General features: G+C 41.1%; 1 protein-coding gene across 1 annotated transcript; it reads left to right on the forward strand.

The window, feature by feature from the left end:
* The first annotated feature begins 281 nt into the window (after positions 1 to 281).
* Positions 282 to 28,164, forward strand: CYSLTR2 (cysteinyl leukotriene receptor 2). Its single transcript, XM_080661113.1, has 2 exons — positions 282 to 531; positions 27,059 to 28,164. The coding sequence occupies exon 2, from the start codon at positions 27,060 to 27,062 to the stop codon at positions 28,074 to 28,076; it is 1,017 nt and encodes a 338-aa protein (XP_080517239.1). The 5' UTR covers positions 282 to 531; position 27,059; the 3' UTR covers positions 28,077 to 28,164.
* Positions 28,165 to 58,850: the final 30,686 nt, after the last annotated feature.

Here is a 58,850-nt window from a genome sequence, read left to right on the forward strand (position 1 = left end):
GGTTCATTCTTTTGACAAAGAAAGTAACGAGGGCCTGAGCAGTTGGAGCCAAAGAATCCCGAAGTTGGAAGGGTCTTTAGGAAAAGCCAGGGCCAGGCACAGAAGCTTTTTGTGTCTTCAGTGTTTTAAGGAGAAGTTTCAAAGAAGAGAGGAAGCAGATCTGAGGAAGAACAGAAGGAAGAAGGAGAAGGGAGGGCGGGGGTGGGGGGTGGGGGCGGGAACAGGCTAGGGAGGGACAGGAAGAGGAAGAGGGTGAAGAGAAGGAGAGGGAGGGAGGAGAAGAGCCTATTTATTTCTGGAAGTTTAAAGATTACTTACGCTGGGAGAATGGAAAAGGACCCAGCCCATGGTTATTGTACATTATAATGTATTGTACATTATAAAAACAAGACTTTTATCATGAGAAAAAAATATGTGTTGTGTAAGTGTCATCCTGTGAAGCTATAGAGATGCATTTTGCCTCATTTGCACCTCTAGTTCAGAAAGCACAATTGTCTACAGAGTACTTGGAGGCATCATAGATTCCTTAAGGTAAGTTGATTTCTTTTTATTTTGAGTTTACCTTAATAATAGCTTTGTTTCCTTATAAATTCTCTGAGATATTTGAAGGAGGCTTCCCTTGTTAATGGAAGAGTAAGTGTCAGATATTCACTTTGGAAAGGTCACTCTGGCCACCATGTGGAAAATGGGTTGAGAACAGCAAGAGTAGAAGCTGGGCGCGACAGAGACCAGGTGAGAGACAACACCTGTACTAGGAAAGCCCTGAGCTGGCTCCTGTGACAGAAGAAGGACCTCGTGGAGACAGGTGGGTAATGATGCCAGGTCTGCCTCACAGGAGATTCTGGGCAGCAGGATGGTCTGGGGAGGAGGAAAGCTGGCAGTTTGCTTTGCTCCTTGCCCTCTCCTCTATAGGTTCAGATGCCTACTGATCCCAGGCTATTGGCAGCTGCCTAGGGCATTTCTCAGGCAATTAATTCCCTGGTTTTCAAGTTTTCCAGACATATGGAAACATTCTCTCCTTATCTGTTTGTTTCCTACTGTCTTTACATGTATTTTACACCCAGAATTCTAACAAGTTCTTAGGCATTTCTTTGCTGGACAACATAGGATTGCAACAGGAATGATAATGCATTGGATGTACATGATGTGCCAGGTTCAGTGCAGCTATGTAGGAGGCTTTCACCTGTGTTGCCTCCTCTGGCTCTCTCAGTAACAGCAAGAGGATGAGTGCTTGCTAATGCTCACACTGTTGACAAGAGGTAGAGCCAGGATTTGGATCCTGTTGGGATTTACTCACCAAGGGTTTTCATGATATCACAATACCTCCATATCATTCTAGGAAACATATGATGTTTAACAAGCTACCTTTGTAAATAATTCCTTTGCTCTAATAAATGAATTTAATGCCTAGGTAGGAGGGAAGGGAAAGAGAGGGAATTTTAATTTGAATTAATGGGCTTTTGTGAGCCCCTGAGTCATGTCATTTAGTCACTTTGATATTGGCGGGGGGGGGGGGGGGGTGGCGGGGCGGGGGGGAGGTTCTTTTTGCTGACACAATCCCTAGGAATTATTGGAAGGAGTTTGGCTTCTGAAGTAATACCTGCTGATCTACTATCTTTCTTCTTCTGTCTTTGAAATTAGAAGAATTGAGAATCAAGATTCAAATGCAAATGATTCTGCAGCCTTACTTAGATCAGAAACTGGGTTAATAATAGATACCTCCAATCTTCCTTAATAAAGTGCACTAATAAAGCACACTGGAAAAATGACAAAAATTTGTTGAGATAGTTTTATAACATTAAATTCTATGTCCCTGGGGATAAGTTGTTCTCTGGGAGCATTTGTCCCCTCAAAATAACATAAAAAGAATCAAATTGTGAAATAACTCCAATTTTGGGGGCTAGTTATCCCCAACTGTGTCTATAATCTGTTGGCACCTTTTTGCACAGGGAAATTCTCAAGTAAGGAACATCCGAGGAGAATGTGCAAACTAACCAAACAAGTAAACAGAGGGGAAAATTTTGTCAGAGAAGGATAGAAAAAGGACAACTATTGCTAAACCATCAGCCCAACACGGATACTTAAAGGATCTGGCAGTCTGGCCACACCAGAACTTTCCAAATTGTTACTTTTTACTCACTCAGCTCTTTGCCCTAATGGCGGCTCTGACAATACACATCTTCTGGAATGCCTATCCTTCCATCTGTCCATGTATGTTTGTGATGGTGGATGTCATTTTACCACACATTCTGTGGTCTAAGCAAAGTTCTCCTTTTAGTGGAAGAAGGTCACAGCTGATGTGCACTGCATGTCCAGTCCTTCCCCTAAACTGGGCAATATTTCAAGAAGGCCTAGCAACTTTCAGCAGAGTCCAGACACAAAGGCTCAGGGGCTCCCATGGGTTCTCAGGAGTCAGGGACAGTGCTATAAAAAGAAGGAGGCAGATGCAAGTTAAAGGGTGCCTATGGATGGGCAGCTGGGAGAAATCATTGAAAAGTTGACAACTGCAATGATTTCAAGAAAATGTTCTAATTAGAAAACAATATCATAGGGCATATCTGGTCTTTAGAACTAAAATAGGAAATCAGTTTAATGAAATTCAGAAGTTATTTTAGGGAGTTCTGAACTTTCACTGAGCATTTTAGAATTTAGTCAGGAGGCAGGCCAGAGAGATCAACCAATCACCAACATCCCTCTTCCCATTGGCTCCATCCTGGTGAATTCCTGAGAAATCTGAGGAGAAATGGTGAAGCGGGGGCGGTGGGGGGGGGGGGGGAGGAGGGGACTGGAAAGTTTGCTTATAAAGAAGCCAATTAGATTAGGCCATTACAAGGGAGAAACTGCTCAGTGCCCTTGTCTCCCACAGGGATTCTCTGCCTGTTGTGACAATTGCAGTGAACACCTTCCCACCCTGGCTGCAAGATCTCATGCAGGTCTTCCCCATGGAAAACAGACAGGTTCCAAAGACTGTTCTTTAGGGGCTTCAGGTTACTCTAGGATCCCGTAGTAACACCATGGGCAACATGGCGCATTTTCTTTCTGCTAAGCTCCAGGGCAAGTCAGACACCATTTGTTTAGGTACTGGGAGGACAGGGCTTTATGAGCTTTACAACTTCCAAATGTGGAGTCCTAACCAGAGGACAAATATTAGACAGTGAAACTCTGCTCTGCGGAAACCCAAGATGGGAAACTTCAGTCATCCTGCAGGGTGAATAATCAGGCTCCAGGGGTCTGGCTAAGAAGTCTCTCTGGGCCCCAGAATTGTTGAAGAGAAGTTCTTCAGGACAGAGAAAGTGGACTAAAGAATTCCCTTCTCTTGACGAAACCGGTTTGGCTCAGTGGATAGAGCGTCAGCCTATGGACTGAAGGGTCCCAGGTTCGATTCCGGTCAAGGGCATGTACCTTGGTTGCGGGCACATCCCCAGTGGGGGGTGTGCAGGAGGCGGCTGATCGATGTTTCTCTCTCATCGATGTTTCTAACTCTCTATCCCTCTCCCTTCCTCTCTGTAAAAAATCAATAAAATATATTAAAAAAAAAAGAATTCCCTTCTCAGGAAACTTCCAGAGCCATAAATACTATTAAACACCTGCTGGTTTTCAGCAGTTCTCCAAATATCCCTTTTACTAATGGGCCCAAGGTGCTGATTTTACAGTTATGAGGCCTGGGGAAACAGATGATATTGGGAAGGCAAAGGGTTATTAGCTTGGTGGTGCACTTCGGGGCATTTTGAGAAACTTTGAGGGAGATAGCATGGAAGACAACTGGAGCAGCAGAATGATCCAAGTTGCTGACTCCATGGAAATGGAGAACTGTGTGGTTCACTGCCCTGCCCCCATTAATTCTGGAAGCCTGCACACCAGCTCAGTTCCTCATTCAAAAGATGTTGTGATCTCAATTCTTTTTGTCTACATTTCTGTTTTGATCTCCAAGAACTACATTTATCCTTTTGAAACAATTCTTAAAGCATGAGACTGTTCCCAGGAGGCCAGAAAGGTCAACAAAACTTTATGTTTCTGCCATGACATTTGGTGCCTATTTCAACTAAGGAATGAGCTAGCAGTCTTGGATTTCAAGAACTAGGCACTCAATGATACTTCTCTATTTGGGGGAGGGAGGCATATTAGCTCAGCAATCTGGGGCCTCTGGGATTTTGAGGGACAAACATATAGAATCTTCCAACCCAGAGGGCTGTATCTTCTCTGCACAACTTCGGGGAGCTAAGTCTGGAAGCCTTCACAAAGAAATGAGAGTTGCAGTTTGGAAGAAAACTTGGGGCACTTTGAATTTGAAGCATTTATGAAAAGTGCAATAGAACTGTTTCTTTGCAGTCTAGAGCTGGGGAGGAAGAGCTGAGGGAGCCTGATTAAGTTAGGGGCCTTGATGGTAACTGAAGCCAGAGAAGTTGATGAGTTCATGCAAGGACGTGAGAACAGAGAAGGAAAGAGGATCAAGGACAGAACCTTGGAAAACATCAATAATTAGGGGACAGGCAAAGAGAACAGCAGCCTGGAAGGAAAGACTGGCCAAACAATAAGAGATGAATCAAGAACGCAATGTCGAGGAGACCAAGAGAAAGACTGATTTAGTGGGGGAGTACTTAGTGGGGATAAAAGTATCAAAGAACTTAGCAATAAGACGGTTATCATTGATTAGACAGTGAGGGGAGGGGCAGGGGAAGCCCAAGGACAGGAAACTGGTAAAGTCGCAGCAGTTGATAAAGTGACCACAATGAAGGGAGAGGACACGCTCATCCTGCAACTGTGAAGGGTTTCTTGCTGGAGGGAAAGTTTGAGTCGGGCAGGGAAGATGCAGTCTTCTTTTCTCTGGAGACACCGTGATTCTTACTCTCAGCCCATCTCCCCAAGTGACTTCAGTTTCTTCCTCTGTTCATTTCTCCTCCTGTCTCTTCAAACTTCATACTCCTGAATCACACTAGAGTAGAATGTACTCTGTACTTGAAGCTCAGCATACCTAGTTTGACTCCCCACCCACTCACTTTCTAGCTGTATCACCATTACTCTGAGGTTTAGCTTCCTCACCTTGAAAAGGAGGCTAGTAAAGATAGTCCCTTGGGATTATTTTGAGTTGTAAATGCAAGAATGTATTCACTATGCATAGCAGGTGGTCAATCAAATGCTACTTTCCTCCTCTACCTAACTTCATGACCTATTCAAATTTCAATATTTCCTTGTCCTTTTATGCCTAAAGTTCCTAAATTACTGTTGTCATTTCTATCTTATCTTCCTCTTCTTAATCCACAGCAATGGCTGCCCTGCCCCATCCCCACCACCACAGAGACCCTGAATTATACTTAAGTAGGCTAAGGTCATTTGTTACTGCTCAGCAGCTGATTCTCCTCTCTTTTCTCATCTGATCTTCATGTCTTGCCTTTGAAACTCCACTCCTTCCCTAACTTCTGTGGCCCTGAGGACTTATGATTTTCCATTTGCTGACTGCTCAGTCCACTATCAGTTCATCTTCACCTGGCTGTGGACCCCCCACTGGAGCCCCACCATGGTCCTCAGCTACCTCTGTTTATAATTGCCCGAGAACTCACCCATCCTGGTAACTTAAGTTAATATACAAAGGAACTTCACAGAGTGCCTACCACAGAGTAAATGCAGTGCAGGTTGGCTATAGCTCCTTGTTAAATACACAAGCATTTGTGGCTTGAGGTGGAAGTGAAGGTGGAGGTGGAGGTGGAGGTGGACTGATAGAGGAAGCATGTTTTCCCAGAGTCCTTAGGCAGGTTTGGCCAAAGCTGGGGGACTTGCAGTGAGGGATAGTGGGGGTGGCTGATGCGTCACACAGACAAGGAACCTGATGTCAATTTTACTAGAAGGATTTTCCTTGTGGGAGTTTGAAGGCCCAGAAACAGTGGCCAAACAGAGGACTCAGAACATCACCTAGTAGCAATCAGGGAGGCTGCTGGCATGGCAGGTCTACCAGTTCTCCTTCCAATGAGGTGCTGCTGCCCTTTACCTAGGGTCTGCTCTGCGCAAAATGCCACCACAAATGCCTTGTAACGATGACGCACACTGCACCAACCTTGATTCTCCAGAACATTATCTGTTCTTTAGCAGTTTACCACAATGTCACGGCAGCTGGTTGTCTAATTGCACATTGCTTGCTGCTCTTCTAGGTATGCACATGTTAGTGTGTCTGAGTGCCTCAGTCTTGAGGTTCAGAGTGCAGATCACAAGCCCAGATCTGGGAACTGAAGGTGAGCACATCTGTGGGCTCACAGTCCCAGTCAGCGCTGATGGTGGGGGAGGACTCTGCGACAAGTTCTCCTGTGAATGCATCAAAAATATATTTTTTCTAAGTATACAGGAAAATAACTGTGAGGTTCAGGACAGTTGCAGCTTTGCTATGATCATGAAAACAGTCAGCATCAATGCAAGCTATTCACCCTCCTCCAATTTCAACTGGTCCAGCAGCACATTTGGGTTTCTCCATAGCTGAAGTATGGCATCTCCATCTGCTGCTGATTCTCACTGTTTCTTCTTTGTTGTTTTATTACCGGTAAAGCTGCAGGAGACAAAGCCTTCATTCTTTCTTTGTTCCAACCCCACTTTCAGTACCGAAAGCTATGCACACTCTCTCCTCTCTCTCTAAGGCAGTAGAAATTATGCTCTCAATTTATTTCCAAATTTCCCTTGAATTTACCTGTTCATATATTTCTCAGCTTCCTGTCACATACTTAATTGGTCTGGCTGGTTTTTACAGCCACATCTAGCAGATGACTTCTTTCTTTCTTTCTTTCTTTCTTTCTTTCTTTCTTTCTTTCTTTCTTTCTTTCTAATTAGTCTAATGAAAGGTTGCAGTGTAGTGTAGTCAAATGTATTTTGTATTGGCAGGAAGGAACAATCACAATGTTTCAAAGGTTTCTCAAGAGGAAGTGTTGAATTAAATGGAATTTTGGTTGAGTTGGCCCTGCTTTTAGCCTGTTCCTGTTAGCTAAGTAAGATTTCTAGGAAGAGTGTTTGTATATTTTCCTTTTTTAGCTTTACATGGGTTAAGAGGCTTCTGGATTCAAAGCAGACTCTGTAGCTGTTTTCTCCCTGCAGCCCTGGCAGGTTGGCAGTTATCTACCACTCCCACTTTCCGGCAGTCCCCTAGGAAGCCCAGAACCAACCCTAATCTCAGGCAGAGGAAATGAAGCAACTCTGGGACTCAGTGTTACCCTTGGGGAAGATCTGATCCTGATCTTGTGCATTGACTCTGAAATTGGGCATCTCTCTTGTTCCTGAGGTTTGGTCTCTACCTCATTCAGGGAAATGGACCCCTGTTTTAGCATCTGTGATCTGAGTGCCTGTGTCCAAGGCTTTGTTCAGCATTTGGGCTCTCCAAGACTCAGGACCTGCCTGCACTGGCCAGGCCTCCTCTCAGGTGTAAAGTCCTCTCTTTGCATTGTGGCTCGGCAGTAAAGGGTCTGGCTGCTTGCACACTGACCTCCCCATGAATTCTTTCTTCCTCCCCAGTTGCTCAAAGAATCCCTAGAGTCTGTTTTTGATCCCCCGCACCCCTCAACTCCCTAGTGGACCACCTGTACCATCTTTTTTGATGAGCTTTGTGGGTCATACCTGCTGGATCCCATGCTCTGCCTATGATAGGGACTTTTCCCCAGCATCTGTAGCTGACAGGATCCCTAAAGGTTTGCCACACCCCAGGCTGCCTTCTCATTACAATACACAAGCCCTGTTCGTCTTGAGATGGGAGAAGTGGTGGTCTTCATGGTCAAAAAGTTTAAGGACTTGATTATTTTCAAGTCTATTTGTACTAATTCAGACTTTTCCTTGGCTTCTTACTTTTTTTTTTTAGGATTCTGTCACAATCTGGGTTCTATGGTCAGGCTCTTTAGATTAAAGAGGTTCTATATGGCCATAGGGACAGATGTGCATCCTTTTCAAAAAAAGCCCATTTGTAATAGAACACTTCCTTGAAAATTTATCTGTCTTAGCTCCCTTGCCTTGTCGCCTATCCCCTAGGTTCTGTGTGTTAACCCTGACTCTAGTGCTATGCCCATCTAGAGATGACACATAATTGTGACATCTAATCCAAATCCATGTGTGCCTCACGGGCTTGGTTTGTGTGTGCTGTCTGTATGAACTCTAGCATTGCAACACTGTCCTTTCTGATTTGGGGTTTGATCCTTCTGTCCTGGTCCTGCCAACCAATAGAAACTTTAGTTCTCTATGAAATTGGTTAAAACACTATCTTCAAGCTTCTGATTTTGCTGTATTCCCTTTCCCAAGTCAGGCTTCCAGACTTCTCGTCTCTTCATGACTATCTCCCTGAACTGTATCAGCAGCCTTGTTCTGTCTCCTGAGCTCTAGAATATGTGTTTCTCATTCAACTAATGGCCTCACCATTCTTCTTATAACCCACATAGAAACCTCAGATTCGCTGTTGAAACAGATCAAAAGGAGAGAGCCACCATCCATGCAATCAGCATTAAGGTCCTTGGTTATCTCAGAAATAGGATATGGCCCTCAGTTCTGTACATGAGAAATTTCATCTTGTCAATCTACTCCTAAGCCTCAAGAAATCAATTTACAGAAACCAAACTCATATGGAACAAATTTTTAACCCAGAATTCTGATTTGTGTATTTATAATGGGAGATTCTACTTTCCCTTTATTGGAATTTTCTAGTTCACAATCCATAGTCCACTCTTCCAGTGAGGCCTAAGAAGATGGGTTATCAGAAAATTCCTGGTAGGCAGAGACTCAAAGTAAAGGAGTGGAGTGATTTTTTGAGAGATTTTCATCATAAACATGTCAGAATAATCTAAGAGTAATCAGTAGTTTTGTAGAGTATGCTTTTCTAGCAAACACCAAGAGAAATCTGCTTAAAAAAATATTTTTATTGATTTCAGAGAGGAAGGAAGAGGGAGAGAGTGATAGAAACATCAATGATGAGAGAGAATCATTGATTGGCTGCCTCCTGCATGCCCCCTATTGGGGATTGAGCTCAAAACCCTTGACCAGAACTGAACCTGGGACCCTTCAGTCTGCAGGCCAATACTCTATCTGGTGAGCCAAACTGGCTAGGGAGAGAAATCTACATTTTATACCTCATATGAATGTGAGAATTGAGGTCATCAACTCATTCTCATGGTCAGTGGAATGGCAGATGTTGAAGCCAGATCATTTACTATTCAAGAGAGTGAAGCAGCTAGGGAACACTTACTAGTGCCATGTACTCTGTGAAGTGCTCTCGCACTCTCTCTCTCTTTCTCATTTAATCTTTACAACAACTCTATGAAATAAGTGTTATATGTCACTGTGGTGGTTGAATTATGTCCCCCCAAAAGTTATGTCCAAGTCGTAAACTCAGGTAATTGTGACTGTGATCTTATTGAGAAACTAGAGGCCCAGTGCATGAATTCATGCACAGGTGGGGTCCGGCCTGCCTGCCCCAATAGGGGCTGATTGGGCCAGGCCAACCAGGGGGAGGTGATGCGGAAGGTTGGCCAGCTGGCCCCACCCCCTGGTGGAACTCTCGGTCACTCCCGGTCCAGGGGACAATTTGCATATTAGCCTTTTATTACATAGGATAGGATCTTGGCAGATTTAATTAATTAAGATGAAGTCATACTAAACTAAGATGAACTCTGCCCTAGTGACTGGTATTCTTTTAAGAAGAAGACAAGACACAGAGACACAAAATACATAATGGGAAGATAATGGGAAGACATAAGGAAAACATTATGTGACCGAGTCAAGAGATTAAAGTGATGCATCTACAAGGCAAGGAATGACAAGGATTTCTGGTAACACCAGAAGCTAGAAGAAGCAAAAAAGGATTCTTCCCTAGAGACTTAGAAGGAAGCATGGCCTTGTTGACACTTAGATTTCAGACTTCTAGCCTCCAGAGCTGTGAGAGAATAAATTTCTGTTGTTTTAAGCCACCCAATTTGTGGTACTTTGATAAAGCAGCCCTAGGAAACTAACACAATCTCCATTTTATAAATGAAGTAATGGATGCTCAAAAATGCTAATTTAGTCTGAAGTGCTTAGAGTGTCTTGACTCCAAACACTTGAACACTTCCTTGTTGATTTGGCCCATTGAGGAGTGGAGGGTAGGCGGGTAGAGGTTTTTCTTTCTTGTCTATCAAAATTATCTTCCAGATATATTATATAATAACATCAGCATTTCACAAGTAAGACTGTATAAAATATTAGTTATGTGGGAGAGAAGTATGTGTTAATGTGCAAAAAAGTATTCAGAGTAAAAAAAAAAAAAAAGGAAGGATACTTCGTATAAATCAGACATTTCCCCCCTTCAGAGCCCCCATAGAGCCTTTAACATGGATTCTGAATCTCCAAGGGAGAATTCTAGAGCTTGCTGTGTTTCTCAGGCTGATTTGAACATGGAGGCCATATTACAGAGAATCTATGTAGCTCATATTCTCTGGAAGATACTTGTGGAATTGCTAAGTTAAAGAAAAAAAAAGCTGTTCTTTTTTGACATTTTATATGCAAACCATGTTGTCTGAGTCACATCTTCACATAGGTCTCTGAAGGAGAATTGAAAAACATCCATACTGCATCAGAAATATACTTACAAACCACCTTTTGGTAAGTTAATTTAACTAATGTTTTGCCATACCTTTTTTATTCTTTAGATTATTACTTGGATTCTCACAGTCAGTATCTTCTAGTCCAAGGGCATTAGGAACATGCCTGTAGTTGAATAAAGTTGGATTTACTGCTTTATTGTATCAAAAGAGAATGTGCACGTTGGGAAACTGGGATGTCTCAGAAAGAAGATGTGAGGAGTTATAGGATTCGTGCTTGTGTTAAGTAATTTGGGAGTAAGATTCAAGAAAGCAAGACATTTCAGGAACAAAAGTGGTTATTAATTCTTATAACAGATTCTGAGAAACAGGAAGCCAGACAATGAAAATATGTCTCCCAAAATCTACCTGTCCTTTTTTTTTTCTTTATTGATTAAGGTATTACATATGTATCCTTATCACCCCATTGCCCCCCCACCCCCCCACTCATGCCCTCACCCCCCTGTTGTCTGTGTCCATTGGTTAGGCTTATATGTATGCATACAAGTCCTGTGGTTGATCTCTACCTGTTCTTTTCTATATATTCAGGAAGCTTCCTCAACACCCCACCCTAGTCATGGCCTGTTCTGTAGTATTTATACAGTTGTAATAAGAGGTGTTTACTCTTGCATAAATTTCTCTTTGACTGGCTAAGAAGAAATTAAAGACTATGTCATTATCCATGGCAACTCTGTCTAATAAATTTACATTTAAACCTAGGCTTTTTCACAGATAAAGCTGGACACCAGATAAAGTGAGATAGATTTTAATCAGTAATATACTATTGCAATAGAGACAAGAGTCCAACAAGAACTGAACTCAGTTTTGATTTTTATAGAGATAACTGAATGTTTTCAAAAGAGAATGAGTAAATAGAGGTGGTGCTCAGTAGGTCAGGGAATTGAAAAATTATAAAAAGTTGGAAGGGAAGTTTGGTCCATGTCAAATGCATCTAGGTTTGCTAACTGGTGTTATAGATGTTAGGCTGCTACCTTCCCGTAGAGGCTGGGGGGCAGGGGCCCAATCTTTAGCTGTTAGCTGGGGCACACAGTAAATTCTTTTGACAGCCTTGAGTTTCTCAGGCTGTGTAAGAAGGGGAGGTTAGGGTCATCATGTACAGATGTGCCCTTGAGCTATGTTAATGTTTTATTCGAGTCTTTATAGGCCAAGGAATCCTAGTTAAGAAGAGAGCTCAGAGGAGCTTGGCTGGAGTTTGATTAAGGAAAGAACTTTTGTCAACTTCTAGAGATGTTATATAATTTATGACTTTTTCCAGGGTCAGAGATGAGTTTTGGATGATCCTTTCCAGTTGCATTGTCTCAACTCTGGTAGTAGCTGATTGCACAGTCAGCATACCTGGGAGTCAGTTATTAGTCCTGCAAGTTCTCTCAATTAGCAGTGCTTACCTTTTCCAGAAGTTTCTATGATGATTCACTGAAGAGCTGATGGTTCAAAATTCTAAAATTCTCTAACAATTACCCCGATTTCACAGGTTAAGTTAGTGTGTGACAGGTGGGTGTAAGCCTGCTAAAATTCATTGATGTTTCTTCTCCTGCTATCCACATGAGAAGTATCCCAGTGAGGCCAAGACTATACTGGTATTGGGAGTTTAAGAATTATTTATCATAACAGAAATGAGCCTTTATTCATAGATTCCTTTAGTAAAGTCAAACATGTCCTGCAAAGCAGTCTGGAATGCCTTTGAAGAAAATGAAGAAACTGTTTTTATCCAGGATAGGCCCAGCCTTTGTTCCCACTCCCAAAGTGTTCGGTTTTGATGATAGGGTGGTAAAAACATCAGCAAGCATTTTGTTGATGTGGGGTCAATGCACAATTTTTAAAAGATTCAGATTTGGCCGTCTGAGGGGAGGGCTCAACACAAGAAAGATGGTGCCTGCCTATTGGATGTGTAGGAGGAAGGCTTAACATTTAGTACATCTCTGGCACTCTCCAAGCTACTGTCCCTCTGCCAGAGCCTAGGGTAAGTGCCTGCAAGTGAGTGAGTCTGTTTGCAGGCCCTAAAGGATGCCTGGGTTTCAAGCAACATTCTGTCTCAACGGGCCAGACAGAATCCCCACTGATTTTCACAGCCAGATGTTGTGGGGACTCCTCTCTCTGGCACTGGTATTCCAGGCTGGGGAGCCAGGTGTGGGACTGGTACCCTCCACTCTTCAGGAGGACTCTGCAGCGGAGATATCTCTCCTGATTCTCAATCACCACATGTGACTGTGGGAGAAGTTTGTTCCAGGTCTCTGTCCCTCCTACCAGCCTCAGTGTGGCTTCTTCTTTATAACCTTAGTTATAGGACTTCTGTTCAGCTAGTCTTCAACCTTTCCAGGTTGATTGTTTTATAATGTAGTTGTAATTTTGATGTGGTCATGGGAGGAGATGAGCACAGTGCTTACCTACTCCGCCATCTTTACGGAACTTTTCCAGTATGACCTTATTCTGAGTTAATTGAGCTTTAGGTAAGTAATGTATGCTCCATTGGTAGTAGCTCAGACTTAAGGATTATGGTCAAATTTCACATTTGGCTGGTGCTTGGTGGTCTTGCTGTATAGATGTCAATTTTTTTTTTCTTAAGTGGCAGAAGACCATAATGGGTTATAGAATGAAGAGAAGGGAGATCAGCCCCAGCTGGTTTGGCTCAGTGGATAGAGTTGGCCTGTGGACTAAAGGGTTTCGGGTTCAATTCTGGTCAAGGACATGTACCTGGGTTGTGGGCTCGGTCCCCAGTAGGGAGCATGTGGGAGGCAACCAATCAATGATTCTCTCATCATTGATGTTTCTATCTCTCTCTCCCTCTTCCTTCCTCTCTGAAATCAATAAAAATATTTATTTTAAAAAAGAGAGAAAGGAGATCATATTAGTTAATAGAGAGAGTGAAAGTACAATGATGGACAAGATGAATAGTGAAGGGAATGAAAAGAGTGCCAAAGAATTAGAAAAGTAATGTTATTCTGTGTTGTGTAGAAGCTGTCTGCGTCTGCAGTCTGTAGATTGCTGTTTTGGGCAGAAGCTGTCCACTTCTGTAAATCAACAGCTTCTGGAGAATTTTTTAAAATCTTCAGTTTGAGGACTTCCAGTAGTTGAGGGGAAGTTATGTCTTTTTAGTTGGTAACCATGAATTCAAACATTAAAATATTGGAGTTCTAATGCTATGCCAGTTGTTAAAGTTTCCAATAAAATCCTTTCCATCGAGGTTCAAGAGAAGTTTTTCTCTGATGTTTCCCAAAGACCAAATATCTAGGTTTCAGATCACACGGAGGCTGCTTTGAAGAATATTTTGGAAATGCATCTTTCCTGCATTCATCACAGTAGATTGCAATAGGAATACGATAAAAAATTGGAAGCAATTCCCATGCATAAGGCAGCCTGTCGTTAACTCAGAGGAAGATAACTTGTGGGTCCTAGAAGAGATTGCTCTTACTACCTGCCATCGAGGTCAATGGAAATGCTTGGGCCATTTAAAGTTTGAGGGTTGTAGAATTCTATTAGTTATTTCTCTGCTGTTTGTGGATAAGGACAGTGATGTTTCTAAGTAAAAGGTAAACCTTTACAGTTCTTTAACAACTGTATCAGTGAAATGTGTATCTCTTTTAATGTAGAGACAAGTTGGAATTACAAAATTAAGCCAAGTTTTATACTATTACAACAGAGCTTTTCAGCAAAGAAAAGCTTTAACATATTCTGAAAATAAACAACAACTAGAGCACATTCACAGACTCTTTAGAGACATTCAAAGGAGCCTCGAGGCTACAGTTTTCCATCTTCTTCCTTCACAATCGCTAAGATTGTGTTGATGGCAGGTAGGGCGTGCATTGGAATCTCCTTAGCAATAGCCTAAAATTACCCCACCAGTGTTTGTTTAATGTCATTGCCAGTTTATCTCTGCTACTGTAGCTAAAATAATGAAGCAGCCTTGCTAAACTCTACTTTTATTATGGCTCTCTCTTTAGGTTATAGCAAAGCATCCCCAGGTTCATTAATTCGTCATCTATTTTGTTTCAGGGTAAATTCAAGTCAGCAATAGCATAGCCTGCTTGACAATTTTTAATTTTTCTTTTTAAGTATGAACCAACCAACTAAAAAAGTTAAATCAGGGACATCCAAGGGAGAATCTAGAAAGTCCATGCATGGTATGGATACCTCCCTAGCCAAACTAACAAATCACTGGTGTCTTTCTACAGAGGTGGGAAGGAGGGTAGCTGGGTTTAGAGTGTTACAGCAGTGAATGGTGATGTTGAAGGGAAACCACCAAAATTGCACAGGAGTTTAAGTGATTAGCTGAAAAGTCCTGAGTTATTTCTATCAATAAAGAGTGTCTGCACAGCAGAGAAACTATTGTTTAGTGGAGACCCTCGATTTAAGTTGACTAAGTTAACTGAAGGCTTCTGCAAGCCTTGCTGCAGCTGCTATAGCTCTTAAACAATATAGTTACACTGTGGCTACTGAATCCATAACTAAAATGAGCATTGATCTCTGGTAGTTCCCATGTAATTGAGTCCGAACCCCTAGTGCTTGCTCAGACTTGTCATGACAGAAAAGGGAAAAGGATTTGTAAATCTAGAATCCTGGAAGAAAGTCTTTTGATACTCATTTATTATAGCGTTCTTTCTATTTAAACATGAGAATGCTTCCTTTAACTTAAAAAAGTTTATAACCCTTGAAAGATATTTATACTATAGTATATTTTACTTAAGTATAATTAACTTAGCAAAAATCCACTTTTTTTGTAATTTATCAGTTTTTTTATTACTAACTTTGATAAACAAAGACTCTCTCGTAATAGTTTTAAATTAATTAATTCAATAAATTTTTAGAAATCTAATTATTTCCATTGTCCTTCCATTTATAGGATGAAGAAACTAATATCATGTTACCTATTGGCCATTTTAATAAACCCGAAGGTAGTTTAGGCAGAAATGCATATAAATAACTTCATTCTGAACTTGGGAAAGGAAGAATCAAGAATAGTTATTTGAGCCCCGCTGGTGTGGCTTAGTAGTTGAGTGTTGACCCATGAACCAGGAGGTCACAGTTCAATTCCTAGTCAGGTCACATGCACGAGTTGCTGTCTCGATCCTCAATATAGGAGACAGCCAATCAATGATTCTCATATTGATGTTTCTTTTTTTTTTTTTTAATATATTTTATTGATTTTTTACAGAGAAGAAGGGAAAGGGATAGAGAGTTAGAAACATCGATGAGAGAGAAAGATCGATGAGCTGCCTCCTGCACACTCCCCACTGGGGATGTGCCTGCAACCAAGGTACATGCCCTTGACCGGAATCAAAGCTGGGACCCTTGAGTCCGCAGGCCGATGCTCTATCCACTGAGCCAAACCGGTTAGGGGTCACATTGATGTTTCTCTCTCTCTCTCTCTCTCTCTCTCTCTCTCTCTCTCTCTCCCCCTTCCTTTCACTCTAAAATCAGTAAAAACATATTTTTTTAAAAATGCCTGCAGCATTTAAAGCCTTTATTAAAAAAAGAATAGTTGTTTGAAGAGATAAAATATAAGTCACAAGTATTTAAAGTCAAGAAATAATTATGGTCAACATTGTAAGAATTCCCAGCAATTAACAATAGTTATTAGGGACTTAACTATTTTTAAAGCAAGGAATCTTTTAAAAAATGATTTATAACTGTGTCAGAAGCATGAGAGCTAATTTTATATTAAGAAGACCCAAATTTGAATATTACTCTTTTTTGTACATTATTCATGTAATAATCTGCAGTAAAAGATTTCTTAATATGCACTTACACTGAGTAGCCAGATTATTATGATCTCTGAACACATAATAATCTGGCCACTCAGTGTATATCCTCTATAATAAAATGCTAATATGCAAATTGTCCCCTTGACCAGGAGTTTGACCAGCAGGCAGGCCAGCCAACTGCCCATGTCTCCTCCCCCTGGCCAGACCCCACCCATGCACGAATTCATGCACCGGGCCTCATACACACACACACACACACACACACACACACACACACACACACATACACTGAGTGGCCAGATTATTATGCATTCAGAGATCATAATAATCTGGCCACTCAGTGCATATGACTGCATTTAGACATTCACAAATTTGTAAATTCTATATAATAAAAGCCTAATATGCGAAATGTCTGGTTGTCTGGTTGTCCATTCAGCCAACCAAAGCATAATATGCTAATGATATGCTAAGGCTGCTAACCTCTTGCTATGATGTACACTGACCACCAGGGGTCAGATGCTCCGACTGGTAGGTTAGCTTGCTGTTGGGGTCCAGCAGATCGAGATGGAGCGACGGGCCAGACATGACCTGGAACCCTCCCATGGTCCCTCCCTGGCTGGCCAACCTCCCATGTCCCTCCCTGGCCCTGATCACGTACTGGTGGGGTCCCTTGGCCTGGCCTGTGCCCTCTTGTAATCTGGGACCCCTCAGGGGATGTTGGAAAGCCGGTTTTGGCCTGATCCCGCAGACCAGGCTGAGGGACCCCACTGGTGCATGAATTTGTGCACCAGGCCTCTAGTATATAAATAAATAATAAATTTAAAGTGTTTACAGCTTTAAAATGAAATCTATTAAATAAAATAATGTGTATATCATATTTAATTTATCCTCTGAATAAATTTTCAGCTTCCTAACAAACAGAAAATCATATTCATTATCTTATATACATATTTGTATTTCTCTGTATTAACCAGTTATATTAATTATCATCTTTAACTAAAGTAATCAACCTTCCCTTTTTTCAAGCATAAAAACAATTAGAGGAGATAAGGAATTATTTAGATATTTTTTCTATTAGTGTTTATGTCATTCAATGTAAACAATTTTGATGTATAAACATATAATCCAAAGGCATTTGCATATTTTACCTATTGCCAATTCTAACAAATAAGGTAAATATTATATTTAGTGGCCAGTGTTTTGTATCTGTTTTATTAATTTATTTAGGCATCCAAAGGTTTATTAACTAACCATTTGCCTAAGGTCTTAAATTTAGTTAAGGATCAGGAAATTATAATTTTAGTTACCACCACATTAAATCATTATGATGTATAACAATGTAAGGATTTCATAAATTTAAATCTTAACTTTAAAAAGGCATTCATTACTATCACTCATTTTATTTTAATACATTTTTATTTTGTTTTTTTCATTCATTTTTTATTCACCTCTTTTAATTGAATACAATTTTATATGTATATTTAAAAATTTTAAACAAGTTATCAAAGTAGTGGAATATTGCTTGACTCATAAAACTAAAGTAGAAAATTTAGCTTAATAAAAAATATTAACCCTGGTCTTCTACAAACCAAAATGTTGTGTTGATACCAGTTTATATATTAAACTAAATATTTAAAGACTCTGACTCTGAATCATGCCAAAAAAACGTTATATTTTAATTTTAAGATAATACCTTCTTTTTCTTTTCTCACAACTGTAACAATAACCTATCATGTAAATACTAGAGGCCTGGTGCATGAAATTCGTGCACGGGCGGGGGTGTGTGTGTATCCCTCAGCCCAGCCTGCACCCTCTCCAATCTGGGACCCCTCGAGGGATGTCAGACTGCCCATTTAGGACAGGGATCGGGCCTAAATGGGCAGTCGGACATCCCTCTCACAATCCAGGACTGCTGGCTCCCAACTGCTCGCCTGCCTGCCTTCCTGATTGCCCCTAACCGCTTCTGCCTGCCAGCCTGATCACCCCTAACCACTCCCCTGCCAGCCTGATTGATGCCTAACTGCTCCCCTGCCAGCCTGATTGCCCCTAACTGCCCTTCCCTGCAGGCCTGGTCCCCCCAACTGCCCTCCGCTGCAGGCCTGGTTCCCCCCAACTGCCCTTCCCTGCAGGCCTGGTCCCCCCAACTGCCCTCCGCTGCAGTCCCGGTCACCCCCAACTGCCCTCCCTTGCAGGCCTGGTCCCTCCCAACTGCCCTCCCCTGCTGGCCATCTTGTGGTGGCCATCTTGTGTCCACATGGGGGCAGCCATCTTGTATGTTAGAGTGATGGCCAATTTGCATATTACCCTTATACTAGATAGGATAGAGGCCTGGTGCACGGGTGAGGGCTGGCTGGTTTGCCCTGAAGGGTGTCCCGGATCAGGGTGGGGGTTCCCTTGGGGCATGGGGCAGCCTGGGCGAGGGGCCTGTGGTGGTTTGCAGGCCGGCCATGCCCTCCGGCGACCCAAGTGGAGGCCCTGGTATCTGGGATTTATTTATCTTCTATATATTGAAACTTTGCAGCCTTGAGCAGAGGCCAGGGCCGGCCAGAGTGGGCAGGAAGCTTGGCTTCCTCCATTGCCAGGGAAACCCAAGCCTCCTGTTGGCTCTGTGGCTGCAGCCATCTTGGTTGGGTTAATTTGCATACCCGCTCCTGACTGGGTTGTGGCCATGGCTTGTGGCCATAGCAGAGGTACGGTCAATTTGCATGTTTCTCTTTTATTAGTGTAGATATTTTTAGTGTTCATAAAGTGTAACACATGTTAATAAATGTTTATTTATTTCAGACATTTTGACTATTTATCTGGGCTAAATCCTATCTAATAAAAGAGTAGTATGCAAATTAACCATCACTCCGCTACACCCACCAGCCACGTCCACCAGCCAATCAGGAGCGAATATGCAAATAAACCCAACCAAGATGGCTACGGCCACAGAGAGCAGGTGGGAGGCTTGGGTTTCCCCGGCAATGGAGGAAGCCAAGCTTTCCGCCTGCCCTTGCCGGCCAAGGCCTCCACTCAAGGCTACAAAGGTTCAATGATAGAAGATACATAAATCCAAACAGAAATGGCGGCAGCCACGGAGCTGGAAAGAGCAGGAGGCTAGGGTTGCCCCCGGTGATGGAGGAAGCCAAGCTTCCACACACCCTGGCCGGCCCAGGCCTCTGCTTAAGGCTACAAAGTTTCAATTATAGAAGATACATACATCCCAATAGAAATGACTGCCACCATGGAGCAAGCAGAAGGCTTGGCTCCACTCCAGGCTACAAAGTTTCAATTGTAGAAGATAAATAAACCCCAGATACCAGGTCCTCCGCTTGGGTCTCCAGGGGGCATGGCCGGCCTGCAAACCACCACAGGCCCCTCGCCCAGGCTGCCCCACGCCCCAAGGGAACCCCCACCCTGATCTGGGACACCCTTCAGGGCAAACCAGCTGGCCCCCACCCGTGCACCAGGCCTCTATCCTATCTAATAAAAGAGTAATATGCAGATTGACCATCACTCCAACACACAAGATGGCTGCCCCCATGTGGTCAAAGATCCTGCCCCCATGTGGACACAAGATGGCCACCACAAGATGGCCAGCAGGGGAGGGCAGTTGGGAGGGACCAGGCCTGCAGGGAAAAGCAGTTGGAAGGGACCCAGGCCTGCAGGGGAGAGCAGTTAGGGGGGACCCAGGCCTGCAGGGGAGGGCAGTTGGGGGGAATCAGGCTGGCAGGGGATCAGTTAGGCATCAATCAGGCTGGCAGGGGAGTGGTTAGGGGGTGATCAGGCTGGCAGGCAGAAGTGGTTAGGGACAATCAGGAAGGCAGGCAGGCGAGCAGTTGGGAGCCAGCAGTCCTGGATTGTGAGAGGGATGTCCGACTGCCCACCAGGATCGGGCCTAAACGGGCAGTCGGACATCCCTCGAGGGGTCCCAGATTGGAGAGGGTGCAGGCTGGGCTGAGGGACACCCCCCCCCCCCCGTGTACGAATTTCGTGCACCGGGCCTCTAGTAGTCCTATAATGTGCACATACAAAATGAGTGACTCTTTTCATCTGTTAATCAGTAATTTCTTATGAGAAAGAAAGAGAGAGGAATCACAATTAAACAAGATTAAAAGGGAGGCTGCTTCGTATGAATATGACTTTAACACTGAAAAAGGAGAATTATGTTCCCTCTGCAAAGAGAGGAAAGCATAGAAAACAGAGTTTGAAATATACACACATAAAACAGTTACATTAAAATTGATTTAAGTCCCTGACAATTTTATCAATAACTGATTAAAAAGCCAGCACTTATTAATTCCCAAAGTATGGAAGCAAATGAGGAGGTTATCACCAACATTAAACAAAATAAACGTATTGTTCTAAAGTGCTTCCAAGTAAATAATCGTATGTCAAAGCTCCCCAAAGTGGCTATTATAATTCCAAATTGTCCCTGGTGAAATTGTGCCAGTTGTAGAGATGAGCACACAGTCGCGTTACAGTAAGGAAAGCTGAAGGAAACAGGTCTTGGGCTTGGAAGAGGTGCTGTTTTAGGTTGAGGGAGCCCCACGAGAGCTGCAGGGTGCAAGGATGGTGCCTGGCCCTAGCTGGTTTGGCTCAGTGGCTAGAGCGTCGCCCTGCGGACTGAGGGGTCCTGGGTTCAATTCTGGTCAAGGGCACATGCCTGGGTTTCGGGTTCAATCCTCAGTGAGGGGTGTGCAGGAGGCAGCTGATCAATGATTCTCTCTCATCATTGATGTTTCTATCTCTCTCTCTCCTCCCTTCTTCTCTGAAATCAATAATAATAATAATAATAAAAGATGGTGCCTGTATGAATTTTTATCTTGGAATTTGGACAAAGGTCAATTGTCTCCAATTAGGGCTGAAAAAAAGAAAAGATAACAGTTTTCAAGGTCACAAAGATAAGACAGAGCAAGATCGTCAAAGTTTTGAAATGATGACCTGACACAAAGTTTATCCAAAGGACAAAGCTGGTTCAAGGAATGCTGGTCCTTCTGAACTCAGCCCCTGGGGCAGCTCGAGGATGGACGTAATAGGGAATTATCTTGTTCTTTCCTTATACACTTTTCCCCTGATAGACAAACAACACTCAAGACAATAGACAGATTATAGATCTGGTGGTAGAAGGCTAGAAAAACATTCTCACAATTTACTAAATTTACAAGTCTGATCAGTAACTAAAATGACTCAGAGGATCTATTCCTAAGAAAACAAAATGCACACTGCTGAAGGTTCTCAATAAAATCTCAGAGCTCAATGCAGTATGAACTCATATCCAACCATGAGCAGGGGTCTCAGATTTGTGCACTATTACTGAGTTGATGTACTAGTTTAAGTCTGGAAAAACTTTGCAGGAATCTTGGTCAGATTCCAATTTGTTAATATCCTTCAGCCAAAGACCACCAGAAACACACCTGTTATTGAACAAGTTGGCTTTATTACTAACGGCAACAAGGCTCCTGAGAGCCTTTTCCCATCTTTCTTGAGATGATATCTCCGGGTATATAGTGTGCACAGGTTGGAGAGGAATGCTGTGTGTGGGGAAGGGGACCTTTCACAATAATAATAATAAAAGGCTCTAAACACAAAACCATTTCCAGATGGAATTCTACATCTGGGGTATCCTGCTCAGATTACAACTAACCTTTTTCTTTTTAATTAAACTTTTCATTTTTAGCTAATTATAGCTTTTCATGCAATTGTGAGAAACAATAAAGGTATCACTTGTTTTTATCTTTTCCCCCAATGGTAACATTTTGCAAAACTATAGGATAATATCACAACCAGCATATTGACATGGACAGTTATGATACAGAACATTTCTATCTTAAGGATTCCTCAAGCTGGCCTGTTATAGACACATCCACTTTTCTCCTATTCCCATCACCTTCTTAATCCCTGGTAACTACTAATCTATGTTCTCCATTTCTATATTTTTGTCATTTCAAATATTTTTTATTGATTTTAAATATATTTTTATTGATTTCAGAGAGGAAGGGAGAGGGAGAGAAAGAGAGATAGGAATATCAATGATGAGAGTGAATCATCCATCGGTTGCCTCCTGCACAACCCCCACCAAGTATCGAGCCTGCAACAGGGGCATGTGCCCTTGACCGGAATGGAACCCAGGACCCTTCAGTCCATAAGCCGATGCTCTATCAACTGAGCCAAACCAGTTGGGCTCAAAGATTTTATTTTATAAATGGAATTGTACTTTACACTATTTTGAGATTAGCTTTTTTATAGCATAATTCCCTGGAGATTTATCCAAGTTATTGCATGTATCAATAGTTCACTCCATTTAATTTCTGGGTAGTATTCTATGACATGTATATAGTATATCACAGTTTATTTAATCCATAAAGGACATCTGGCTTGTTTCCAATTTTTTTCTACTACAAATAAAGCTGCTATAAACATCCATGTATAGGTTTTTGTATGAACATACATTTTTACTTCCATGGGATAATTTTTCAAGAGTGAAATTACTGGGTTGTGAGGTTGTTGCATGTTTGATTTTTTTAAGAAACTGCCGAATTGTTTTCCAGAAAAACTGTATAATTGGCATGTAATATATGAGTGGTCCAATTTCTCTGTACTTAGTGTTGTTACTAATTTTTATTTTAGCCCTTCTAATAAGCATGTAGTTATATCTCATTAAAATTATAATTTGCATTTCCCTAATGGCTAGTGATGTTGAACAACTTTTCCTGCGCTTATTTGTTATCTATACATTGTCAGAAATATCTGTTTATGTCTTTTGCCCATTTTATAATTGGATTGGTGTTTTAGTTGTTTTTTAACTGATGAGTTTTGAGAGTTCTTTATATATTCTAGGTACTTGTCCTTTGTGGGATATGTGGTTTGTAAATATTCTCTACTAGTCTATAGCTTGCCTTTTCATCCTATAAACAGGGCCTTTTGCAGAGCAAAAGTTTTTCATATTGATGAAGTCCCATTTATCAGTTTTTCCTTTTATGGATTACTAGAGGCCTGGTGCATGAAATTCGTGCATGGGGGGGGGGGCTGTCCCTAAGCCCAGCCTGCACCCTCTCCAATCTGGGACCCCTTGAGGGATGTCCGACTGCCCGTTTAGGCCCGATCCTACCTGGATCGGGCCTAAATGGGCAGTCGGACATCCCTCTCACAATCCAGGACTGCTGGCTCCCAACTGCTCGCCTGCCTGCCTTCCTGATTGCCCCTAACTGCTTCTGCCTGCCAGCCTGATCACCCCCTAACCACTCCCCTGCCAGCCTGATTGATGCCTAACTGCTCCCCTGCAGGCCTGGTCACCCCTAACTGCCCTCCCCTGCAGTCCTGGTCCCCCCCAACTATTCTTCCCTGCAGGCCTGGGTCCCCCCTAAATGCCCTTCCCTTCAGGCCCGGTCACCCCCAACTTCCCTCCTCTGCCAGCCTGGTCCCTCCCAACTGCCCTCCCCTGCTGGTCTGATCACCCACAACTGCCCTCCCTTGCAGGCCTGGTCTCTCCCAAATGCCCTCCCCTGCTGGCCATCTTGTGGTGGCCATCTTGTGTCCACATGGGGGCAGGATCTTTGACCACATGGGGGCAGCCATCTTGTGTGTTGGAGTGATGGTCAATCTGCATATTACTCTTTTATTAGATAGGATAGAGGCCTGGTGCATGGGTGGGGGCCAGCTGGTTTGCCCTGAAGGGTGTCCCGGATCAGGGTTGGGGTTCCCTTGGGGTGTGGGGTGGCCTGGGCGAGGGGCCTGTGATGGTTTGCAGACCAGCCACGCCCCCTGGCAACCCAAGTGGAGGCCCTGGTATCTGGGATTTATTTATCTTCTATAATTGAAACTTTGTAGCCTAGGCAGGCCAAGGCAGGCCAGGGTGTGCGGAAAGCTTGGCTTCCTCCGTCGCCCGGGGCAACCCTAGCCTCCTGCTCTCTCCAGCTCTGTGGCTGCAGCCATTTTTGTTGGGATTTATTTATCTTCTATAATTGAAACTTTGTAGTCTGGAGTGGAGGCTGGGCCGGCCAGGGTCTGTGGAAAGCTTGGCTTCCTCCATCGCTGGGGAAATCCAAGCCTCCCTCCTGCTCTATCTGTGGCTGCAGCCATCTTGGTTGGGTTAATTTGCATACTTGCTCCTGATTGGCTTGTGGGCGTGGCTTGTGGGCGTGGCTTTTGGGTGTAACAGAGTGATGGTTAATTTGCATATTACTCTTTTATTAGATAGGATTTTTTTTTATGTCAAACCTAAGAATTCTCTCCCTCAATCTAGATCCCAAAGATTTTCTCCTATGCTTTTTTCTAAAACAATTTATAATTTTACTTTTTACATTTAGTCCATGATCCATGTTAGTTAATTTTTGTATAAGGTGTGAGATTCAGGTTCAGTTGTATTCTTCTGCCTATGGATATTTAATTGCTCTAGCACCTCAAAAAATTGTCTTTTCACTGTTGAATCACTTTTGTACCATTGTCAAAAATTAATTTGGGCATATTTGTGTGAATCTGTTTCTTGGTTCCCTATTTTGTTCCTCTGATTTTTTGTGTCTATCCCTTCAATGTCACACAATCTTGATAAATTTTGCTATAAGTCTTTAAATTGAGTAGATTGCTTCTTTCCACTTTCTTCTTCTTTTTTTAAAATGTTCTACTTCCTTTGCCTTTCCACATACATTTTAGAATAATATTGTCTATATTTACAAAAAAAGTCCTATAAAATTGTTGGTAGAAATTGCATTAATCCTGTATATCAATTTGAGGAAAACTGACATCTTTATTCTGTTGACCATCCAACCCATGAACATGGTACCTATCTCCATTTATTTAGAACTTCAATTTATTTTATTAGCATTTTGTAGTTTTCAGTATGCAAATCTTGTAATGTCTTATTAGATTTACACTTAAGTTTCATTTTTTTTTTCTTTACTGGAATCTGAAAGGATTCTTTTTTCACTTTTGAATCTGTTAACTTTACTAAGATATTGTTATGGGTCACTTTTTGGGACTACATTATGTCTTCATTTTTTTTTTTAGGAGAAAAATTCAAAATTTTATTTTTTTTTAATTTCTTTATTGATTAAGGTGTTACATATGTATCCTTATTCCCCCATTACCCCCCCCAACCCCCCACTCATGCCCTCACCGCCCTGTTGTCTGTGTCCATTAAGTCTCATTTTTTAATGATTACTAACGGAACTGTATTTTAATTTCAATCATGTCACTGAAAATGGGAAGTGTTTTATTTCTTCCTTTCTGATCTGTATGATGTTTATTTCCTTTTTTTTACCTTATTTAACTAGAATGTAACAGAATGACTAGAATGTAACAGAAATATGTTGAATAAGAGCAGTGAGAGTGGACATCTTTGCATTTTTCCCAATTTTAGGGAGAAGGCATTCAGTCTTTCACCATTAAGCATGTTAGCTGTCAATATTTTGAGATGATCTTTATCAAATTGAAGAACTCCCCTTTATTCCTCTGTTTCTGAGAATTTTGGTCATGAATAGCTATTGGATTTTTTCAAATGCTTTGTGTATATTATTGATATGATTATGTGATTTTTCTTCTTTAGCTTACATGAATTACATTGAGTATTTTAAAAATATTGAACCAATCTTGAATCTATGGAATAAGCCCTACTTTATCATGGTGTAAAAAATTTGTTTTGTATATTGCTAAAATCTATTTGCTAAGATTTTTACATCTATTTTCATAAAGATTATTGATCTGTAGTCTTATGTAGGTTTTTTCTTTGTTTGCCTTTGTCTGGTTTTGATATCAAGGTAATACTAGCTTCACAAAATAAATTGGGGTAGGTATCCTCCTCTTCTATTTTCTGGATGATATTGTATAGAATTGGTGTTAATTCTTACTAGTATTTAAATGTTTGGTAGAATACTCCAGTGAAACCATCTAGTATTGGCAATTTCTTTATTAAGAATTTTTAATTAAGAAGTTAATTTTCTTAATAGTCAAATTACCTATTTTATATTGGGTGAATTGGGATAGTTTGTATTATTTGAGTAAGTAATCCATTTAACTGAAGTTGTCAAGGTTATGTTTGTGAGGTAGTCATAGTATTTCCTTATTATCCTTTTGATGTCTGCAGTGCCTATAATGATGTCCCCTGTTTTATTCCTGATAATAGTAACTTGTGTCTGCTCTATTTTTCTTTTGTTCATCTTGCTATAGGTTTGTCAATTATATTAATCTTTTCAAAGAACCAGTCCTATTGCATTTACTCATATTTTTGCTTATTGTGTTCTTTCTTCCTTTATGATATTCCATGGCTCCTCCTTTTATTGATTCTTTTCTGTTTGGGAAATTCTTTTCTTCCTTCTTTAAAGTAGGCCTGCTGGCAACAAATTCTCTTAGTTTTCTATCATCTGAGAATGTCTTAATTTTGCCTTCACACTTAAAGGATATTTTTGCTGGATATAGAACTCTAGGTTGGTAGAGCCTTCCTTCCAGCACTTGAAAAATGTTGTGCCACTTCCTTCTGTGTTCCATTGATGGTAATAAGAAATCTGCTGTCCGGTAGATTTAGACCACAGTGTTATAGGACATTCACATCAACATGGACACTAGGCCAAAAGTCTCTCAAGTTTAAGGCTTCAGCTTCAATCAAATAAATTAATGTATATTCTGCATCCTAGAATTTTATCATGAAATATAATGGAGCATATAGTAAATATTAGCTAATATATTTTTGATTTAAGTTTCAAAGAAAAACTAATATTTCTCCACACTTCATTAAAACCTGGAAATATGTAAACAGTGATCAGGAAGTAACTTCTTGTGTCTTTTTTTTCAATCCAGCATGGAGAGAAAACTTATGTCTTTGCCTCTATCCACTTCCATATCAGAAATGGAACCCAATGACACCTTCAGCAATAACAACAGCCACAAGGACTGCCTGATTGAAAAATTCAAGAGGGATTTTTATCCTATTGTGTACCTGATAATATTTGTCTGGGGAGCCTTGGGAAATAGCTTTTCCATATATGTTTTTCTGCAGCCTTATAAGAAGTCCACATCTGTAAATGTTTTCATGCTGAACCTGGCCATTTCTGATCTCTTGTTTACAACCACACTGCCCTTCAGGGTTGACTATTACCTCAGAGGCTCCAACTGGATATTTGGAGACCTGGCCTGCAGGATTATGTCTTACTCCATGTATGTCAACATGTACAGCAGCATTTATTTCCTGACTGTGCTGAGTGTTATGCGCTACCTGGCAACGGTTCACCCCTTCCGGCTCCTCCATGTCACCAGCATCAGAAGTGCCTGGGTCCTATGTGGGATCATATGGACCCTCATCATGGCTTCTTCAACAGCACTTCTGAAGAATGGCTCTGAGCAGAAGGGTAATGTCACATCATGCTTAGAGCTGAATTTCAATAAAATTGTTAAACTGCAGATCATGAACTATATCGCCTTAGTGGTGGGCTTCCTGCTGCCACTCTGCATGCTCAGCATCTGTTACCTGCTGATTATTCGAGCCCTGTTAAAGGTGGAGGTCCCAGAATCAGGACTGCGGGTTTCTCACAGGAAGGCATTTGTCACCATCATCATTGCCTTGATCATCTTTCTCCTGTGTTTTCTGCCCTATCATGTACTGAGAACCTTCCACCTGGTTGTGTGGAAAGTGGGTACCTGCACGGACAGGCTGCAAAAAGCTGTGATCATCACACTGGCCTTGGCAGCTGCTAATAGCTGCCTCAACCCTTTGCTTTATTATTTTGCTGGGGAGAATTTTAAGGACAGACTAAGGTTTGCATTCAGAAAAAGTCATGCACAGACAACAACGTGCAGCTTTCCTGTTGCGTGTGGTTGAAAAAGGAAATAAGAATGTAAGAGATTATTAAGTGAGGCTTGCTCTTATATTTCACTATCTACTTTTATTAAAACATAGTTTCCAAATGACCATGTATTTACCTCGTTCCCAACAAAAGTCATTTTCCAACATTTACTTCAGCATGACTTTTGTTAGTAAGACCTACTTCAAAAATTTCATTAGGTGTATTTTTAGTGGTTGAGGCACATGAGGAACATAGTAGGGACACTCTTTACTAGAGTTTTGCAATCTGAGGTGTCAGACTGAGAAAAAATGCCAAGCACAGTGGGTGCTACTTTTCATCAGATTCTGTACTAGATGGCCCATCAAGCATTCTAAATTCTTAACTTTAAGATAACCCCAGCTTCTTCAGTTCCTCTTCCTTATTCAATCCCCCTGAGATATAGCCAATTAACAAAGTTGCTGGAGGTCCAGAGCAGATAAGAAAAGTATCCTAAGAATTTAGGGAAAAGACCTTGATTGTGAAGAGAAAGGCTATCCTGTCCCAAATGAGCAGTGAGAGAAAAACGGGGAAGAAGGACAAGGGCATGAGAGAACTGGTGAGAAAGGTGGGAAGGAGGAATCTCACTTTGCACTGGGAGAGGGACTCTAGCACACTGAAGGCAGGAAGGTTCCTTTCTCTTCTCTTTTGCCAGGAGTGATAAGAGAGGGAAAATAGGAGAAAGACAGAGGGCATTGCGTAGAATAAGGGAGAAGGGTGACCAATTTTACTTTTGAGATTTGGGTTCAGACTGACTTCACTGAAGTTCTCAGTCTTGCATGTTAATCCATTGGGTTGGGGGTCAGAATGGAGGAGGTGGTTCTAAAAGTTTGGTTGGGTGCTCAGAGAGGGTGGCATGGAAGACAAGTTGCAAAGGTTGTGATGCCTCTGAAATTTTATTAAAACTTGGGCAGAACATAAGTAGGGTAGCTCTCCTTTTGAGAGTGTAGAAAGGCTAAGGAGACTACAACTACTACGATCATGACTACTATATGTCCAACAATGGAGTGCCCTCTTTATGCTGGGCAGACTGTGACAGGCACTCACACTCATTGATCCCATTTAATGCTCACACCAAAGCCCTGTGTTTCCATTTTACAAATGAAGAAACTGAAGTTCAGAGAAATCAAGAAACTTGTTCAAGTTCACACAGATCATAAGAGTTAAAAACCTCTATGGCTGGTTGGCTGGGTGCTTCCTCCACTGTTCCCCCTGAAAACATCTAGGAAGATTGGTTGGGAGTCAGAATAACAGTTCTCTTCTCCAAGCAGGCATCTACCCTTCCTCACTCTCATAAGAAGACTGAAGATGGAGGTTTTCTCTTCTGATTTGTTGACTTCGGGCACAGTGGAGTGTGGGAGGGAGGTGGTGTTCTACAGCTTGGGAGGACATGCATCAAAGCCTTCATGGTAAATAAGAGCCCCAGCACCCTTACCTTCCTCAGCTGCCAGAATGATGACAGACTCATAGCCTGTCAAGATGGGAGCCTGGAGGATCCTCCCATGAAAAAACTGCCCATCCCAAGAAAAAAGATCAACATATACAGACTGTTGGGGATTCCCCAACACAAAAGCCAGGACTTGCCCTATTGTCTACAGTATCTATTAATATGTTATAGTCTCTCTTATTTATGAATAGTCAATGACTACTACATATTGGAGAAAAAGGGCCAGACTTGGAAAACACCAACAAATAAATTAGAAGATAGAGATATTTTTAGTATGAGAGGTCTCAAATTTGTTATCACCTTTGCACTTTTGATTAGAAATCTACTGGAGGATGTGCTTTTCCAAAATAACAGGTTAAACTAAGATAGAGGAAAACATAACAGTGTAGGAAACAAGAAATCCAACACAGGAGAAAGATGAAAAAAATTCCCAGGATGTTGGTATGTAGCAAAAAACACACAAAAGAAACAAATTGATTTGCAAACACTGGAGCGATTTATATGTTTTTTAGAGAACTTAGGATGAACTAGTGAAGATAAATAGAAAAATAGCAAGTGAAAAGACAATGCAATTATTTTTTTTCCTGTTTAAAGCATATATATATATATTTTATTTATTTTTTTATTAAGGTATTATATGTGTACATATCTTACCATTGCCCCCCCACCCCACTCCCATACATGCCCTCACCCCACAATGTTTTGCATCTGTTGGTTACTCTTATATGCATGCATATAAGTCCTTCAGTTGATCTCTTATTTCCCCCATCTCTCCCTAACCTTCCCGCTGTAATTAGACAGTCTGTTTGATGCTTTACTGCCTCTGTATCTATCTTTTTGTTCATCAGTTTATAATGTTTTTCATTATCCCCAAATGAGTGAGATCATGTGGTATTTTTCTTTCATTGACTGGCTTATTTCACTTAGCATAATGTTCTCTAATTCCATCCAGGTGCCTACAAATGGTAGTAATTCCTTCTTTTTTATGGCAGCATAGTATTCCATTGTGTAGATGTACCATCGTTTTCTGATCCAGTCATCTGCTGACGGACACCTAGCCAGCCGTGGGCAAACTACGGCCCACGGGCCGGATCCGGCCCGTTCGGCTATTCTATCTGGCCCGCGGAGCTGAAAAAGCGGAGGGTTCTCTTGCTCTCCCCTCCGCTCCTTTACTTTGAATTTATATTAGTTCACACAAACACTCCATCCATGCTTTTGTTCCGGCCCTCCGGTCCAGTTTAAGAACCCATTGTGGCACTCAAGTCAAAAAGTTTGCCCACCCCTGATAGGCTGTTTCCAAATCTTAGCTATTGTAAATTGTGCTGCTATGAACATAGGGGTGCATATATCCTTTCTGATTGGTGTTTCTAGTTGACAATGCAATTATTAAATACTAGGGAAAACCTGTTTGTTTGTTTTTTAAAGAAAGGAAATAATATACTGCATGGTTTAGCTGTGAATAATAACAAAATATTATGATATAAACTTTTTTTAAGAAATGAGGGGAGAGGATTTGTATGTGGGAGAGGAGGAGTGTTAGCAAACTAAATCCCCATCTCCCATCACAGAGAATACATAACTAAAGCTAGAAACTGATAAATAACTGTATAAAAATTTATTTAGCAATAGGAGCTAAAGTCCAGAAGAAACAGTGAAAAGAATAGACAGGTATTAACTCTAGAGAGAAGTTGCAGGTGAGAGGATAGGGTGGGAACCTCATTTCTCCTTTTAAGAACTATTTAACTGTCTAACTTACAAATATGTATTGCTGAAATAAAATAAAAATTAAGTTAAAATTAAATTTTAAACTTCAAATCAATTATTTGTGTTGTCTTTTTTTAAATGAGGAAGAAAAAAAGAAATCCCGCCAGAAATGGAAATTGAATACTGACAGGAGAAAGAAGAGCAGAAAAGGACTAGGCTTGGATTTAGAACCCCGAGGGATGCCCACCCACCTCTGCCATGGGAGGCTGAAAGATCTGGATATTTTTTAATTGCAAGTAACAGAAAACACAACTCCAAGTGGCTTAAATAATCATTTTCTCACATAACTGAAACACAATAAAAGGAAGTTGGCTCTATTCAGTCAGGGTTCTGTGAGCCTCCCTCTCCAGGTGTTGGCTTGGTTCCATGGCCAAGTCCCATCAAGAAAAAGCTGGTTGCAAGCAGCTTGGGACTACATACTTCTTTACTTGTATCTAGGAGAAGAAACAGAATCTCTCCTGCCAAACTCAACTAAAAAAAGTAATGAGCTTCCTTTTGGTAAGGTCTACTCAGATCACACACTCAGCTTCTAAAGGAAATCAGGAAAGAAGGGATTGCTCTGAGTAAGGATGATATGAGTCTACAATTAGAGTTGAGGTTTGGGTTAAACCATTGAACACTCAGCTGGAAAAGAAGCAAATGAGGCTTGCAGAAGCCACATATCCTGCCCTTCAATGAGGTGGAAAGAGAACTGCCAGGCAGGCATCCATGCTGGGCACGGCCTGTACCTAAGCAGCAGGCCCTGCAACCGAGGAAGGTGGAAGGATGCTGCACTTGAGGAAGAAGTTATAGGAGATTTTCAAATGACAACTAGAAATCTCAACAACTTTCTAAGTACATGATAGTCCATATAAAACTGGAAATAACTAAGAGCAACCAAGGCCCTTGGCATGAGCAGTAATGCAAGGGTTGTGATTTATTAGTGTACTTAAGTCTATAGTGTGTGTGTGTGTGTGTGTGTGTGTGTGTGTGTGTGAGAGAGAGAGAGAGAGAGAGAGAGAGAGAGAGCGAGAGAGAGGGCGCTTAATGACTTATTCCATTTTTCAAGACATTTTCTAACCAGGGTGAAGCATCTCATTTTCTCATTTGGTAAAGAATGTTGTTCTTGAGGAAGAAAACAAAATGGAACTCTTTATTTACCAAGTGAAAACCAAGAGTGTCCAGGGTTTCAGACACCATTTGTTTTTGTTTGAGAGGTTAGGTTCCCCACAAGCAAGTACATAAATTGTTCAACTGGAAGAAAGGATCTTTGTTGTGTAAATTTTAGTAAAACTATGATAACTGAAACTGTGCTTTATATGACCAATTCTCTATTTTAAATTTAATTGAGCTGATTTGCAATTTATTCTGAAGTAGAAATAATGGTAAACTGGCCCAAAACAGGTTAGGAGGGGGAGATAGGCAAGGTGGTGGCTTTCCATAGAGAACTCATTTTTATTCTCGGAACAGAACTTGAAAGTAGAGACCCTATCAGGGGAGAATGGGGTGAAAAGGGGGGTAATCCAGGGAATATGGCAATGGGAGATACTTCCTCTGAGGACATTTCATCCCCAAGTAGATAGAGGCAGCTAGTTGAGCCTAATAAAAGTCAAAAGGAGAAATATAACCAGAGAGGGCTTGTTAAAAAGTTAACATGTATTTCAAAGCTCTAATAAATAAAAAGAGTATGGCACTGGCACACAAATCCACAGAGAGATCAAAGAAACACAGTTTGGAGTGGCGTCTCTGTGAATCACCAGGGCAGAGCAAACAGTGTGAGCCAGGCTGATGAATACTCAGATATGGCTGCCAGTCAGCCCTGGGACAGAGGGAAGGTTCCAGCACAGGAACAATGACCCCTGTGAGAACCCCTGTCTGGGAGAAAGCCACCCCTGAGTTCCTGCCCCAATGCCGGACAATCCAGTTCCTCCCTGTATGTATCTGGGACCCCCAAAGCTGCCTGGCGCTGGAGCTTAGAGGTATCAAGTCCAAATAAGTTTGTGTATCGACCCTTTATGAGGAACACCTGGGTCTCCAGCAGCCTCTGTGTCTCTCAGCCACAATCTCCACTGGTTTTTACAGCCTGAAGTTAAGTTATGGGGAATTCTCTTCCAAGCTCTGGAACCCTGGATGGGGGTCTGGTGTGGGGCTGGGACCCCTTGCTCCTCATGGGCAGTCTACACAGGGACGATCTCCCTCCTGATTTAAAAAACAGCACACGTGGGTGTCGGACCAACCTCTTCCCCACCTCTGCCCTTCCTACCAGTCTCAATGTGCTTTCTCTTTACTTCTTTAGTTTAAGACTTCCATTCAGCCAGATTTCAGGCAGTTCTGAGTGATGGTGGCTCTGTAATTTTTATGTGGTTGTGGGAAGTAGCAAGTACCAGTGTTTACCTACGCCACCATCTTGGTTCCTATCACCTGTGATTTTTAAAAGCTTCACTGGTGATCCTGATGGAATATATTTTATATTCTCTTTTTAGAACCTGACAGATCTCCAACTACCCTTTTTGGAAGAAGTCAAATCATTTTTTATAAACAGTTCTCCATTTCAAATTTGAATGTACCCCCAAATAGCCCCTAACTATCTAAGTTCTGTTTCAAGGGAAAATATAAATTGGAAAAAGAAATATGCTTATAGGGAAAGAATATTTAAACAAAGAGTTTAAATAGTGTCAGGTCTTATTCAGCTATGGGACCTTAGGCAAAGGATTTAGCTCTTTTTGCCTTAGTTTTCTTATTTGTAACATGGGAATGACAATACAAGTCCAATCTTGCAAGATGAAGACAATATAAAATATGAAAACACACGTCAAATCCTTTTGAAATCTATAAAACCCTACAGAAATGCAAGCTATTATATACTACTAGATATTTTATATAAATAGAGTTTTATTACTCAAGTTACATTTTAAATGCTTTTGTGGATTCTGCCATGCAAGTGAAATAATCAATAAATTTAATTAAAGCAAATAATTATTTTGTGATGAGTCAGTCCCTAATTTGTTTTGTGTGTGTGTGTATGTGTGTGTGTGTGTTTGCATTTGAATTTGGTTATTTTGAATGTTCTGAAAATAGGTCATAGTCATGTTTCAGCTGAAAAGATTGCAATGATTGTAGCATAATGCAGCACTGGACAGAAGGGAGCCTGCCCCTCAAGGGAGAAGACAGCATCCTGGAGCTCCTCCAAGTGCACCACAGGGGTCCCTGGCACCAAATTACTTTAATCCTCTTTGTTTAAGAAGTGGCATCATGAAAGCCAAATGCTTTATGATTCAAAGTAACTCTGGATCTCCTTAACCTCCTCTCAAATGCAGACATCTATAAACAGCTTCTTACATAATATATTTAGTAACTACAAAAATATATGAAAAAAGCCATAATCACAAAATAGCTAAAGGAGCTCATCACCATCAAACCAATATTACAAGAAATCCTAAAGGGACTTCTTTGAGGAAAAGAAGCGGGGCAGGGGGTGGGGGGAAGAACATAAATACAACTAATAAAATGGCATTAACTATGCATCTATCAATTATCACTTTAAATGTAAATGGATTAAATATTCCAATCAAAAGACATAGGGTAGCTAAATGGATAAGAAAACAAGACCCATATATATGCTTCTACAAGAGATCCACTTTAGTTTGAAAGACACACAGAGATTGAAAGTAAAGGGATGGAAAAAGATATTTTTTATAAGTAGAAACAAACAAAAGAAGCTTGGGTAGTAATACTTATATCAGAAAAGACAGACTTCAAAACAAAGGCTATACTAAGAGACAAAGAAGAACATTTCATAATGATAAAGGGATAAATCAAACAAGATGATATAATCCTTGTAAACATTTATGCACCAAACATAGGAGCACCTAAATCTATAAAGCAAATATTTATGGACATAAAAGGAGAAATCAACAATAAAGCAGTCATAGTAGGGAACTTTAATACCCTATTTTTATCAATGGATATATCTTCCAGACAGAAAATCAGTACAGAAATAGTAGCCTTAAATGACACAATTAGACCAGATGAATTTATTTTATATTTTTAGAGCATTTCACTTCAAAACAGCAGAATATACATTCTTTTCAAGTGCACCTGGAACCAGCATTATTTATAACCAGAGGCCCAGTGCATGAATTTGTGCACAGGTGGGATCTAGCCAACCTGGCCCCAATCAGCGGGTTGTGACTTAGCCTGTCGGGAGGAGGAGATGGTGGGAGGTTAGCCAGCCAGCCCACCCCAATCAGGGCTGGGCCGGCTGGGGGAAGGGGCCGAGGATGGTTGGCTGGTGGGCCCTGCCCCTGATTGGGGTGGGGGGACTGGTTGGGGGCAGGGCCAGCTGTGGGAGGGGCTGTGGGTTGGACAGTCCTGCTTCCAATGGAGCTGGGGGAGGGGCCATGGGAAGTTGGCCACCCAGCCCTACCCCTGATTGGTGTGTGGGAGGGCCAATCAGGGCTGGAGCTGGATGAGGGGAGGGGGCATGGGCCGATTGGGTGGTGTGGGCTGATTGGGGGTGGGGCCAGCCGTGGGGAGGGGCTGTGGATGGTGGGCTGGCCAGCCCCACCCCCAAATGAGGTGGGGGGGACTGATCAGAGGCCAGCTGGCATGGGGGAGAGGCCATGAGTGGTTGGCAGGTGGCCCTGCCCCTGATCAGATTAGGGGGGCCGATTGGGGGCAGAGCTGGTTGGGGGGAGGGGCTGCAGGCTGATGGGGTGGTAGGGGCCATTGGTGCTGCAGGAGGTTGGTTTCCACCCCGCCCCGTTTTGGGGTGGAGGGAGCAATCAGGGGCGGGGCCAGTCAGGGAGAGGGCCTGCAGGAGGTTGGCCAGCCGGCCCCACCCTCTGATCAGGCTGGTTCGCTGGCTGCAGTGAGCATCATAGCAGCCAGTTGTTCTGGTTGTTATGGTGTTCCCTTCGCTGGCTTTTTATATATATAGATAGCCAAGATATGGAAACAACCTAAGTGCCCATCATTGGGTAACTGGATAAAGAAGAGATGGTACATATCTACAATAGAATATTACTCAGCCATACCAATAAAAAGAATGAACTCTTACCATGTAATATTGCATCAACATGGATGGACTGAGAGAATATTACACTAAGTGAAATAAGTCAGATAAAGACAAATAACATATTATTTCATTTATATGTGGAATCTAAAGAACAAAATAATTGAACAAATAAAATAGAAACAAATTCACAGAATAAAATGATTGTTGCCAGATGGAAGGCAGGGTTGGGGGGCTGGGTAAAAAAAAAATCAGGAAGTACAAATTGGTAGTTACAAAATAGTCATGGGGAAATACAGTACAGCATAGGAAAAATAATAATATTGTAATAATGTAGAGTGCTATTTGTAAATTATATAAATGACTAAGCACTATGCTATCTACCTGAAAATAATGTAAAATAATAGTGAATGTAAATTGTAACTGAAAAATTTAAGAAAACACAAAGATTTTTTAAAATTTAAGTATTTTAGCCCTAGAATTTTCAATAAATGATGTATCCTTGAACTTTAAAAAGAGACAATACTTAAATATTATAATGATTACATTAAACAAGTAATAAGTTTGTTAGTATTATGAATTTAAAGTCTTCTTAATTTCTATTTTATTTATTGTTTATCTTCACTCAAGGATATTTTTCCATTGGTTTTTAGAGAGAGTGGAAGGGAGTGGGAGAGAGAGAGAGAAACATTGATGTGAGAGAAACACATCCACTGGTTGCCTCCTGCAAACACCCCAACCAGGGTTGGGGAACCTGTAACCTACATGCCCTTGACCAGAATCAAACCCGGGACCCTTCAGTCCTCAGGCCGATGCTCTATCTACTGAGCCAAACCGGCTAGGACTCTTCTTCATTTCTAAATATCATATCCCTAAAGTGCTTTCACAACTATATTACACACATACATTATTATGGAGAAAAATTTCCCATAAGGGATACAAACACATTTACCCTTATATCTTTCTCAGTACAACACCTTATATATAAACAAAGTCAGCAACTATTTATTTAATTGAATTTTATATTTAGACTTTCCCCCAAAGCACTGGTATTATCATTCCCATTTTATAGATGAAGGAACAGTCATAAATAATTTAAGGCAACCTGGATTCCAAACCACCCTTGGCTCAGCCCTCCTGTAAGCAAAACTGCCCTTCCTGGAAGTCAGAGGGGACCCTCCTCCCCAGTTTGTTAGTAAGGCAGGCCATGACCTGGCCTCATAAAAGTCCAATGGTGCAGTAAGAAACAACACAGAAATAACTCATTGGAGTGTATATTAGTCTGGTCAGGCTGCCATAAAATACAGGTGGATGGGTTAAACCATAGATATTTTTTTTTTTCACAGTTTTGGAGTCTAGACGTCCAAGATCAAGGTGCCATCAGGGCTGGTTTGGTGAGGCCTCTCCTCCTGGCTTATAGATGGTTGTCTTCTCCCCGTGCCTCACATGGCCTTTCTCTGTGTACCTGGGGTGTGTGGGGGGTGCCGGGGGTGAGGCAAGCTCATCAGAGGGTGCTTCTGGTATTTCTTTTCCTTCTTATAAGGATGCTGGTCCTATTAGATTAGGGTCACACCCTTATGACCTTAAGTATCTCCATGAAGGTCCTATCTCCAAATATGGTCACAATGGGCAGTAAGGCTTCAACATATGAATTTGGTGGGGAACGCAGTTCAGTCTTTAAGAGTGTAATGATACTTTTGAGGCAGAGCCCCTTAGAACAACATGATTCTCCTCAGCTCAGTGGTTCCGGCTCCTCTTGATGGCATATTCCTCTTTCCTCGTGAGTTATATGTACTAAGAACTTGGGTTCTCTAAGAATAAGGGAGGCGTTGTCCCTTGCATTCTTGATCTTGTATATAACCTTCACTCCGATTGTTGGCTGCTTGGTGAGCAAACTGAAGGAAAGCATATGTCAAGAGAGTCCAAACCACCTTTTTTGCTGATCTTTAAATCTGGACTATCTCTTATGATAGCTCCTTGAAGAGGTTACATGATACAGTGTAAAAAGCATTATACCTGGAAACAAGTCGTGGCTTCAAATCCTATAACAGATTACCATGGCTCATAGGCCCCCTCATGACTGGGGCTCTGGCTCCCTGCACATGAAAGGTGTTCTGTTGCAAGGCATAGAGGAGAGAGGAGGGAGGACGAAGGGCCTGAATGGAGAGGTAGGCCTGGACAGAGAGAGAGCAGTGAGTCAGTGGAGAGTAGGATTCAGGCTGGGCTGACAGAGGAAACTAGGGGAGAAATGGGCTTACAAAGAGGTCTGAGAGAATCTAAAGGATCAAGTAGAGTGTGCTTTGTAAAAGGATAGCAGCATAGAAGGAGTAGGGGAGGAAGAGGAATCTAGAGACACAGTTGGTTATGCTGGCCGATGATGTCCCTCTGCAGAAGGCCTGGGTAAGGTTTTATGGCCACATGGGCAGAAGCAGGCCAATTCAGACCTGTGGGGAGATGACACAGGTCTCAGCAGGAGGCAGAAGTTCCTTAACATGGGATTCACCAGGCTTGGATGCCACCTGGGGAGGAGGAGATGGAAATACAGTAAATGTATCTCATCATCCAAAGCAGGAAGGAATGAAACATTTTAGAAGTCACTAAAAGGCAGATTTTATGTTAATCTATAATAATAAAAGTATAATATGCTAATTAGACTGGACAGCCAAACAACCTTCTGGACATAATTTCTGACGTCTTTCCAGATGAAGCTGCGGTGGCAGGGGCTGAGGCAGAGGTGGTTAGGAGCAATCAGGCAGGCAGGCGAGTGATTAGGGGTGATCAGGCATGCAGGAAGAGGGGTTAGGGCAGCCGTGGGCAAACTATGGCCCGTTTGGCTGTTCTATCCGGCCCGCGGAGCCGAAAGAACAGAGGGTTCTCTTGCTCTCCCCTCTGCTCCTTTACTTTGAATTTATATTAGTTCACACAAACACTCCATCCATGCTTTTGTTCTGGCCCTCCGGTCCAGTTTAAGAACCCATTGTGGCCCTCGAGTCAAAAAGTTTGCCCACCCCTGGGTTAGGGGCAATCAGGCAGGCATGAGTGGTTAGGGGTGACCAGGCAGGCAGGTGAGAAGTTAGGGGTGATCAGGCAGGCAGGTGAGAAGTTAGGGGTGATCAGGCAGGCAGGCAGAGAGGTTAGGGGTAATCAGGCAGGAAGGCAGAGGAGTTAGGGGTGATTAGGCAGGCAGGTGAGTGGTTAGGAGCCAGCAGTCCCGGATTGTGAGAGGAATGTCCAACTGCCGGTTTAGGCCCGATCCCTGCGGGCCTAAACTGGCAGTCAGACATTCCCCACGGGGTCCCAGATTGGGAGAGGGTGTAGGCTAGGCTGAGGGATCCCCCCTCCTGTGCCCGAATTTCGTGCACCGGGCCCCCAGTTTTTAATAAAATATTTGGTTAACCAATTGCTGTCTGAGTGACTTGATTTTTTATGTTCAAGATATATATTACCTTGGCATACAGTAAGGTACACAAGCTCAGGCCTGCTCCAGCTGTGCATGTCTGCATTATTTCATCAATTACTTGATTTTTCATCAAGTTCTTTGCATGCTGAGTAAGACTTCTCATAACCCTCCAGTCAGACACTCTCTCCAAAGATCAGGTTACCTGCTAGAGCATCTTCTGTTATAAGCTAGAGTTGCTACCAGGAATTTGGGATAAACTTGCTCAGGGAACAATGTAATCACTATCACTTATTGAGTGCCTAGATCAAAACAATTTTCATAGAACACTAAGATATTATTTGTGTTTTCACTCCCATTCTTTCACCAGTTTTCACAGGCTGCATGATGTATGAAGTCACAACAGTCTGAACACAGAATAGGTTTGCAAAATGAAAAACACTGTCACTCTTCTAACTATTTTAAAATTTGAAAATGTAATTATTTTTCATAAAAACAAGTTTTTAAAATTTGCATGTGATAGGCTTATTGTTATTTTCTAACATAAATACTTTAATAAAAAATTTAATTGAAAAATAAATTTTAGTTTTTAATGTGGTAGATATTAATTGATAGAACCCATATAAACAAAAGCTTTTTGAGTCTTCAATAATTTCTAAGAGTGTAAAGGGGACGCAAGACCAAAATAATTGCAAATTGTGTGACATCATGTACTTATGTACCATTTCGGTGCATTCTCTTTATTCTCCAGAACAGATCTGTAAGATAAAGGCTTTGATCTCCAGCTTCCAGAAGACAAAAAAGAGGCTCAGAGCAAACCCATACCTCTCATAAGAAACAGATGTGGGCTGCACATGCTTACTTTTGCTGCTATATCCACTTTCTGCACTGCCTCCTCACCTCTACTGGGGCAAAAGGAAGTTTTGTGTAAGAAAAAGAAAGTACAACAATTAGTAATTTTGCAAGAGGCAAACTTCACTCCCCAATATTTTCTGAAAAATATTCTCTGGGCTACATGTTCTCAAGGTAAGGAAACCAATTTAGTTCAAAAAGACATTTCTGCATCCCTGCCTTAGTCCTAGGCACCTACTCTGGGTGTCTTGGGTCTGTTGGGCAAGGGCCTTGGAAAGAAAGACCTGGCCCACGTGCCTGCACAGCGCCCTCTGCTGGCCTCTCTCTGCTCCAGCACCTCTTGGTTGAGTGGTGGCCTGAGAGGTGGCTCCCCTTTCTGGGAGGGCCCACAGAGACCACTGGCATCTTACAAAGGTTGAAAATTCCTTCAGGGACAACCAGTCTTTTATATGAATACATGGTGGGGCAAAAGTAGGCTTACAATTCTGAGTATGCAAAACACTTTATTCTTGAATTATTATTTATTAATTATTATATTATTTTCTATTTGAACAACTATAAACCTACTTCAACAGTGAATCCTCCCTTTGGACCACTCCTGGTTTGCAGGCTCATTTTTCTGCATCATTTTCCACACCCTGAGCTCAGAACACTCACAAAGAATTGCTATCCTCTACTCTTGTCACTTGAGGAGGAAGCCTGGCCTGGGATTCACACAAACTTGGATTTGAATTGCAGCCCCTCAGGCTATAGCTCAGCAAGTTATTTAGCCATGTAGAGCCCATTCTTCTAATTTAAAAATGGAACTGTTAGTATTTACCTTGTAGAGTTATTGTAAGCATGAAGTGAGACAGTACAGAAGTACTTGGCACAGAGCTGAACAATGCTAGTTTCCTTCCCCCCTATGCTCTGGGCTACCGGAGGAGCCGTCACACTGCAAAAGCAGACACTGTCCCTGAGGGTGACTTCGAGCTGCATGAATCCTGACCACACCCTGGTCTCCTTCTGGCCTTTGGTCATGGGTTTAGCTCCCTCCACAGGCAGGCATTTGTGCGACGCTCAGGACATAAAGTTGAAATAAATTGCAGGGGTCCTCAAACTTTTTAAACAGGGGGCCAGTTCACTGTCCCTCAGACGATTGGAGGGACGGACTATAGTTTAAAAAAAAAACTATGAACAAATTCCTATGCGCACTGTGGGCCCGGGACGAGTTGGCTGCTAAGCAGGACAGGCAGCGGCACCCGGCGGGCCGGATAAATGTCCTCAGCGGGCCGCATGTGGCCCGCGGGCCGTAGTTTGAGGACCCCTGATTAGAGTCTCTTCTCTCACGTGCAGTGGTTCCCAACTTTTTCAAGAACATTGCTCACATAATTCTTCTCTTAAAAGACTTTAAAAAGAGATTTTATTTTAAAAAGCCATTTTAGGTTCACAGCAAAATTGAGCCATCTACTTTCTTCATCCAGATATGCACAGCCTTCCCCACTGTTAACATCCCCTACCAGAATGGTTCATGTGTTACAATTGATGAGCCTACAATGACACATCATTATCTCCCCAAGTCCACAGTTCACCTTAGGGTTCACTGTTGGTGTTGTACGTTCTACGGATTTGGACAAATGAATATACTCTAAGTGCATGTGCTAGTATGCCAAATTGGAAGCAAGGGTCAGAGTGAGAGATTTGAAGCTGTTGGCTTTGAAGATGCAGGAGGGGACCATGAGCCAGGAATGTATGTGACTTTTAAGAGCTAGAAAAGGCAAGGAAATGGATTCTCTCCTAAGGTCTCTACAAGTAACACAGTCCTGATGACACTTTGATTATAGTCCAGTGAGACCCATATCAAACTTCTGATGTACAGACCAAAAGAGAACAAAAAGGTGTTTGAAGCCACTAGGTTTGTGGTAATTTGTTATAGCAGCACTAGGACATGAATACTCAGAGGAGAAGTATGTACCTCTGGTGATCACAGCACTCCCATTTGGCTGCAATGTGAGAAGCAGGAGTCCTGCTGGTGGGGCCTTCAGGGCAGGGCTTCATTATCATTTGTACCATTCTCTTCATACACTTGGATTTATTTGTATTTTTATTTTTTGCATTTCAGCAATTCTCAAAATAAGGCACCTATAGTATTGAAATTATTGTTGTTCTTATGTAAGGGGTTATTTATCACAGTATCCTATTTGAAGTGATTATTCTTATTCATCAAATTAAATTTAATTAATTTTCATGTTTCAAGGGCTTGATAGCTGCTAATTATATCCAATTGGCCAATAGCTTCATAAAAAAAACCTTTATTTTTCCTTTTGCATTTATTGGCATCCTAACCTCGTCTGTATGCAAGGCCCTCTTGGCAAATTCTCTGGAGGGAAGAGAATTTTCTAGTAAAACACAGCCCAAGAATTTGTGGCAAGCCAATGAACACTGAGAATACTGTTTTAGCTGAAGGAGGGGGTGGAAGACGAAGGCATACTGTGAAGGAGACAGTACCTGTCAGGAGGAGCGAGGCTGCCAGACTCCAGAGCAGATACAATAGCCACCAGCAGCTGCCCAGACTACTTCAAAGAGCTTTCTACTCTGCCAAGCCTATTTCTGAACTTATTTGCCTGGGAAACCTTGTGAATAGCTTTTTCATATTTGTTGTCCGGCCACCTCAGAGGAAGCTCACGTCTGTGTAATGCTTGCTTACCAGTTCTGGAAAATTCAGATTCCCTGTTCAGGGGCATGCTGCCTTTAGGCCCTGGTGTGACCTCAGGCTCCATCTGGGTGTTTGGTGACCCAACTCAGTGTCATGTTTTGTTTTTGTGAATCCACATGTACAGCAGCATTTATTCCCAGATTGGCCTGAGGGTAATACTACGAAGTGCTTCAAAACAAAGGACAGGTCTCTTGCTGAATTTATGGGAGGCATAATTAAACTAATGTCATCATACAACATATTATTACACATATCTATAAAATGGGTGTCTATTTACACATATACACATTAGTAGAGATAGAGCATTAAGGTGAAATTTCTTTACAACTCCAGCAAGATCTGCCATCAACATTCGATAACCTGTAATTAGTACTTTGGTCAATAATGTTATAATTCTAAACTAATGATACTTCTGTATAACCCTCCACTTTCAAATATCCACCACAATTGCAGATTGACAGACTTTTCCATGTTACACGCCCTTTCACATACATTATTTCACTTGATACAATGGTCTGGTTTTAAAGTGAGGGATATGAGGCTAAGAGGGTAAAGGATATGCCTAAAATTACAAAGCCACCAAATGGTGGAGCTGAGGTCAGCAAATAACAGTTGCTATTTGTCCTGTATGATTACACATTTGGGGGAACTCAAAAATATTGAGGAGTTGTTATGGTCATAAAAAGAATAATTATCATTGATTCAGCACATACTGTGTGCCAGGCACTGTGTTGGGCACTTCTGTGTACTTCTCAAGTAATTTTTCTGTTTATCCTAGAGGTAAGCAGCATAACTTTCACTTTGCAGATGAGGAATCTGAGGTTCAGAGAGACAAACCAACAAGCCCAAGGCCACACAGCTCACATCTGGCAGAGCCAGGTTTGAAATCAGTTCTGACTCAACAAAGTCAGAACTCTTCCCTTTGTACTATGTTGCTTATTTACACTTTACATCAATGCTGCTACCTTTGCACCAGTATTTGCATTCTGCAACATCTCTAGTTATAGGATGTGGACTTGTCCCTTGTTTAAACAAAAATCCCACGCCATAGGTAATAGATGGGAGGTAGAGTCTAAGGTCAATGGGCAGCCCCCGCTCCCCTAATGTCTCTGAAAATCACACCACAGAGCTGGCCAGCCCAAAGCTGCAGGTGCCACAATTTCAACTGTCTGGGAGCACCAACAGGCTCTTTTGGGAAGTGCTGCATCTGGATCACAGCAGAGAAATCCGGAGTTCCCAAGACAGAACACCTGAGTCTGAGTGGCCCTGCTCTTTAGGAGTTGTGTGGCCTTGATAACTTCCCCAGTCTCTCAAGGACTCTGCTACCTTTCTAGGAAAGCAGTGATTAAATTAGATAAGGCATGGGGTCTGCAAGGCAAAAAGGGGAAGCTATTCTTACATGTTCTCCTGTAACAAGTCACCCTTCCCTGAGCCACCACTTCGAGTAACACATTAATGACATTAATGACCACCAGGGCATGCACTTAAGAAGAAGCTTTCTCATGCTGCCTTCTCAACAGCTTGTGCTGTGTTGATACAAGCATCATTTCCCGCTGCAGGAGTTTCCAAACCTCTTCACCAAGGTGGTTGTTTGTGTTAAGAAGTAACTCTGCTAATCACGGGACAGATCCTGTTCTACAGGCTGAGGGCCCGGAGAAGGAAGCCTGCCTGCAGCTGCAGGTTTCCAGGAACCAGCTACAAGAGGTGGGCAGAGCCCAACTTCAGAGTCTCCCAGCTGTGATGTCTGCCAAGATGGCTTCACCTCTCTAACCTCATGTTTTTGTTTGTAGAATAAAGTTAACAATGTCCATCTTTCAGGACACCTGTAAGGATAGCAGATCATGTTAATAAAATGCTTCACAATAAGGTCTTGGAGATAGGTATTTGGTAAACCTTAGTTCTCCTGCTTCCCCTTCTACCCTTTCTTCTCATGCCCACGTTCAGAGGTATGCATTTGTAATAGACACAAAGGCAAAAAGTGCATGAAAAAAAGCTCTGGAGGGGCTCCTTACCGGGCTCTGTCCACACTGGAAGGCTCCCCTGGATCCACCCTGTTCAGATATTCCAGTCAGATGTGTTCTTCAATTTGAGACTTTAAAAAGATTTGGTAAGGATGGCTGAACCTACTGTATTTGTGAGAACAGTAATTCAAACACTACTGTGTGGTGACCCCTGCTGAATTCTGTCATCAAACTTCTGTCTATCTTCACTTATGACGTGTGGGGTGGGGGTATTGCTCTCATGTGGTGAGAGGCCCACACGGTATCTTTGCCACATCCCAGAAGACCTCCTGAGTCTTATTTTCCTTCATTGCCTCTGCTGAAGTGTCCATTTCCTGCTTCAGATGGTAATACTGACTTCTTAGCCTTTATTTATGCAGTTGCTGAAAGTGGAGTTGTTAAGCCCTGCATCTTTATCAAATTGATTTCTGCAACAAGCTTTGCCTCCCTCACCAATGCTCTGTGAATGCTGGTTACTGCTTCTTAGTCTGAATGGATGTGGACCCCATTTGGCAAAACCATAGCATTTCCTGAGAACAGTGTTTAAATAATCCTTGAGAAACAGCTGTTCACCACATGAGTCTTAGTCATAGCATATCCAATTTCCATGGTTTCATTATACTCTGTATGACTTTGAACTCAAGACTAAGAAAGAGAATAGAGAACCTGTTTGAAGAAATAATGGCAGAAAATTTCCTTAACCTAGTGAAGGAAAAGTCACTCAAATTCATGAAACACAGAGAGTCCCAATCAAGATGAACCCCAAAAGACCCACATAATAAATAAAATGGCAAACATTAAATACAAAGAAAGAATATTTTTAAAATATATTTTTATTTATTTCAGAGAGGAAGAGAGAGGGAGAGAGAGATAGAAACATCAATGATGAGAGAGAATCATTGGTCAGCTGCCTCCTCCACACCCCCCACTGAGGATCGAGCCCACAAACGGGTCATGTGCCCTTCACCGGAATCAAACCCAGGACTTTTTAGTCTGTAGGCTGATGCTCTATCCACTGAGACAAACTGGCTAGGGCAACAAATAAAGAATCTTAAAGGCAGCAAGAGAGAGACAGAAAGTTACCTCCATCAGAGCTCCCATTAGACTATCAGCTGTCTTCCCAATAGAAACACTTCAGGCCAGAAGGGAATGGCATGAAGCATACAAAGTAATAAAAACCAAGGGACTGAACCCAAGACTATTCTATAAAGCGATGAATACAACAAGAGGACATAACTCTGGTAAACATATATGTACCCAACATAGGAGCATTCAAATATATTAAAAAACTTCTAGAGGGTTTTAAAGGAGAAATTGACAGCAATACAATCATAGTAGGGGACTTTAACACTCCACTGACATCATTGAATAGATATTCTAGACAAAAAATCAATAAGGAAACTGACTCTTAAAGACACACTAGGTCAGATGGATTTAATTGACATTTTCAGAACATTTCACCCCAAAGCTACAGAATATACATTCTTCTCAAGTGCATTTTCAAAGATAGACCACATGTTAGGACACAAACTAAGTCTCTACAAGTTCAAGAATATTGAAATCATATCAAGCATCTTCTCTGATCATAATGGCATGAAATTAGAAATCAACTACAATAAAAACACTCAAAAACATTCAAACACATGAAGGTTAATTAGCATGCTATTAAACAATGAATGGGTTACCAGAGAGATCAAAGAAGAAATCAAAAACACCCTAGAAACAAATGAAAATGAAGACACAACAACCCCAAATCTTTGGGAAATAGTGAAAGCAGTCCTGAGAGGGAAGTTCATAACATTACAGAAGTGCCTCAAAAATCAAGAAAATTTTTTAATAAGTTATCTAACCTTACAACTTAAGGAATTAGAAAGAGAACAATAAGAAAAGCCCAAAGTAGAAGGCAAGAAATAAAGACCAGAATGGAAATAAATGACAGAGACTATAAAAACAATACAAAAGACCAATGAACCAAGAGCCAGTTCTTTGAAAAGATAAACAAGATTGATGAACCTCTAGCCAGACTCATCAAAAATCAGAGAGGACCCAAATAAACAAAATCAGAAACGAAAGAGGTGTAACTACTGACTCCACAGAAATGCAAAGGGTCATTAAAAAAATACTATGAATAAGCTGGACAATGTGTATGAAATGGACAAATTCCTAGGAAAATACAATCTCCCAAAACTGAGTCAGGAAGAATCAGAAACCTGAATAGGCCAATAACAACTGATGAAATAGAAGCAGTAATAATAATAATAATAATAAACTCCCAGCAAACAAAAGCCCTGATCTGGATGGCTTCACAGGGGAGTTTTACCAAACATTCAAAGAAGAACTAACACCTATCTTCCTCAAACTATTCTGAAATATTCAAGAGAAAGAAACACTTCCAAGATCTTTCTATGAGGCCAGCATTACCTACCCTAATTCCAAAACCAGATAAAGACACTACAAAGAAAGAGAATTACAAGTCAATATCTTTGATTAACGTAGATGCTAAAGTCCTCAACAAAATATTAGCAAATCATATCCAGCAATATATTAAAAAGAGCATATACCATGATCAAGTGGGATTTATTCCAGGGATGCAAGGCTGTTACAATATTTGCAAATCAATAAATGTGATACATCACATAAACAGATTGCAAGACAAAAATCACATGATCATATCAACTGATGCAGAAAAAGCATTTGACAAAACCCAACACTCTTTTTTGATAAAAATTCTCAACAAAGGGGAATAGAGGGATCATTCCTCAACATAATAAAGGCCATATATGACAGACCTACAGCCAACATCATACTCAATGGGCAAAAATGAAAACCATTGCCCCTAAGAACAGGAATAAGACAGGGATGTTCACTTTCACTACTTTTGTTCAACATAGCCATAGTGATGAAACAAGAAGAAAACATAAAAGGCATCCAAATTGGAAAGAAGGAAGTAAAACTGTCATTATTTGCAGATGACATGATATTGTACATAGAAAACCCTAAAGTCTCCATAAAAAAACTACTAAATTTAAGCCCACCTGGTGTAGCTCAGCTGTTGAGTATCAAGCCAGAAACCAAGAGGCCATGCCCAGTCAGGGCACATGCCTAGTTTGCAGGCTTGATCCCCTATGGGGGGCTAGGAAGAGGCAGCTGATCAATGGTGTTTCTCTCTCATTGATGTTTCTATCTTTCTATACCTGTCCCTTCTTCTCTTTCTAAAAAATTTATCAAATATATTTAAAAAACTACTAGAGTTAATAAATGAAGTCTGCAAGGTAGCAGGATACAAAATTAACACCCAGAAATCTATGGCATTTTTATAGACCAATAATGATGTCTCAGAAAGAGAAACCGAAAAAATAGTCCCATTTACCATTACAACAAAAAAATTAAGATACTCAGCAATAACTTAACCAAGGAGGTAAGAGACCTGTACTTGGAAAACTACAGAATGTTGAAAAGAGAGATAGAAGATGATATAAACAAGTGGAAGAATATACTGTATTAATGGATTGGTAGAGTTAACATCATTACAATGTCCATACTATCTATCTATAGATTCAATGAAATCCCTATTAAAATCCAATGGCATATTTCACAGATCTAGATTGAACCCTCCAAAAAAATTTATATGGAACAAAAAAAGACCCTGAATAGCTTAGCTCTCCAGAACGGTGGAACAACCAGAACGACCGGTAGCTATGACGACCAGTGGCTATGATGTGCATTGTGGCAGCCAACCAGCCTGATCAGCTGCCCCCCGCCTCAGCCGGCCCCTGATTGGCCCTCAACACCCCAACAGGGCTGGCCGGCCAACCACCTGTAGCCCCTCACCCTGGCCGGCCTGGCCCAATGGGCCCCATTGGGGTGTGCCAGCTGGACCCCACCATGCATGAATTCATGCACTGGGCCTCTAGTTATACTATAAAGCCACTGTACTAAAAAAAATCTGGTACTGGCACAAAAATAGGCATATAGATCAATAATGATGTCTCAGAAAGAGAAACCGAAAAAATAGACCCAGAACAGAACAGAGAAATTGACCCAAGACATTACACCCAATTAATATTTGACAAAGGAGGCAAGAGCATACAATTGTGTAAAGACAGTCTCTTCAATAAAGGGTGTTGGGAAAATTAGAAGGTATATGCAAAAAACTGAAACTAGACCACCAACTTACACCATACACAAGAATAAACTCAATATGGATAAAAGATTTAAACATTAAGTCATATAACCATAAAAATACTAGAAGAAACCATAGCCAGCAAAATCTCAGACATCTCACAAAGGAGAATTTTCACCAATACATCTCCCAGGGCAAGAAAAACAAAGGAAAACATTTAAAAATGGGACTACATCAAAATAAAAAGCTTCTGCACAGCAAAAGAAACCAGCATCAAAATTTAAAGGAAACCCTTTGTATCAGGAACATATTTGGTGAAGATACATTTGATAAGGGGTTCATTTCCAAAATATATAAAGGACTCATACAACTTAACAAAAGGAAGATAATTTTTAAAAATAGGCAGAAGACCTGAATAGACATTTCTTCAAAGAGGACATACAAATGGCCAAGAGACACATGAAAAAATGCTCAACGTCACTAATTATTAGAGAGATGCAAATTAAAAGGACAATGAGGTATCACCTCACACCTGTCCATGGGTTATGCATATATGCATACAAGTTCTTTGATTTCTTCCCATCCTCTCACCCACCCCTGCCTTATAATGCTTTGTAATTTTCAGAATATAGGTCTTTCATGTTCTTTGTTACGTTTATTCCTAGGTATTTTATTCTTTTCATTGCAATTGCAAAAGAAATTGTGGGTTTTTTTTTCATTTCTTTTTTTTTTAAGTTTTGTTGTTAGTATACAAGAAGACAATGGATTTTTGAACATTGATTTTGTATCCTGCAACTTGACTGTATTTGTTTATTGTTTGTAACAGTTTTTTGGTGGAGTCTTTGGGGTTTTCTATATGCAGAAACATGTCGTCCACAAAAAGTGACAGTTTGACTTCTTCCTTCACTATGAATGTCTTTATTTATTTTTTTCTCTTTTTTTTTGCATTTTCTTATTTTTTATTTTTAATAAATCTTCATTGTTCAGATTATTACAGGTGTTCCTCTTTTTTTCCCCCCATAGCTCCCCTCCACCTGATTCCCTACCCCACCCCACCCCATGCCCTTACGCCCCACCACTGTCTTCATCCATAGGTGTAAGATTTTTGTCCAATCTCTTCCCGCACCCCTCACACCCCTACCCCCTGAGAATTGTCAGTCCACTCCCTTTCTATGTCCCTGATTCTATTATATTCACCAGTCCATTCTGTTCTTCAGATTTTTTATTCACTTGATTTTTAGATTCACTTGTTGGTAGGTATGTATTTGATGTCATTTTGTTGTTCATAATTTTTATCTTTACCTTTTTCTTCTTCTTCCTCTTCTTAAAGAATACCTTTTAGCATTTCATGTAATCCTGATTTGGTGGTGATGAACTCCTTTAGCTTTTTCTTGTCTGTGAAGCTCTTTATCTGACCTTCAACTCTGAATGATAGCTTTGCTGGGTAGAGTAATCTTGGTTGTAGGTTCTTGCTGTTCATTACTTTGAATATTTCTTGCCACTCCCATCTGGCCTGCATAGTTTCTGTTGAGAAATCAGCTGACAGTCGTATGGGTACTCCCTTGTAGGTAACTAACCGTTTTTCTCTTGCTGCTTTCAAGGTTCTCTCTTTGTCTTTTGCCCTTGGCATTTTAATTATGATGTGTCTTGGTGTGGTCCTCTTTGGATTCCTCTTGTATGGGGTTCTGTGCGCTTTCTGGACTTGTAAGTCTATTTCTTTCACCAGGTAGGGGAAGTTTTCTGTCATTATTTCTTCAAATATGTTTTCAATATTTTGCTCTCTCTCTTCTTCTGGCACCCCAAAAATTCGGATGTTGGTATGCTTAAAGTTGTCCCAGGAGCTCCTTACACTATCTTCATATTTTTGGATTCTTTTTTCTTTTTGTTTTTCTGGTTGGGTGTTTTTTGTTTCCTCATATTTCAGATCTTTGGTTTGATTCTTGGGGTCCTTTGATCTACAGTTGAATTTCTGTATATTATTCTTTATTTCAGACAGTGTATGCTTAATTTCTGACTGGTCCTTTTCCATTTTTTTGGCATTCTCATTAAGGTCTTTGAAGGTCTCACTAAGCTCCTCGGAGGTCTCATCAAGTTTCTCGGCGGTTTTTAAAAGATTCTTGAGTGCCGAAACCGGTTTGGCTCAGTGGATAGAGCGTCGGCCTGCGGACTGAAGGATCCCGGGTTCGATTCCGGTCAGGGGCATGTACCTTGGTTGCGGGCACATCCCCAGTGGGGGGTGTGCAGGAGGCAGCTGATCGATGTTTCTCTCTCATCGATGTTTCTAGCTTTCTATCCCTCTCCTTTCCTCTCTGTGAAATACCAATAAAATATATTTTTAAAAAAAAAAAAAGATTCTTCAGTAACCTTATAAATGTGGTTCTGAACTCTTTGTCGTCCAGTAGTTTGCTTTCCTCCATTTCTTTCATTCGTGACATGTTTCTTTGTCTCCACATTTTGCTGCTTCCCTGTATTGATGGAGTGGCTTTGTGTGGTAGGTGACCTATAGGGGCCAGTAGCTCAGCCTCCCCAATCACCTGAGGTGAACGCTCTTGGTACACCCCTTTGTGGGCTGAGTGCAAAGTGTTGGTGTAGTTAAGCCTTGATTGCTGTTGGTACACTGGAAGGAATTAACCTCCAGGCCATTTGGCTGTGAGGACCCGCTGTGTCTATAATGGAAGAACTGCTGCGCTGGAGACACACTTATGGTGCAGGATTTGTTTCAGTGGGGCTTTGGTGCTCACTGAGTCTGCCTCTTGAATGTGTCACTTACAGATGTGAGGAGTTGAAATCTGGTATTGTCTCACACTGACCACTAGGTACACTGGCTTCTGGATCTCCAATGGGGTGCAGTTCAGCTACTGTCTGAGGCCACCCAGCAGGTGCTACAGCAAGAACTACAGTTTTTCTTTTTGCTTGTGGTTTGGAGGTTTTGGAGCCCTCTGACCCGGGCTGCAAGTTTGCTATGTTAAGCTGCGATAGGGCACGCCATTCATATGCTAAAGCCGCTGCTAGGAGCTTGGGTGGGTTTGTAGGTTGTGCAGGGCGGGGTCTCAGGGCGTCACTAGGCTAGGGCGTGGCAAACATCGATGGCTGCCAGTAAGCCGGCTCTGTGTCTCCGACCGCGTCCCCGCATCTCGCGCCCCAGTGCAGTAAACAATTATTCCTGCGTGCAGCCCTGCAAGCAAGCCACTCTCACTTTCTGACCCGATGGCAGACAGTTCAGCTTCTCCCCGTAGGAGTTTGGGTCCCCTGCGTCTCCCCAGAAACTGGAGTTCGGAGTAATCGTGAGCTTATCTCCCTTCGGGTTGAAAAAGGCAGCGCTCCCAGTCGCCCCGCCGCCAGCCCGATAAGCGGGCCTCCGTACCTCAGCTTTTCAGCGCTTTTGCACGTCTCAATGCTCTTTTCTCTTTCCTTCTAGTTGTAGAACTTCCACTCAGCCAGCTTTCCCGTGGTTCTGGGTGATAGACGTTTTGTCTTTTAGTTGTAGTTTTGAAATTGTTGTGTGAGGCAGCAGTTTAGGTGTTTACCTACGCCCCTATCTTGGATGTCTTTATTTCTTTCTCTTGCCTTGTTGCTCTGGCTAGGACTTCCAGCACTATGTTGAATAAGAGTGGTGAGTGGATAACTTGTCTTGTTCCTGATCTTAGAGGAAAAGTTTTCAGCTTTTTGCCAGTGAGTATGGTATTAGCTGAGGGTTTATAATACATGGCCTTTATTATGTTGAGGTACATTCCTTTGATTCCTATTTGATTGTTTTAATCATAAATGGATGTTGTATCTTATCAAATACTTTTCTGCATCTATTGATAAGGTCATATGACTTTTATCCTTTCTTTTGTTAATGTGGTGTATTACATTGATTGATTTGCATATGTTGAACCTTCCTTGTGCCCCTGGAATGAAGCCTTCCTGATGGTGATGTATTATTTTTTAGTTGTACTGTTGTATTTGATTTGGTAGTGTTTTGTTAGGATTTTTTGCTTCTGTATTCATCAGAGATATTGGTCTATAGTTTTCTTTTCTGTGTGTTTTCTTTGCCAGGTTTTGATATCAGAGTTATATTGACCACATAGAATGTGTTAGGTATTATTACCTCTTCTTCAATTTTTTACAAAAGTTTGAGAAGGACAGGTTTTAAGTCTTCTTTGAATGTTTGGTAGAATTCACTGGTAAAGCCATCTCATCCTGAATTTTGTTTTTTTTGGAAGGTGTTTAATGGTTGTTTCAATTTCCTCACTGCTGATTGGTCTATTTAGATTTTCCACTTCTTTGTGATTTAGTCTAGGAAGGTTATACATTTCTAGGAAGTTATCCATTTCTTGTAGGTTATTGAATTTGGTGACCTATAGTCTTTCATAATATTCTGGTATGATCCTTTGTATAATCTGTGATGTCTATGGTGACTTCTCTCTCATTTCTGATTTTGTTTATATGGATCATTTCCCTTTATTCCTTAGTGAGTCTAGCCAGGGATTTGTCCATTTTATTAACCTTTCCAAAGAACCATCTCTGTGTTTTATTTATTTATTTTTATTTATTTATTTTTTTATATAGCCTTTTTTTTTTTCCTTCTCTATTTCATTCAAATTCTGCTCTAATTTTTATTACTTCCTTTCTTCTGCTGACTTTGGGGTTGCTTTAGTTCCTCTTTTTCTAGTACTTTATGATGTCATGTTAAGTTGTTCACTTGGGATTTCTCTTGTTTCTTGAAATAGGCCTGTAATGATATGAGCTTCCCTATAATTAATGCTTTCATTACCTCCCAGAAGTTTCGATGTGTTGTATTGTCATTCTCATTTGTCTCTATATATCACTTAATCTCATCTTTTATTTCTCCTTTAGAGTATGTTGTTTAATCTCCATGTATTTGTGGGTTTCTTTACTTCCTATTTGCAATTGATTTTTAATTTCAAGGCATCATGGTCAGAGAATATACTTGGTGTAATTTCAATCTTCTTGAATTTGTGATGCTAGTTTTGTGACCCAACATATGTTCTATCCTTGAGAATGGTGCATGTGCACTGGAGAAGAATGTATATTCTGATGTTCTGGGATGAAAGGTTCTGTAAATGTTAATTATGTCCATTTGGTCTAGTGTTTCATTTAAAGCCTATATTTCTTTTTTGACTTTCTGTTTGGTTGATCTGTCTAGAGCTGTCAATGAAGTATTAAGGTCCCCAACTATGATTGTGCTTTGATCTGTTTCTCCCTTTAGTTCTGTGAGTAGTTGTTTTATATATTTGTGTGCATATATATTAAGAAGTGTTATGTTTTCTTGAAGTGTTATGTTTCCCTTTGTTATTATAAAGTGTCCATCTTTTTTTCTTGTTATCTTGAAATCTATTTTGTAAGATATAAGTATGGCTATACCTGCAGTTTTGTGGATGTTACTTACTTGGAAAATCATTTTCCGCCCTTTTACTTTGAAGCTACCTTTGTGTTTGTAGCTTAGATGTGTCTCTTATAGGCAGTATCTATTTGGGTTTTGTTTTTTGATCCACTCTGCTACTCTGTGCCTCTTTATTGGTGAATTCAGACCACTTAAGGTAATTACGGATATATGAGTATTTCCTCTAACCATTTTATCTTTTGTTTTCTGGTAGCTCTGTGCCTCCATTGGTTCTTTTTAAAAAAATTAAATTGATTGGGGTGACATTGGTCAACATGAATATATAGGTTTCATGTGTGGTTTTCTATGTAACAAGATCTGTACATGGAACCATATGCCCACCACCCAAAGTCATATTAGACCCTCTTCTCCCTGTCCACCCGCTTCCCTCTGGCAACCACCACTCTGCTGTTTGTTTTTACAAGTTACAGTTTTGTATCCCACATATGAGTGAAATCACATGGTTCTTAGCTTTTTCTGACTGACCTATTGCACTTAGCATAATGTTCTCAAGGTCCATTCACGTTGTTGCAAATGGTGCTATTTCATCCTTTCTTATAGCTGAGTAGTATTCTATTTTGTATATATACCACATCTTTATCTAGTCCTCTATCTCAGGACACTTTTGTTGTTTCCATGACTTGGCCGCCGTGAATAATGCTGCAATGAATATAGGGGTGCATATATCTTTGCTAATGCATGATTTCAAGTATTTTGGGTATATATGCAGGAGTGGAGTTGCTGGGTCATATGGAAGCTCTATTCTTAATTTTTTGAGGAATCACCAGAATGCTTTCCATAGTGGTTGTACCAGTCTACATTCCCACCAGCAATGAATGAGGGTTCCCTTTTTCCCACAACCTCTCCAACACTTGTTATTGCTTGTCTTATTGATAATGGCCACTCTAACTGGTGTAAGGTGGTATCTCATTATAGTTTTGATTTGCATTTCCCTAAATGCCAGTGAGGTTGAACATCTTTTCATATATCTATTGGCTGTTTGTATGTCTTCTTGGGAGAGGTGTATTTTCAGGTCCTCTGCCCACTTTTTGATCTGATTGTTTGTTTGATATTGAGTTTTATGAGTTCTTTATATATTTGTCAAATTAAACCTTTGTTGGAGCTACTGTTTGCAAATATCATCTCCCATTTGGTTGGCTGCCTCTTCATTTTGTTGTCAGTTTCTTTTGCTGTGCAGAAGCTCTTCAGTTTAATATGAATCTCATTCATTAATTTTGCCTTTACCTCCCTTGCCTTTGAGGTCAAGTCCATAAAATGTTCTCTATGACCTAATTCCATAAGTTTGGTGCATATATTTTCTTCTCTGTAACTTATATTTTTGAATCTTATGTTTATGTATTTGATCCATTTTGTTTTTCTTTATGTTTCTGTCTGTAGTATTCTATACTTCTTACCTTTGTTTCCTCTTTTTTTTTAATGCTATATGTCCTGGTTTGGGAATTTGTGTGTGTGATTACCACTAGGTTTATAAAAAATGCAGTTGCATATATACTGTGGTTTTTTATCTTTTTAGTGTATCTGACCTTCATCTTCCTTTGCCAGTCCAGTCCTTTTCCCCTCCCCTTTTATGTTTTTGTTGTCACAAATTATCCCTGTTGCTGAAACCGGTTTGGCTCAGTGGATAGAGCGTCAGCCTGCGGACTGGAGGGTTCCAGGTTCGATTCCGGTCAGGGGCACATACCTTGGTTGTGGGCACATCCCCAGTGGGAGGTGTGCAGGAGGCAGCTGATCGATGTTTCTCTCTCATCGATGTTTCTAACTCTCTGTCCCTTTCCCTTCCTCTCTATAAAATATCAATAAAAAATATATTTAACAAATTATCCCTGTTTTTGCTGTTTTTTGGAGATCTTACTCACAGTGTTGTGACCTTATGTTCTTTGTTTCAGGTAGAGTAACTCCTTGAATATTTCCTGCAATGGACATTTTCTGGTGATAAAATATCTCAGATTCTGTAGTCTGGGAATGTCTTTATTTCTCCTTCGTATTTAAAGGATAATTTTGCTGGATATATTATTCATGGCTGGAATTTGTCTCTTTCAGATGTTTGAATAATTGGTTCCATTCTCTCCTGGCTTGTAGAGTTTCTGCTGAGAAATTGGATAAAATTCTGATGGGTTTTCCTTTGTAGGTCACTTCCTACTTTTCCCTGACTGCTTTCAGATTTTTTTCTTTGTCATTAATTTTTGACAGGTTTAATAGCAACTGCCTTGGAGAAGGCCCCTTTGGATTGAGGTAACTAGGTGTTCTATTTGCTCTTGGATTCAAGGATCTAGTTCTTTCCATTGATTTGGGAAGTTCTCATCCACTGTTTGTTTTAAATTCCATGCTTCTTCTTTCCTCTCTCTCAATCCTAGAATTCTAATATTGCTTTTTCTGATGGAGTTAGATAGTCTTGTAGAGCTGTTTCATTTTTCTTTATGCTCAGGTCTCTCTCTTCTTTCCTCGGCATCATTTCTTCATTCCTATCTTCAATATCATTATTTCCTCCATCTGGTTGGTTCTGTTTTCTATGTTCAGTAGTTCACTCTTTATCTCTTTAATTTCATACTTCCTTTCCAGGATTTCTGATTGGTTCTTTTTTAAAGTTTCAATCTTTTTGGTAAAGTTCATGTTTTGTTCATTGATTTGTTTTCTGAGTGCACCTGAATTTCTTGTCAGTATTTTCTCTCATCTCATTGAGTATTTTCAGAACTGCAATCTTGAAATCTTCTGTCATTTATATCACATATTTCCATGTGTTCCAGCTTGCTTTCTGAGGATTTTTCATTTTCTTTCTGGTCATCCTCCTTACTGTGGTTCTTCATGGTATTTGCTGTCCTTTGCTTACTCATTTATCTCTGAAGAGGTTTTTCTACTATTTTTCCAGTAGATGATGCTGAATCACAAGATTTTTTTTTTTTTTTTTTTTTTTTTTTTTTTTTTTACCTCAGGTGGGGTTTGTTTTGGCCTAACTGTAATGGCAACCCCTGACCTCTGTGGGGTCCTGTCCCAAGTACCACCCCTCCTGGGGATCAGTTAAGAGGGAAACAGTGGTTCTACTGCAAAGATCTTGATTTATAGATGATATGGTCCTGGACACTACTCCAAGGGCAACGAGAGGCAAATTTTGGGAGTCCAAAGGGCAGCAGGGCTCCGTGGTTCCATTTCTTTGTCTGAAACACCATTGTCTGACCAGACAGTGGAGAGCCATGCAGCAGAACCCCCTGCTCTGTCAGGTGTCTGCTGACTCAGTAACTGTTTGCTCAATTCCTCTAGCCCTGCTGTCTGCCACATGCAACTCTTGGTTCCTCCCAGCCAAAGGATGTGGCTGCTACCACTGGCTTTCTATCCTCTCCTGGCCATCCAAGCCATGAGCTCCCCACTGGAGGTCTGTGTCTGTGGGCTACCTGTGCTTTCCTCATTTCTTGTTTCCCATTTATTCCTGGCTGCCCACCTTTCGATGCGTAACCAGGAATAAGTGTATGGGTCTCTCAGGTATATGTCTGTGTTGAGCAGGGATTTCTTCATTGAATTATAGTTGGTTAACTTGTTGAAATTTCCGAGGGAGAGAAAAGGGTGTGTTCTCATGCTGCCATTCCTCTGACATGTAGTTTGTAAATATTTCCTTCTACTCTGGATTTTGTCCATTCATCATTTTAATAGGGTCTTAAACTTTAATAAAAGTTTTTCATTTTGATGAATTCTAACTTATTGATTTTTTTTTTTAATGAATCGTACTTTTGGTATCACCTCAAGACCTTTTCATCCGGACCTAGGTCCTGAAGATTTTCTTCTACATTTTCTCCTAAATGTTTTATAGTTTTATATTTAAATCTATGATCTATTTTGAGATAATTTTAATTTAAAGTTTGAGGTTTAATTCAAGGTTTTTCTGTTTGTTTGTTTGTTTTTGCCTATGGATGTCCAACTGCTTCAATACCATTCTTCCATTGACTTGTTTGAGCATTTTTGTATGGGCCTCTGTCTTGATTTTTATTTGTTCCATTGATCTGTTTCTATCCTTCTGCCAACACTACACTCTCTTGATTGCTGTATTATGTAGTAAGTGTTAAAATCGAATAGAGTGACACCATCCTTTTTGTTCTTTTTAAA

This window comes from Plecotus auritus (assembly GCF_963455305.1).
Source record: "Plecotus auritus genome assembly, chromosome: 3".
NCBI lineage: Eukaryota > Metazoa > Chordata > Mammalia > Chiroptera > Vespertilionidae > Plecotus > Plecotus auritus.

Excerpts from the sequence above, each read along its gene's own strand:
- CYSLTR2 (XM_080661113.1), top strand. The coding sequence starts at position 27,060 with ATGGAGAGAAAACTTATGTCTTTGCCTCTATCCACTTCCATATCAGAA.